Consider the following 72089-nt stretch of genomic DNA (forward strand, 5'->3'; position numbering starts at 1 on the left):
CTAAATTATGGGCACCCCTTCTGACAAACGTCCTAAATAGCAGCAACAAAATAGGGTTTCTTCGTACATGGCAAGAGGCTATTCTGGTCCCAATTTTTAAGAAAGGTGACCAAAATGATCCAAAGTGCTATAGGCCAATTTCGTTATTGGACTCCATGATGAAAGTGGCAGGAAGAGTCATATTAAACAGATTGCAGACGTGGGCAGAAGACACAGGTGCTCTTTCAAAGTTTCAGTACGGTTTTAAAGCAGGACTAGGCACTGTGGAAGAAGGGTTAAACCTGGCAATAATAATAGGTAAACATATGGTAGCAAAAAAGGGCAACTTATTTTTAACATTTGTCGACCTAAGTTCGGCATTTGATTGCTTGAGCCATGAAATCTTATGGGATACCCTGTCACGATTAGGCATTGAACCAATTATGCTGAATTTGATTAAAGAACTATATCGGGGGCGGTGCAAAAGTACGATTTGGAAGTAAGGGTGAATGTACAGCTAATTTCCAGGGCTGCATACTTGCGCCTTTTTTATTTAATCTTTATATAAATAGCGTGGCTATCCATCTCACGCGAGACAAACAGAGCTTCCCCCAAATCAGAGGATGCCCAGCCCCCATTTTACTTTACGCAGATGACGCGGTAATCATGGCCAGGACCCAAGTGGGCCTTCAGAGAACGCTTACCACCTTCTCAGACTATATGGGTGCCAGAGGCTTAAAAATGAATATTGGCAAAACCTTTAGTATGCGTTGCATAACAAAGAGAAATGTCCAGTGCAACATTTTTTTAGCAAAGTCAAAGATAGAACTAACCAATACATTTTCTTATCTAGGGATACATTTTAACAATAAGGGGACATGGTCGTCAGCTGCCAACATGAGGAAACTAGCTTTTTTCTGTGCAATTGGAGCGGTACGACATTTTGCAATAAATTGGGGGGGCCGACCAGTACACATTCTGGTGGATATTTATAAATCGATATATGTGTCCACTGTAATATATGGAGCTGGAATATGGGGAATTGCAGATACCCGTGATATCCAATTGTGTGAAAATGCTTTCCTCCGGTATTTATTAGCCGTTCCTAAGTCAACCTCTACATATGCATGCCACAAGGAACTAGGCCTGGATTATGTCTCGGATCTTATTAAAGTGAGACCTGTTTTGCTGTGGCACAAGGTATGGACCTCTGATGAAACTGAGCTTAATAGGGAAATAATCCGGGATTGTTTAAAGCTCCAGGGGGCCCTTAAAATTGATTGGTTTATATACGTTAAGGACTTCCTAAAAGAGATTGGAAATCCTGAATATTTTGACTCCCCTACTTCTCTAGCAACAATCTCAAGGAAAAAGCTGAAAGAAGTTTGCCTTCTCATGCTAGAGAATAATCGTTGGCAGCTAGAGGGTAAAAAGGTCTCTGTTTTGGAGAATCAACTCATTTTGCAGGGACAGGGTATTCAACAATATCGAATCCTCATCCAGAGTAGTTATACCCGGATGTTACTAACACGCTTTAGGGGGGAATTTTTTTCAGATTAATTACATTCCCCGAAGCCAATACCTGGTCTAAAAACCTGACTTTGTGCCCCTGCGATGACATATCACAACAGTCAACGATACATTGTATTTTGTTTTGTAAATTTTACTCGCTCCCCAGGAAAAAATATTAAATTTTTTTATTGAAGAAATGGGGCCTGGGACAATGTAGACCTGCCCTATTGAAACTCCAAATGTTAGAAGACGAGATGTCAATGTATTTAGTATCAATGTTTTTAAAAAGCGCGATTAGATGCAGATTAACAATGAACTGAATCTTTAATAGAACTGCATCCTGGTACTGCTTTGTTTTAAATAAACTTTTAAATTCTTACCGATGATTAACTTCTACTGTATTTTATTATGCATTTACTTGTGCTTTTTTGATTTTTTAAACTGAAATCGAATAAAACTATCTTTGATTTGATTTGATTTGATATCAATTGCTTTCCACTTAAGAATCAACTAGTGCACAGGAGCTGAGTTCATCTCAGGAAAGAAAAGACCAGTGGCCCCTGTACATTGTTGATACTCTCTGGACTGAGGATTTGCATGTGATGGATTCTAACCTACTGTGTCTCAGATCTTGGAGATTCTAGCTAAATTGCAATAGGAGGCCTTTTAGTAAAATCAGAGAATAAGGTGCTACATTAAGATCTGAACTCAATAAAATAAGAAATGAGTAGTATGTTAAAGTAAGAGGAGAAATATGAGAGTTAAGTACCTTTGTATAACCAGCACCAGAGACTGTGTGGTGGATTCAATCGCTAGATGCCTGTCGGCAATATGGTATATTAGGTCAAGCGCTCTCAAAAACTAGCACTTTCATGTATTTCTTTTTAGCTAGGTGTGGACTTGCCTTGTTGATAAATAATATTTACTTTTGGGGTGTTTTAACTGAATCACTTTTCTCCTTTTATAATCTTAGGAATCTTAAAAAGGAAACAAACAAAAAACTAAAATTCATGATGAGCATTGTATTTCTGGACCGAAATTCTCGTCACAACTAAGCTTATCTCGAAATCGTGTTGCACAATTAAATTGTACATTTTACTATACTGTTTTTTAATTTGTTAATATTGTACCTTTCATAGTTTATCTAACCGAAATAAAGGATTGCGTTACATTGCATTGCCTTTGTTCACCTATTACAAGAACTCTTAGTCATGGGCATCAGGACACCCCTCGAGATTACATCAAGATTTCCTGTACATTCCTGTTCTGAGGAGTTCTAATTATACCTTTAGCAACTCTAAAAATGGTTCCTGGAGACCAAAGGAAATACGAATTCTATCTCAACCAGGGTTAGCTCCATTGTTGTGCACACCTATGACATTCCCTGATGATCAAACTCCAGTAGCTTTTTTTCATATTTAAATGGGAATGCGACCAGCTGGAGTGTCCCATTAATGGATATAAACGATCCTCTGCTTTATGATTTTTCTGCGTTCTGTGATAAAATATGAAGATTTTTTTACAGGAAATTACGCTCTCTTGTACACAATATCGAAATTAATCACCTAGTAGTGGACACTGTTTAGTCAGAGGGGCACCAATATATCAAGAGCTGCGGAATAACTTGAAATATGTTTTGGAGCAGGTGGTTAATCCTCCTACTAAGTGTGAAGGGTTCATAGCATTCGTGGTGCACTTATATCATCATTTTATCTGAATGTGGTGAAAAAAAGACCAGAACAAAGACCAGAACATCAGGAGTCCGTCCTAAGGAATCAGAGCGAAGCAATATTGAATATTCTGAACTCGTTCAGTATGAGAGGGCCATATCTGCAGAAGGGAGAAAAGGTCGACATGTAAATGAGTTAATCCTGGAATGTGGAAGGTCACATAAATGTGTAATAGACTGTTAAAGTTACAACCATTAAATGTGGAGCATCTGTGACATTGCCCATATAAAGGTCACAGCCAGCAGCAAACTAGACTCTTGAGAATGAAAGGAGCTGCATTGTCAAATGAAGAAATACATTCAGCTCCCATATGGGCAGTGAATATACTCTGAAGTCAGGTGTGGCTCATATAATACTTCCAATGGAGATGATTTTGTCAGGGGTCAGGCTAAAGTGACATTACAGCCTTTAGCTTCTGAAGTCTGCAGAAACATTAGGGCTATTTAGCTTGCCTAATCACTACAGATTTCAGTACTCAAGAACAATATTTCTTAGTAGGTTAAGGCAGTTTATGGTGATAATGTATACTCCGGTCCAATTAATTTTCATATGCAATTAATGTTTTCCTTTACTTTAGAAAGCATCATGAAAAGATGAATTTTGCTCCTCAGTTCAAAGTAATGTTGAGAATTATCAGGTTAACTTCACATAATACCCGTATTGACTGGACTGCAAATACTGTTCAAATGAATTAAAATTATTGTCTGACTAATTTTATGATTTTATGTTACTACAGAGTGAGTCGTCCTTCGTCCTTTCCTGCATGAATGGGTATTTTGTCAGCTTTTGCTTGTGCTATCTCTTTAGTGTCCTGGTAGTAGGATTTTAGTGATATGTTCTATATAAATAAGGCAAATATGTTACGTCCACATAGACGTTATGACGCTATTTCAGTTTCAGCCTACTACTCACATTCTGACTAGGTCAGGAAATTTGTCACTAGAGGCGAGTGTTCCTTTAAGGGGTGTCATGCTTCATCATCGGGCAGCTACTTGTTGGGCTGGCACTGCAATGCACAATGGGCCCCTCCGAAGGGCTCTTTACCGGAGATTTTTTCTTTTCTACCAATGTGAGGTGCATGAGTGAATGGCAAAGGATGTCAGTAAAATGGGTAAGAGTAAGGTATATTAAAATGAGTAAGGAGATCCGAAGCAAGAGCTGAGGTTTTAACAATATGATCCCTTTGGCAAGGATAAAAATGTGATTTGAGCATAGAATAGATATAATGATCTATTTTTAGTAAGGCCAAGTAAAGGTCAAAATGTTTCATGCCTGTAACAGTCCCTAGCGGATCTTGGCATTTCGTTAAGACCGAGAAGACCTAATTTTACTCCTCACAGCAATGGAGGTTAATAGAGAGTATATGTACCATGCCCTGTGTGTTTCTGGGAGAAGACCTGGAAGTTAGGAAAATGACTCTCCCAATTGGACCCTACGGGGTGCACGCTTAATAAGCGTGCCAACTATGCTTATTGGAGAGTGGAAACGCTGCTAACCTACCCGAGGCCCAACTAGTGCTCGAGTGGGATCCATAGTTGGTGGAAAAACAGATAAATCCCTCAACCTGAAACCTTCTGCTAGCGGCACACTGACTTTAGATGCTGGTTAATTTGAGGGATGTTTTGCAATTGTACAGATGTTCCCTCATCCTTTGCCATCTCCAGTACAGACAACACAGGCTGATGGCTGTGGGTTAAATTACCCTTTTGTGTTGTCCGTTGACCAAAAGGGTCTGAGGGGACCCCTGATAAGGTCATCCTTTTTTGATGTCTCATAGCAGCCAAATCCTTCCGAGAATTTAATGAGCTTTAGCAGATATCAGAGAAAGTTAAATCTCATGTTTTGGATAGGAATGTACCGTGGTTTGCTGATTTCAGGAGTGCAGTTTCCATCAAGTTAAATATATATGAATGCAGAGAAGTAGGTCAGCTACATTAAGAAATTGGTACCAACATTTTTGAACTCACTGCCAGCTCACCAATAACATAGGTCTGTTCAGTGATTGCCCAACACAGTTCAAATTAGGTCTTAGGTCAAAATGTTTAGGATTCTTAGGCGAACAATTAAAATTTGATGGATGGTCCTCCGTTCTGGCAGACGGGCAGAGGCATGTCTGCCCTATTTTGAGATGCTCATCTGATTGGAGAAGGAACATTTTACTATAAAGGGAGACGCAGTGGCAGATTTTACAGCACTAACATTTTGCTGAGAAGGCACCATATTTAGCACACTCGCATGGCAAACTTAATTTGCAGACAAAACAAATGTTCCAATGCAGACTGAGTTTCCTCTTTGCACACTAGGGCCGCAGTGTATTTTTCCTGCCTGTGTCTGCCATGTTTCCCATGGTGGAACAGGGACGGAAAATGAATGACGGTCTCAGTAGAGGGGGCCTCAGCTCTTTGGTAGATGGGCCACCAGGTCAGAGCTCGACACCAGCAAAGTGTTCGCATATGTGAACCTGATGCTTTTCCCGGCTTTAAACACAGGAAGGAGCTATAAGTTTGGTGAGGTGGTAACACTACTGATTGAAGGCATTGAATGCTAAATAGGCCTTACTCCCTCACCTAGGGTCCTATTCACAGAACTAATCTGAGACAAAATCCTAAACTTACTACTTTTGGTATTCCAGAAGGCATTTAGTGGTAGTAAAGTTAGGATTTTATCTAAAATTAGGATTTTGTCTTAAATTAGGATTTTGTCTTAAAACCAAAACTTAAGACAAGCTTAAGTTTAACTTAAGTTTAACTTAAGACAAAATCCTAACTTAAGACAAAATCCTAACTTTACTTCTATTAAATGTCTTCTGTGAATACCAAAAGTAGTAAGTTTAGGATTTTGTCTCAGATTAGTTCTGTACATCGGCCACCTAGTTGGGATGTCATCACATTGAAGTCCTGCGTGTAAGCAAGCACAGCTCCATTGACTGTGTAGGTTTAGAGAGTGACCTGAGGAAGCTCAAAGGAGTTGTTATGACACAAGTATGAGAGCCTAGGATCCTCCTCCTCCTCCTTTATTTGCGATATGCCATTAATGAGCAGTCCAGGGAGCTTCTTTTTATGTATAGTTCTCTCCTCTGTGCTACGGTATGGTGTTCCCATATTTTATGAGGAAAATATTTTCCTCCAAATATACTGTTGTAAGTATTTATGGATTGGGATTTTGACCAAGATTTGTTCTTGAGTTTACTGACCTATTGTGTATGTCAGAGTTTTGACCACAGAACTTCGGTGAAGGACTTTTTATTTCTACTCTTTGCACTGAATTCCAGCACCCTAAAATTTCTATGCAATTTGAAATTATATGTATTTATTTATTTATGCATTTTGTAAAGCGCACAAATACCCGAAGGTGTCTCGGCGCTAAAAACTGAACAAGAGCAGAGGGGACAAGATGGGTCATTGATTAAAGAGCCAGGTCTTTATCAGTTTCCTGAAAGCGAACAGGGAAGGGCTGGTCTTGATGTTAAAGGGAAGCCTGTTCCAAAGTTTGGTTGTGGCACATAGGAACGATCTGTCACCCCAGGAGGCTTTTTTTTGTGCGAGGGACAATGAGAAGATTAGTGTTGGAGGAGCGGAGTTGTCTGGGGGGAATGTAGGGACAGAGAGACTGCTTGAGAAAATTGGGACCAGTAGTGTGCATGGCTTTGTAGGAGATGCAGACCGCCTTGAATTTGGCTCTGCTTCTGATAGGTAGCCAGTGAAGTTGGCGAACTACTTTGGAGATGGGTTTGAATTTGGGAGTCCCTGTCAGGAGTCTAGCTGCCCATTTTGAATTAACTGGAGTTTCTTGAGCGCTTTTTCTTGTGCATTGACAAATAATCCATTGCAGTAATCCACTTTGGTCATAACGAGTGTACTAATCAATGTTTTGGCAGCTGAGGCTGGGAGGTAGGGAAGAAGTTTCTTTATGATTTTGATGGTATGGAAAGCAGATGAGACTACCGAATTTGCATGGTAAATAAAGGAAAGTTTGGTGTCGAAGATGACTCCTAGGTTTCTAACTTTAGTAACTGGGGGAGGGGGAGTTCCCAGGTCCGCTGGCCACCAGGAAGTTGACCAGGCCGAGGTGAGGTTACCAAAGATCATGACTTCTGTCTTACTTACTTACAGCCTCAGGGAGTTGTCCGCCATCCAGGAACTTATGGCAAGCATTCGCTTCTGCAAGTTGGCTGCAACCCTAGCACCATTGCTTATATGTGTAGCTAACACAAGTTAGGTGTAGTCGGCGTAGGAGGCAGGCCCAGATTATAGGATTTGATGACCCTCACCAGGTCCGACACATAAATGTTAAATAGTGTCGGACTTAGCGAGGATCCTTGGGGCACCACGCATGGGAAGGAAAATGGGGGTGATGTGAAGGTGCCAAGCATGACGAATTGTGAACGATTGGCTAGGAATGATGATACAAGGGCTCTGGCCTTGTGACTGATACCTAAGGCAGTGACACAGTCGATCAGAGTAGCATGATCGCCGTGTCAAATGCTGCTGAGAGGTCGGGCAAGACGAGGACCGCTGCTATTCCAGTATCCATTATTTTTCTGATCTCATCCGAAGCTTTGATGAGGGCGGTTTCTGTGCTGTGTCCCTTTTTTGAAACCGAATTGGGTGTCATAGAGTAAGTGATGTTGCTCGATGAACTGAGCCAGTTGGATGTTCATCACTTTCTCAGCAATTTTTGCTGGTAGGGGCAGAGATGAGATGGGTCTATAGCTAGCTGTGTCAGCTGGGTCTAAATTGGCTTTTTTGATGAGGGGCCTGATGACTGTCTTTTTCCAGATAGCAGGATAAATTCCAGTTTTAAACATTGAGTTGATTATGGTAGCCATATTGGAACCAATGATGTCAGGGTTAAGTTTCAGGGTAGCGGGGGACAAGGATCCTCGGGGGATCCTGATTTTGAGGATGAGATGAGATGTGAGATGATGTTGGGGGAGATTGACATGAATTTGTCAAAGGTCTGGGTTTGGGGGGCATATGGGGTGGTATAATTTTGTTGAGCAGGGGGTGTGGTAGAGGAATTGGTAGGTGCAAAGTTATTGTAGATGGTGCAGACTTTCTCTTGGAAATGTGTTGCTAAAGTGTTACAGAGTTTCTGAATGGCGGTGATAGGGGGTGTTTATCCCTGCCCCACAAGTTTAGATACCACTTGGTGTAATTGTTTTGAGGAATTTTTTGCAGAGTTGAATTGGTTACAGTAGAAGTTACTTTCAGCTGTAATCAAGAGGCGTTTGTAGATAACAAGGGATTGTTTGTCGATTACTTTTTTGGAAGGATCATAGTGTAAGCGCCAACTATGTTCTAGGTGTCGACACTTTTGCTTTTCGCATCTAAGGGACTCACTGAACCATGGTGCAGAGGGCGTGCTTATGTTATTGGATCTGCGTTTGATGGGTACCGCCTTGTTGACCGCATCATTGATCCAGCTGGTGTATAAAGTAGCTGCTAAGTCAGGATCATTCGGGGGAAGGTCAGGTTGATTTGTGTGTAGCGAGGTGTGGATTTCAAGGGGATCAATGTTACTCCATGCTGTGAACTGTCTGGGTAGTGAAGTGATAGGACGGGGAGCAGGATTATTTTTGTGATGGATGTCAAAACATACTGCATGATCGTCAGTACACGGTAAAGGTGTAATGTTTCTTAAGTCGAGACTTTGGTTGTTGGAAAAGTTTCCATCAAGAATATGCCCAGCGGAATGGGTGGGGGCGGTGACAATTTGTGTAAGGCCTAGCGCTGCTAGTTCGGCCAGCAATGCTATATTATCTTGATCGCCTTGTGTCTCCAGGTGGAAGTTAAAGTCACCTAAAAAGGAGAATTTATTTTCACCTGCAACTGACTCTAATAGGTTGCTTAAGGAGGACAGGAATTATGGGTGGGATCCTGGGGGACGATATAGGAGAATACCTTTAAAAGGAGGGAATTGTGCAATTGAGATGGAGAAGCAACAGGCTTCACAGGTGTTAGAGGGGACCAGTTCTCATTTGAGAAAATAGCTTTCCCGGTATATGATGGCAAGGCCTCCACCTTTATTATTTGGTCTGTCATAACTGCAAACTGAGTATCCATCTGGGGTAGCTGTATGAAAATCGGGACCAGCAGTCACATCGCCCCAGGTTTCGGTTATCATAAGGATATCCAATTTATGGCTCTCGATAAAATCCTGAATGTCATATTTATGTTTTAGGAGGGAGCGGGCATTTATCAAAGCCGCGTGTATGTTGGTGAGTGAGGGACGGGATGATTTATGATTAACTGTGAGGAAACGGCAGAAGGGACAGCAGAGCGTGGAAGGATAATAACATTTTCTAGGATCTAAAATGGGGTAGTTGAAAGGAAGGTTACAGTAGGATCGAATGTTTTTAAGTTGTTCGGACGTATACGTAAGTAGCTTGTCGCCGCCTGCTCGGCTGGGGGGACCGGGGGTGAGGCCCTAGGCCCGGTCCAGGAGCGGACGGGTGCAGACGGGCTTGCCTTTGGCGGGCCTGCTGCCCGCGTCCGCTGCACGATCCGAAAGACATCCTTTTTTTATAATTAGGTCAGGGCAGAGCAACTAGCCTGCAATGAGGAGGAAGTAGTAGTCACTTCCGGGGCGTGAATCAGGTCTGTCTTCCCTCCACAACAATCTAACAGAGTCAGCGGTGGACCGGGGAAAGTGAGGTAAGAGCAGCGTGCAATTTAAAACAGATTTAAAAACACAGTAAACAGTGCTCGCAGTTACCAATGTTCTAATGAGGTCTAATGGAGCCCTTCGCCAGGCGCTCCAGCGTTCAGCACTCTATCAACGTCTACCTTGCTTTCGTGAGTCCAGCTGTACGGTCTCATTATTACCCTATATAATGTAGGAAATGCTATAAACTCCCAAGGCATGAGGAAAAGCTCCAAGCATTGTTAGAATTACAATAAATTTACTTGAAGTTAATTGGAATTCTGTGTCGCTCCATTTTGAAGATATATGATGTTGACTTTCTTGGCTTGGGAAAAAAACTTAAGATACCAAAATCTCTACTCAATGCATTGGCAGCAGTCATGGGCACCTTCAATATCCCCAGAAGGCCAGGACGCCGGCCAGGAGTACCGACGGTTAGAGCGGTGCTTCATTCTTCCCCTGAGCCTCTGCCAGGTGGGGTGAGGCCAGCTAACCTTACAGATTGAGTGATTTGCACAGACTGTAAGGACACCCGGAGCATACAGGTGACCGTGTGCACTTGTTTATGTTTCTTTGGTGTAACTTTTTTCTTGTGATTTTCACCTGGTGTAGTAGCATTTATTTTAATTCTGGTCCTGAAGAAAGCAATGACAAAATTAGTCCTTTAATTGCTGAAACTAGTCGACCATATTGACCTGAGGCTGTCTACATAAACAGATAGTCAGCGGGTGCACTGTTTTTAACATTGGTATGTTAAGCACAACTGGAATAAATCTTTGTCTGGTGCTTTTCCTAAACCAATTTTAAACTCACTTTTCTTGGTTTCTTCCTTTCACACCTTCTTTTGCACTGCACACCCCAGTCCCACTTTTTCTGCCACTCACCAACATCGAGTGGTATACCACACCGTCGTCTCTTATACTCAGTGAGGATACCCCCTACCACCGGGTTGACCTCCTAGGAGAGTACCAATAATCTCTGACGGGTGGTACGGACAAAATCTCAAATGATGAAGGGCGGATCCGAATGGTGACTGATGGGTATTTTTCCTCATCCATGGAGAGCTCTCTGTGACATAACCTGGGGGCAAGGGTGAGTTCTTGGTTGGTTTTCTTTGTTTATGGGCACATTAATCTGAGACCCTCTGGTACCTTTGTTGTTTATTGGTTCTGCTGGGGATAGTATCCAGAGCCCGGTCTTTAAACTTCCCCTAGGTCCTCCTCCACCGTATTGTTTTTGCACCTTCAATATGCACCTTTTTTCCCTAGATGGAAGAAAGTCATACAAACCATTATCAACATTTGAGTTTTAGCAGTGGCCCAGGCATAATTGAGAAGGTGTACAGACATAGGTTAATCATTATGACACATGCATTGCTAATCGCTTTGCAGGTTTCCGTTCATAAGGTATATCGAAGGACATGATGGGAAATCCTGATCTAGGCCAACTTAATGTGAAGAGAACTCTTCCCCTTTACAATTTTGAAAGAGTGAAGAATGGTGAGTTGAGTGAATATATCAAAGATTTTCCAGTGAGAAAGGGTTGCGTCAGTGATGCATTTTAATTCTGCCTTTGTTCACTTATTTTATACAAGGGGTGGCATAGAGGATAATTTCCTCCGACTGAAATGCTTTTAGATTGTGTGGGAAGGGTATTAAAATTATCCTTTTTGCAGATAGTGTGACACTTAATTTTTGGACACCATCAGGGCTGCAAATACTGTTGAATGAGTTTTGAAATGTTCGTAGTTCTAGTGGAATACATTAAAGACTATTGTGGAGATAAGGTGGATATTCTAAAGAACATCCCCAAAAGGAAAAAATACTTTAATGACTTCAGGGGTAAGAAAAGGAGAAAAACCCTACTAAAGATGTCAAGACAAAAATGGGTCCCTTGTTAGCAAATACCTATTGTATTTTCATAGGCAATGGACCACCACATGTCAGTAATTGATCTTTAAAGCCAAGACCCACCATGATGTGGCATGCTTCATAATGGGCTCGCTTCTCAGAAATATTGGTGGGCTGTTACATGTGTAGGCTCATTCCTTATTAGCGATTAGCTATTACCGAATCGCTAATAAGGAATCTGTAGGAATCGCTAATAACATTGCGATTCCTAAAATTCGCTATTAAGGACTCGCAAAACATAACTTTGATGCATCTGCCAGATAATCTTTTACACAAATGCAATCATTAATAATAATCATAGGTAAATACACTTACAACTGTTAAATAAACATATACACTGCGATCAATATTCATTGTCAACACTTTCTCAATAAAGCATCTAAGATTAACAAAACAAGTGTTTGTGTATTTTTTTATAAACTTTCCAGCCATAAAAATTGAGCAATGCAGGCAGCCTTTAGAGAGCATCACATTTCGATTATATTTCATGCATCCATAGACTTAGCCCCGAAAGAAAACTTCATTACACATACCTTTTTTTAACATCTTGAAGCCACATTAATTGCAGCCATAACATCAGCCCCTAAATAGTGAAGCACTCCCAGCTGTAGAACGAGAGCTTTTGCCTTAGCAATGTTTAAAAGCATTAGAAAATCCTTGAGGGAGCTGGATTTCTGATCCACACAGACATAGGGTCAGTCGTTATTAAAAGAAAAACTCTAAAGGGAGGAGCTTCTGTGCTCCTGCAGCACCTCCACACTTCCTTTCGGGTGTTGGTGGCACCCCTGCCATCCTGGGGTCACCACGAGGAGGGAAATACATATATTTTGAAATGCCCTGCAGGGCATTATGGGGCGATTCTCCGGTAGCAATGAATGTAGAATGAGCAGCTCTCCCGCTGTGCCAGGGAACGACACTGTTGTGTTTTTGCCAGTGCTGCTTCATGCTGTGCTCCTCCTCCTCTTGGTTGTTGCTTATTTTTTGCCTTTTTTGTTGGGAGAAGTCCAGGTAGTCCTTCCCTTGCTGGCATGGCTGGCTCCCCATGCAGTCATCGATCCTCTGTGCTACAGCGGGAGCAAGCAATTCTATGTCTGTTCCTGCGGGCAGAAGCTCCTTCCTGTGGTGGCCACCCACTCCCCTTGGACACAGGCATGAGGAGCGAAACACACCACCACTAGGGATGCAACAGTGTCCCCTGTTGTTGGCTACTCGGGGTCAGGGATGGGGTTCCAGCCCCTTCTTAACAAAATTAACCTTGGTAATGGGGTTCCAGGGTCATGTGAGAGTCTGTTGAAGGGGGCCCATCTTTCGAAAGATTTTAAGCGTTGGCCCGTGAGGAGATGGGGGCCCCCAGGGGGAAAAAAAGCCTGGGGAGTGAGCCTCATATGTGACCCCTCCATGGGTGTACAGACCCTGGCCTAGTCCGTGGGGACATTGGTTAAAATTGTTGTTGTGGTGCCCCACACTCAGCAGTATACAGGGGCCAAAGGTCGCCAATCTTTAAAATGCCATAAGTAGTGCCCCGTACTGCCGATTTTGATGTTTCTGGGCTCATTTTATGCCTCCAGCCACCAGGAGCAGTTGCAGCTGACATCCTCACTGCCAAATTGGTGCAGTTCTCAGGGAGCTGGTTCTCTGGTTTCCAGTGACAGCCTTCCTCCTGGGTTTAGTTTCTGGGCACAGAAGTCCAGATCTTTCCCTTACTGGCCCTCATTTGGTATAAGGGGGATAGCCTTACTGGTCTTTGGGGAGGCCCACTAGTCCAGCGATCAACTAAGTAGAGTTCTTAGTCCTTTGTGGACATCAGGGGTCTCTACCTTCCAGTTTTCCATGGCTGCCCAGGGCCCAACAGCGAACTGCAGAGATATCACCAGGCAAGAGAGAGCTTCTTCCATGTGCAAGAGTTTTTAAAGTGGAAAGGAAGGGTCCAGATGTCAGGCGTCCCTTGCCAAACCAAGGGTGCCATGTTACCTGTCTACCCCTGTCCCACCTCTACTGCACAGCATGCTGGGACAGTTCAAACCCACCTCTACTGCACAGCAGGTTGGGACAGTTCAACATGTTTTATCCAGGAGTCACTAGACACATCTCTTTCCCACACAATTTTCGAAGAAGATTCCCCTCTTGTGTTGGCTCCAGAGGTCTCAGCTCTCTCCTTTGTTCAGTAGGCTTGGGCAGGTCCACCCCTAGTACAGTGGGACAACTGATTGATTGATGCAGAGACTTCAGCCCCACCCCTTTTTCTCCTCAGGAGCTTAGTGAAGCACTGTTAATTGCTCCCTCAGTGTGTGGAAGTCTTTGTTCTTGGTGCTGGAGAGAAAAATATTTCACCTGGCACAACAGATTGACAAGAGGTCTTGGCTCTGATCCTGAGCTGAGGCAGAGAATATGACAACTCTGGATGACCCATAAATTGTACAGATATAGTTATGGAATTTGCAGAATTGATGTTCCCTTACATCTTACACCCCAATTCGATACATCACTGATCTCTGTGGTAATCAAAACTGCACTAAAAGGCAATTTTCACCCTATGTGTATAATAAAGTGTCACTACAGGCAAAACAGTGAATTTCATTCCAGGAACGGAGGCTCACATTATGCATAAAGAAGGAAGGGGTGTAAAAAAAAAAACTTGTAAAATATCATTCAAAGGAACGATATAATGTAAGGAATGAATAGTACTTATCTGCTCAAAGCCGCATTTAAAAGAGGCAGACTCTTGTCGGTTCATGCCATTTATTTATTCTGAATGTTCTTTTATGGAACCTTTTGACTATGATGTATGCTGCTGCTTAGAGACTGCATTAAAAGTTTATGCATAATGCGAGCCTCCGTGTCTTTAATGAAATCTAGATTCTCTAGTCATGGTAATAGGAGAATCGCAATTACAATTACTCTCCTTATTAGTGTACACTAACATTATAAGGCCTATCCAAGGTGAAAACCTAAACTTGCAGAGTTCCCTCTACACCAGGCTACCTGTGTGCACTTACCGGGCTGTGCACTACAGTAGTTTTGAACGTGCAGCATTCACATGTGTGCAAATGTGTGCACATGTGGGACCAGCCAAGTGCCCCCTACCCTTACTGTACATCAGAGACCATCAAATTGTTTTTTGTAATTTTCTCCCTGAGTGTACTGGGGTAGCCCAGACGTGGGTCCCAGAGCCTCCACACCACTGGAGTCAAGCTAGCCGGGCTGATGAGAGGTGTTACCTCGAAACCGGTCCGGTCCTCGGATGCTTGATTCCGGTCTGGGAAAGATATGGCTCTGTAGTTCGGACTGGACTGTTCCGATGGGGCACAGGGTCAGAGCTGATTTGCATAAAGCCATTATCTAACCCAGGGTGGTGTGGAGAGCAAAAAACGATGGATTTAGGCCCAGATCCTTGTACTGGGGTGAATGTAAGACATTGATCTACATTCTGTCCATCAAATTGTTTTTTGTAATTTTCTCCCTGAGTGTACTGGGGTAGCCCAGACGTGGGTCCCAGAGCCTCCACACCACTGGAGTCAAGCTAGCCGGGCTGATGAGAGGTGTTACCTCGAAACCGGTCCGGTCCTCGGATGCTTGATTCCGGTCTGGGAAAGATATGGCTGTGTAGTTCGGACTGGACTGTTCCCATGGGGCACAGGGTCAGAGCTGATTTGCATAAAGCCATTATCTAACCCAGGGTGGTGTGGAGAGCAAAAAACGATGGATTTAGGCCCAGATCCTTGTACTGGGGTGAATGTAAGACATTGATCTACATTCTGTCCATCAAATTGTTTTTTGTAATTTTCTTACACAGACAGGCACTTAACCTAAAAAGTAAGCAGCTCAGTGTCTCCTAAATAGGAGTGATAGGAAACTTAAAAGCCATCCTAGGTCTAAAAAAAAGTTAAAGTAGTCAGTGAGAAGGGAGTTTCAGGAAGTTGTCAGTTGGCACTACTCCAGGAGAGATCCACATTTTGAATATGTGGTTATCTGCCTGCAAATATAATGTTTTTACCTCCTCGTGTAATATTGTGATGTGAGAGGTAGACATCTTATAGTTTAAGAAATCCTGAAGGATGATAAGTTATCAGTGTCAGTATCATGTCTCTGAGGTGATGGTGCTAGAGCAGAGATCATGCTCCACACATCAAATCAGGTATGAGCATTATAGATTAGAGGTGTTTCAATCTCCTAAAATGGGGGTCATTCCTACGTGTTATACTCAACATCCTTGGTGTGGTATTATCTCAAACATTTTGCCTTCACGCACTGATTTTTTCTGGAATCACTTCTGTTGCCATGATAACTCCGGGCAGTTTAACCTTTCTAATCAGTGCTAAAGTGCATGGGCTCTTTCCCCCAAACGCGGTAAAATTGGATTACACCTAATTGGCACATTAATTTATTTATACCTCCCTGGTGAATGGAACTCTTTGTAACCAGGGCCTGTTAATTAAAAGCCACTAGTGGGGAGCTGCACTCATTATCTCGCTGATTAAAGTAACATTAAAAAAAATTCTCAGGCCTGCCACTGCAGTTCTAAACTGCAATTTCAACCTGGTAAATTCAACTTTTGTCCAGGCCTAAACCTTCCTTTTTAATATTTATAAGTCAATACTAACTAACCTGTAAAGGCTACTTGGGCAGGGTGTATGATATTTAAAAAATAGGACATGTGTTTCAGATGCACATGTCCTGACAGTGAAAAACTCTTAAAGTCATTATTCCACTGCTGCAAAGGCTATCTATTCCACAGGCTAACACTGGGTTACCATATTTCAATAAAACGTGTGAAATTCGGAATGGAGCACATGGAGAAATGCTTTTTATGCTCAAGTGAATTGTAATTTAAAATCCTCTTTAATTGCAAGGTCATCTTTTAGATTACATTTTTGAAAATGGCACTTATAGAAAGTTGTGTAAATATGAGCCCAAGGAAAACCTAGGACTGCTAGAGGCACAGCTGTTGGGCCAAAGGCCTTTAAAGATTCAAAGCATATAATAAAGTCTCTGGTTCTACTCCATTAACATATCACATTTATTTTCAATGGTTTGCATTATCATCAAAAACATGTAACATAAAGGTACATTATGTAGCATATATATTTTACGCATACACAGATAGTTGAAAATATTCACTTGTCATATTCCCAAATCACATGCTGTTTGCACTAATTAGAAATGAATCTCGTAAGTATGAATAAACAAAATTAATGTCCAGAATCCCAATGCATTTCGGGTTTCAAGAAGAACCCTTAATAATGTATTGATGAAGGTACAAAATTCTTGCAAATGTTGACGTCCTGTAGTGCAGATTCTACGGGATCTATAAGACAGCAACAAAGAGAAACTGTTTCCAATTCTCATATTGGTGATACACTGTTCAATGAAAAGGAACTGGGGAGTGCCACTGAGAAAGAGTCCTTTAAATCAAGAAACCTGCCGCTAGTCGTGAAAGGTGATACCTCCAGGTGAGGGAGAATGTGAGGTACACTATGAAAATAGAGAAAGACCAGGTTAGGTTGGGTGGGTATCATGCAAATTTAAAAGTGTCCCAAAGAAAGAGGAACGTGTAATGTGGGTAAAGACCAAGTCAAAAAGCCAAAATTAAAATATGATAGAAAAGTTACATGCTGAATAAAACGTACTCGTACTTGCACTCAAATACGCCCAAGTCGTATTTCCCGAAATAGCTAGTTGCAGTAATGCTCGTATCAATCCGGTAACCTAAAGCAAAACGAGCAAAAGTCAATTGCCCGGAAGTGTGGGATTTAAAGGAACCACCGTGAACAGAGATGTCAAGAACGCTTACCGCCTGTGTAGCCAAACAGTCCGGCTGTTACGAACAGCTGAAAGGTGAACAATCTGAAACGATACGTGCGCCGTGGGTATGTTAAAATAAACGCCAAGGGATACAAACATCTCCAAATGGGTTGTATACGTCGGACTACAGTCCGTTCACCGACCTGTATCCGCCGAAACCGGCACTCTGATTCCAACATGAGACGCAAGTCCGCCCACCTGGTCACGTGGTGCGGGACTCCCCGGTTTGTAAATGGAAAGCCAGAAAACAGGACTCTTTCTCAGTGGCACTCCCCAGTTCCTTTTCATTGAACAGTGTATCACCAATGTGAGAATTGGATACAGTTTCTCTTTGTTGATGTCTTATAGATCCCGTAGAATCTGCACTACAGGACGTCAACATTTGCAAGAATTTTGTACCTTCATCAATACATTATTAATCCCCTGACGAAGGGTTCTTCTTGAAACCCGAAATGCATTGGGATTCTGGACATTAATTTTGTTTATTCATACTTACGAGATTCATTTCTAATTAGGGCAAACAGCATGTGATTTGGGAATATGACAAGTGAATATTTTCAACTATCTGTGTATGCGTAAAATATATATGCTACATAATGTACCTTTATGTTACATGTTTTTGATGATAATGCAAACCATTGAAAATAAATGTGATATGTTAATGGAGTAGAACCAGAGACTTAAATATAAGCTTTGAATCTTTAAAGGCCTTTGGCCCAACAGCTGTGCCTCTAGCAGTCCTAGGTTTTCCTTGGGCCCATATTTACACATCTGTTACCACGTAGGGAGCTGGGCACACACCCCACACACTAGAGCACACGCTAAAACTATCGAAGGAGTTACAGAGAAAATCTATTTGATCGAATACAGGTGTGCAGATCCACCCCCTCCAAGAATACTTATAGAAAGTTGGCATTTTCCTCTCCCAAATTCATGAGGCCATTCTAAGAGTTTCCATCTGCCTGGGTCTGCTTATGGATCAACCAACAAGGATGTGTGGGGGCGTGGTCTCACCAAGTAACAAGATGGCCGCTCGTTGGGAAGGCTCTGCCAGCCGAGTTCAAATCCGACATTAATCCTGAACACAGAAGAGCAAGGTGAAGCTAAAATACAAGGCAGAATGAAAAAAAACTACTTCTGAACCAGATGAGCTGACTCACAAATCTAGGGAACGTGGTGATCTGACTACAGAACACCGGACGTGCTGGGCCTAGGTGTAGGCCCTGCGCAGATGCTGCAGGGTGCAGGTACTGCGGAACATGTGCAATCGGTTCTCGGTATGGAGGGCGCAGGTCCCATCAGCGGCTGGAGCAGACAGGAGGACAACAGTTGGGAAGGCCACAATAGACATTTCGATTAATCAAAGCTGTGAGTCGGCATACGTGGTAACCCCCCTCTAGGCTTTACTAATACCTGCTGCATGTTTCGGACTGCCCCCACCGCTGTTTGGGATGTGCCCACTGTGGATCTTGACCAGGCTGGGACAGTGAGTGCTGCAGCCCAGTTGATCCCCCTTGACGCCTAGGGAGGGTGATCCTGCCTTGTCTCTACTCCTGCTGGCTGGTGCTGCTCTGTGGCCTGAGTGAGGGCTGCCGTCGGTCCTGCTGGATGCGGTCTGGGCCTAGTGCGGCAGTCGGAGACTCCTGTGCCGCTGGTAGGGACGTCGGAGACCAACGCACTGGAGGCACATCGGCGAGAGGTGAGCTCTGTCCCCCGGGCACTCGGGCATATGCACCTGTTGCACTGGCCTGACACACCGCTGGGTCTCCTGAGCTTGGATGCCTTCCCCGGCGGCCGGGTGCTGGTCCCATGTTCATCTGGGGACGTGCTGGCTGTGGTAGGCCACGTACTTTCGGCGGTTCTCCTTCCCCCTAAAAAATTTGGCGGCAGATCAGAGGGGGACAGTGTGAACTGCACGTGCTATATAGCGGCTTAGCCGGTTCGGGCGGCCTGCAGGAAGTCCTCCCTCTATCAAGAGTGCTAAAGCCATATAGCACATTTGATATAATGAGAGAAGGCAGCCAGAATAAAAGAACAACAACTGAGAACCGGCAATAGACTATGCATTTCAATATTGCTTATTCACTTCGGACCCCTCATATTTTGAATCTTTGTAAGGTGAGCTGACCCGTTTGGCCAAGCTACGACTTTGAAACATGGGAGAACATGGGGAAACATGACACTAAACAAACCAAGTTGCCCACCAAAAACAAAGAGCTCACACGACAAGTGGACAATGAGGCTGAAACAGATGCTGAACATGGCCAAGAGAAGAGATGGACGGACAAAATGAATATCTATGCACTCTCCTTTTGGAAATTAAATGTAGCCGCCTTGAAACAATAGAAAACAAACTGGACATACCCACCTCTCAGCTAGACAAGTCAAAAAACAAGTCGACAGCCACGAAACCTGTTTAGACCAGTTAGAAAACTGCACCTCTGACGCCCTGTGGGTGCTGCACCCAGACCGATCTTGGCCCATCTGCTAAACTGCTAAGATCACAATACAATGTTGCGCTCAGCCAGGCGCTAGAACATAAAGGCAACAATATCCCATTTCATCCAGAACTTATTCCAACGTTGCAGGTGGCTTGGCGTGAATTCACGCCTGTCAAGCGAATCCTGCAGCAGACCAAAGTCCCATATGGCCTTCTGTACCTGGCCAAGCTGAAAGTGACATATGGCGGGTCCCTTTCCTACCCTGTATTGCTGCGATTAGTCTGATTCACCTGGTCCACTTACCCAATCCAGTCCGAGGGTACAGCAATGCTGCCTCTGCTCTAACGCTACTGCCGCAAACCACCTAGTGAAGACGTGGGCACTGGGGACTACAACTTCCTGTTGCGGAGCACACCACTGTCATCACAGAGAAGCGCCAGGAGGTGCTTTAAAGCCGTTTGAGGGCTCCCGCAGCGCCGGTCCATTTCCTAGCCTGTATTGCTGCTGTTGGTTTGATTCACCTGGTCCACCTACCCAATCAAGTCAGAGGGGACTGCAACGCTGCCACTGCTCCAACGCCTTCACCGCAAACCACCTAGGGGAGATGCTGGCAATGGGGACTACAACTCCCAGCGCCCCCCCCCCTGCGGCGCACACCACTGTCGTCACAGAGAAGCACCAGGAGGCGCTTTTAAGCCGCTTGAGGGCTCCTGCAGTGCGGGACGCTTGCGGGCATGCCCTGGCTCTGCCCAGGCAAAGCCCGGGTCAAGGGCAGGCCGTCTGCGCACGTCCGCGACAGGAAGAGGCAGGGCTGGGCCATCCCCCTGAGCTGGTGCACTGTTATCAACCTTGCCACCTACTGCTGAGCAACCAGTACTGGATTTTTGTCAGGGGCTGAAAAGGAGATTTACGCTTGCCACCATGAGGTGTGGAAAAGGGGACTCGGTGCCCGCTTCCGGCTTGTACGGGACTGGTAGGGTTGGGCTGAGACACTCTTGATCTCTTGTTTATTGCTATCTTGTTGGTGTTTGGGAACCGTATTTATTCACTGTCTTGGGGTAATGTCTTCGGTGGGGGAGGGGCCCTCCTCTAAGGGCAAATATGGGGCAGGAGGGGGGGTCGTGGGCACAATTGATGCCTTCCTGTCTAGGGCAGAATCAGTTTTGAGGCATGAGATTCAGATAACTGAGCATAGGCTCTCCTTAGAATCCATACCTCAAATTCCACATTCGAGGGTAAGCTCCCAGGTAGTGGCAACATGCTCAGGCCCCGCACTTTTACCTCCCCCTACTGCCCTAAGCCACCTAAGTAGTGTTTCTGAGATATTAGTAGAATCCCCATCTCCTCCAGCTAGCAACCCAAGCCCAGCAATGGTTACCACACAAGGCAAAAAAGCTCTGCTGGCTGGATATGGAGAACCCCTTTGAAAAAAAGAAAAGGTCGGACCCACCTAAGGCTATTCCACAGTCTACAGCAGGATTGAAACGGAAAGCAGTCCAGAGGGAGCAGGAGGGTTACATTCCTTTTAATGAACCCGATCAATCTGGCACAGTAGCTTGTAGTCCCTTAAACATGCTCAAGGAGACTCTTTATAAACAATTGAAGCAGGGCATGGTCGATCTCCTCGCACCCTTGACACTCAAATTAAGCCAGATTGAAGAAAACTGGGCAAATTGGAAAAGGTTTCCTTTCTACCTTCCCTCACCCAAGCCACAGTACAGCTAACAGGTGGGTGCGGACTTTGGATAAGAGAGGTGGTGATCAGCCAGTAAGAGGGGATGTCCCAGACGAATGTAAATGTAAATGTAAATGTGTTTCGATTTATATAGCGCAACACTTTAACCCAGGGGTCTCATGGTGCTTGCTTAGGGAACCCGTCCTGGTATTCCCCTGTGAGATACCCCGGCCGGGTATCCACAAGGGGCCGTAGTGGAGATTAAGCAAGCTATTGCCCAGAGTCGCAGAGTGTGACCCCGTGAGTCGAGTAGGCACCGGAGCGAGAATTGTCGACTCCGTGGAATTTTGAGCCCAAGACCCGCCGAGGCGGGGAATCGAACCCTGGTCCACAGCCGATCTCAGCTTCCGGGTCTGCCGCCTCTAACCACTGAGCCACGCTTCAATGAACTACTTCTGCTCAAGTTTCGGATCCTAGTCATCTAGTCCCAGTTTTACATGGGAGGGTTCTCTCTAATGGGGCCGCAATCCACCTCATTGGTTCCACTATCACTTCCTCCCATTCCATTGGGTCCCCTCGATGCACCTAAAGAGCCCTCCTTCCTACACCTCCCTCCGGAAGCCACCCCTTATACCTTAGTCCTGGGCAATGTCCCTAAGTTGGCGCCATTGGTAACTGAAGATTAGCTGGCTCTAAGAAATAAGGCCTTACAACTATTGAGTTCAAGGACGGGGCTTACCAACCAATTGTTTAAAGAATTTCAAATGGTCCGTCGAGTCCCCTGAGTTGGGAAGGCGCACCAGAGGCTTCGGGGTGACTGTGTGGTTTTAAGCTTTGGATCCCCTAGTCTGGTCCAGCAAATTTTGGAGAGGGCAGGGGCTGCTTCTGCGTGTGAAGGTATTTCTGTACTTCCCCTGGGGTATTTTTACTGTCCTTCTCTCGTTCCTAGTTATGATGGTAGGCGAATGCCCTTGCAGCTGTTTGGTCAAAGCCATCACCCCCTCCCCCTTTACAATTGAATTAACACACTTGCCTCTCTTGAAGACATTGACTGACTGTCGAGCTCGGATACCAATGCCCCCAAAGGGCTTTGTCCTCTTGGGGTTACGAAGGGCCCGGGATTTAACCTCTCCACTTGTAATACACCAGATCTCCCTATTAGATCCAGAGATATCTCTCTAGTGATGGAAGAAGGTAGAGACTGTTCTCTTCTTGATAAACATTGTAGGGAAGTGCGGGTAAAACTGGTCAGTCAGTATCCCCTGGGCCATACACTTATTCAGCCCGCTTTGGGTTGTGATCATCCCCTACATTGGAATATTGCAGGTTTACAAACTAAAATTGTATTGGAGGAATGGGCTGGGTTTGTTGAACAATTTGACCTTCTGGCATTCCAGGAGACCTGGTCTGTGGACCAGGTCCACCATCCCGGGTTCTTAAATTGCTCGAAGCCAGCGATAGTGGGGCGGAGAGGTAGACCTTCTGGTGGACTTATATGTTGGGTGAGACAGCAAAGGGGGTTAACAGTAGAGGAGGTCACCACTGACAGCCATGACATCATGGCCCTACGGCTTCGGGTAAATCATGCCCCTGCAATCCTGGTTCTTAATGTGTAGCTAGAGGTCTTCCGGGAGGGAAGGAATCTGAGACTTGTGCTCTCCTGGATAGCCTCATAGAGCACCAGAGGGAAGGGTGCAATTTGATAATTATGGGTGACTTTAATTGCACCTTCGAACCGTTGGATTCAGAGGATTGTAACCTTTGTGTAGATGAGGATAAGCAGTGGGGAATTCTGTGTTTAGATCTGTGCCCAGTTAGAAAATGGACAGTAGCTACCCTTCAACTTAAAGGGCTGTACCTGGAAACAGGTGAGCGTGCCGTTAATGGGAGGACTGATTCGGACAGGTTGGGTGCTCCTACTTATAACTATGGTGGCAGGAGAAGTCGCATAGTCTATATTTTCTTAAATGTTGAATGCTGGAACTCCTTAATCGATATGAGGGTTCAGGCACGGACAGAAACTGACCATGACCCACTGATCCTCCTAATTAAGGCTTTGACACCTTATAACTAATGCATAGAGCAGGTTGGTGAGCCCTTGCGAGAAGTCTCCTTATCTAATGATTTGAGGAGAGTTAGATGGCAAAGGCTTGCTGACAATGAAGGAGGTCTTGCTGTAATGAAGGACCTGGTTGCAAAATCTATCACTCTTTTTCAAAGCTGCCCCACACAGACGGACATTGATCTAATTTCTCCGCAGGTTCACTGTGACCTGTTTTCTAATTTAAAAAACTTCTTTGTTAAAAGTTGTAAAAAAAAGGTTGAGGCTAGGACCGTAAAGGCCACTTGTTATAATAAATACTGCTGAGAGGCTTACCGTAATCTGTCCAGGGCCATCAGATACAAAGATATGTATCTTGTACTTGTGAGGTGAAGGCCGCAAGGGTCAACTACAAGGCAACCCAGTTTAAGGCCAAAAAAGAATGGGATGAGGACCATTGGAACGATCTTCTCCTAGCGCGCAAAGAGAAGAACTTGACCTACTTCTGGCAGCTGGTGAAACGGGGGAGTGACGGGACGCCCTTTAAATCAACCAAACTTGTCCCGCCAGATCAGTGGGCGGAGTATTTTGTGCCCATTTTTCCATCACTAACAGTAACTTAGATGGATTTAAAATAAACAGCCCAATTCCAGCTCTGGTATTCACAATTCTTTCTCTTGTTCCTAGAGGCAGGGCCCCGGGACCGGACTATGTGCCTGCTGATTTATTTATTCACAATAAGGACAACTGGGTGCTCTTTATTACTTTCTTGGCTAACTCTATAGCTAGTGGTGCGTGTATTCCCGCCACTTGGTCGGGAGCAGTAATAATTACGGCATATAAAAAGGGGGACCGAGCACAGCCAGGTAAATACTGGCCCATTAGCTTTTTAGACTGTATACAAAAAATTGTTGCCAGATTAGTCCTACGCCAGATTCAATCGTGGGTAGAAGATGCTAAGATTATATCACCCAAGCAGGCAGGGTTTCAGCCCTGTGCTTGCACAATCGACCAGGTCCTGAGGTTTGTGATGATATATTGGAGGGTTGTCCTCGTAGGCTTTACGCGGCATTTATTGATTTAAAATCAGCTTTTGACCATGTCCCACGTAGCAAAATGTGGAGAGCCTTCCTAGAAGTGGGAATGCCCCTGGAGCTCTTATCGATGTTAGTTGAGCTCCATGATTCCACCAATGCCCAGGTTAGATGGGGCTCACACGGAGAGGTCACTGATAAATTTCCAGTGGAAAAGGGCGTGCGCCAAGGATGCGTCCTTGCGCCTACCTTGTTTTCCCTATTTATTGACAGGGTAGTTCAATATTATTCTACATGCCCCACAGATGCTCCTATGCTTGGGGGAATGAAATTCCCCCTTCTCATGTTCGTGGACGACATTCTAATATTATCCAAAACCCAATCTGGGTTACAGGTGGCCTTGTCACGTTTTGAGGAGTTTTGCCGAGTTTGTGAGCTGGAGATTAACGTGGACAAGAAGAAATTTATGGTTCTCCATAAATCAAAAGCTGTCAGGGGAAAGGTCCACATGAATGACGTTGCCCTAGATCAGACAGATGTGTTCACTTATTTGGGTATAACTCTAAATAGAAAATTGCACTGGAAACCGCAAATCGAAGTGCTTGCTCTGAAGCACGCTCAGCTTGCTGGGGCCCTACTCAAAAAACACAGGCTGTCATATACTAAACCCATTGCCCCTGCACGTACAATATATAACACCAAGGTGGTTAGCGCCATTTTATACAGCGCAGAAATATGGGGACATGAGGATTTAACCTGTCTGACTACAGCCCAAAACAAATTTATGAGGGCTTTAACAGGTTTGCCGCAATCTTCCCCTCTGGTCCCCCTATTTCTGGATTTGGGCTGTCACCATATTGAGGACCTAGCTAGACTCAGGCCTTTACCCCTCTGGAGAAGGCTGTGGGCCACCCCGAACTTGATCTTTATGCTAGAGCCCTCTTGGATTTTAGGGGGTTGGGATTATATCGAAGATCAAATGGCTTCAGTATATCAGAGACACCCTCACTGCTATGGGGCTGGGTACCTTTTGGGATTATCCTGACTCGACTCCTTTTCCCTCTAAAAAGGAGTTTAAGGCCGCTTACATGGGTTTTGTGATGGGGAAACGCTTTTCCAGTACAGCAGGTCCTTCCCGGACTAGAGACTTCCTATCCGTCAAGTGTTTGACCCCCTACTGGGATCTTATTTTAAAACCGCTGGACAGGAAGCTCTATCATCAGTTTAGGGTTGGTTCCTTGCCCACAAGAGCCTTCACAAGCAGATGGCTTAGGCCCACAACGGATTTATGCCCGTTGTGCCAGGCCTACCCTGAAACTACTTCCCATATGCTATTTGCTTGTTCGGCATACAGTGTCCCGAGTAGGAAACGGCTTAAACCTATATGTCTTGTCCTCAGCACAAGGGTTGCCAGTGATGCCCTGAGGATTCTAAAGACAAGCCCCCAGGTTGCCATTGTTATCGCCACCGCTAAATTTCTTGGGTGGGCATGGAGGCTTCAGGCCACTGAACGTAGGGCCTAAAGATATGTCTTTCTATACTGAATTCAGACGTGGGGTAGTGTGAATTGCTTTTTACCCTTTTTCAAATGTATAAAGTCATAGATGCTGAGTGTTGTAACCTTATCTATCTTTTGTGTACTAATCATGGTTTTAAATAGGGAGTCTTAGCTTGTGGTTTAATTTTTGTTTTAGGGCACCTTGTGCATGTTTTCACTATTTATTCTAATGTGTTTTAATGGATTCATTTTATTGTTGGATTGTCTTTTATGATTCTATAATCGAAATAAAGATTATGTATTGAAAAAATGTACATATGATGGCTCTCCACATTACTCCACTGATGCCAAATCATCCTTAAAGTTTGCCAAACATATCAGATGTCAGAAGCGCTCTGCTAAGTCTGCTGGGCGCGGGTCCACTGACGCTGGCTTAAGCCACAATTAATAAATGCTCCAGAAGGTGCACTGCTAGGTGTCAGATGTCAGCTGATAAACATAAAAAAATGACCGTTCAAGGTACCCAAGGTGCAGCCACAGCTAAAGGCATAAATACAGCTATAAGGTGATGCCTGTAATAGTGACCAGCGGAAAATGCTTGATCATCACTATCTGACTCTTCTCTTATTACTTTGCCACCCTGCCATATGGCAGGGCAGTACACCAGTGATTTCATGCCCCAGGGAGAGCTCCCTTATTCAGTTCATATTCCTGTTTCTGGAGTATAAATATGTTTATGTTTGGGGGGGTGGGGTTTTGTACACATCCTAAATGGGGGTTGGCGTGGGGGGGTCAGGGAAGTCAAAGCAGTTGTTCAAGGTAGAGCGATATCAAAGCAGCAATCACAAACACCTAACAGGACACACAGTTACCATGGGATGGCCCAGCTCATGGTCCTACATTTATACAAAAGACTAGTGCATAACAGAGCGAACAAGGGCCTATGGACAACGGCTAAGACTGGACATAACTTAGGGCACATCATTTCACATCCCAAACATATATGATGACGTACAACTACCTCACTTGGTATATCTGAGGGCTAAATGACTATAGGAAAACCCAAGTCATCAGTCCTACTTGATCAGACACAAATATATCAATTTCCTTGAGGAGATGCATCAGAATCGTACATCTTCTACCACATTACCCCACAAACGATGGGGGAATATTTACTCATCTATGTACCCAAACTATGCAAGAGGGGTGGCTATAATGGTGCACGGGGGAGTGGAGTACAACAGATTCACGGCTCGACTCAGAGGGTAGATATGTAATCCAGGGAGGCACACTAGGGAATATAAAGATTACCATGGCTGCAATCTATGGTCTCTGACAGGTTGCAACACTATTATTTCGGGAGGGGACTTCAAGGCCAGCAGTACTTAATTTGTGCCTGTGCTTTCTAGTGCTTAGCACCAGCACTTATTTCTCAGGGCCAGATCTTCACTCCATATTGACTCACTTAAGTTCACCCGGGTCTTCCCAGTGAACGCTGTAAAATACTTCAAATTGGATGACACACGCCTTATTATGAGGCATATTCCGCCTCTCTGTGGAGGGACTGCCAGAGCACACAGCAGAACAGTGCCTGCCCATGCTCCTGCCTAAGGCTGATGATGGAACATTGTTCTCCCCGCTGAAAGCACATCCCTCCTTCATGAAAAGCTGTGCAGCCCCCAAGGCAGACTCAGCCTTCTCCAACAGGCCCCTCCCCTCCCCCCACTCTCTAGCTTCCACCCACCTCTCCGCTTCCTGCCCCTGCAATGGTCCTGATGTCACTCTAATATCAGCAAAAGGCTGGGATTTGCATTCTAGAGAAAGCAGCATCTCCTGTAAGAACATTTGAAAATAAGTAATACAGTGGCTCCTGGCCTGCTCTTCCTGAACCCTCTCTGCCACTTTCAATTGAATCCCAGACACACTATTGGGCTCAGAAACCGTGGTTTAGTCTGAGACTTTCAGTGCTCTCAGTTTTACAGCGCTAGCCTCGTTTCTCTTTGGCTCCAGGGGTCTGTCTTTGAGAGTGCTCAGGTTACCTGCCTGCGGGTAATTACCTTGTTTAAGTTTGTTTCCCTCCCCTCGCCAGTTTCAGCCTCAGCCCTGGAGGCGGTCTCGGGAGACTCCCAGCTGTAATCTGTGCAGTTAACAATGGTGAGACGCTGGGGCCGGGTAAGGGTGATTTTCGATGTTGAGGGTAAATTAAATAAATAATAAATGTTACCTCAGCATTATCCCCCGGCTCACCTCCCAACCGATATTACCTGCAGGGATCATGGTTGGAGACACGTGCAGGTAAGGAGACTGAGCTTCGTGGTTTCTTTCATTTTCAACAGAACGCACCTCGTTATGAAATTAAATGAAATAGTGTATTTGATAGAGCGCACAGCTACCCAAGCTAGAGGGTCCTGGTGCGTGAACAGTGGGAGGAGGATGAGTGGAAAAGACCCAATTCATAATTAAAAACCCAGGTGTTAGGTTCTTCCTGAAAGAAAGTAGGTCTGTGTTTAGTCTCAAGGACTCCGGAAGGCTATTCCACAGTTTAGCGCCTAGAAAGCTGAAGGCGTATCTTGGGCACATTGGCCAGGTTGGCATTGGAAGATTGTAGGGTTCTAGAGGTACTGTAGTGATTGACTTGTTTGTTTAGGTAGCCGGCTCCTACACCGTAGAACGCTTTAAAGAAGATGGTCATAGCTTTGAAGTCTATCTGTTCCTATATGTGGAGCCAATGTATAGATTTTAGAACAGGGGTCATATAAGATCAAGGTTTAGGTCTCAGGATGGCTTTGGCTGCCGCGTTTTGAACCACTTGTAAGCGCTGGATCAGGGATTTGGGAAGACCGAGGTATATGCAATTGATGTAGTCAAGCTTTGATGTCACCAGAGCCTGCACTGGGATCTTTATGCTCTCCAGTGGTAGTAGTGGCAGGAATTATTTTAACATGCGGAGCAGGCCGAAGCAAGCGCCAGTGAGATTTTGGATCTGAGATTGCATGGAGATGATTTTGTCTATGACAATTCCTAAGTTTTTTGCTTACTCCTTTTCTGCTGGTGGGGTCGGCGGATCCCTAGGCCACCAGGTGCCCAAGTCAGGCGTTTCTGGTTTTCCTAAGAAAACAACTTCAGTTTCGTTCGGATTACACTTTAGCTGATTGATCTTAAGCCAATTGAAAACCTTTGCGAGGCAAGACCTAATCATGGCCCCATCAAAGTCGGAGCCTTTTTTGCAAGTAAAGATCAGCTGAGTTTCATCAGCATAGGAAACAATTTTGGCGCCCTCTTCCTCTACCATAGATGCAGGGGGAGATAGATCAATATTAAAGAGGGTAGGGCTGAGAATGGAGCCCTGAAGGACACCTTCATTAATGGCCAGAACCGGGGATGAAGAAGGTGGGAACCAGAGATTTGTTACCCAAAAAGGAGGACATCCATGTTAAGGCAGTCCCACCCAGGCCGCGTTTGCAAGTCCTCTGACAAATCAAAAAGTATCAGGACGGCCTTGCCTCCCTGGTCCAGCTTGCCTTTAATAAACTCTGTCACTTCCAACAGAGCGGACGCCACACTGAAGTTAGCCCTAAAACCGGATCGAGATTCATGAAGAAGCTTCCCATCTTCAATGTGTTTTTGCAGGGCCTTATTAACATGCTTCTCTAGTACTTTAGAGAGGGCCAGAAGTAGAGAAATAGTCCTATAGTTGTCAGGGTCAATCAAATTGGCGCTATTGTGGGGGACATGAGTTGTATTTGTGATGGGTTGTGTAAAACCCAGGCTAACTTGCAGAATGTGATTAAGGGGCCCTGAAATTCCCAAATCAGTGGCATAGCTTCCATTGGTGCAGCGGGCCCAGAGGCGCAAGAGGCCACTGCACTTTAATTATATATTTTAAAATTCGAAGAGCAGCCAGGGGCCTGTTTCTTTCTATGTCCTAGGGCCCATGACACACTGGATACGCTACTCGCCAGTATATCACAAATATTCATTGGTCTTCTGTTTCATGGGAGGCCCGTGTAGAGTTGCCATATCTCCCCCCTCCACTCCATGCAGGCTGAATTTGGGATGGAACGGGATGTTTTTCATTAGATTAATAAAATGTAATGCTGCCATACTAGGCGGGTGTTGTTTAGGGTGGTTTCACATCGTCATCATGTTTCTTTACCATTCTATTCTGCCCTGCAATAACTGTGGGAGGTATATGCTTTTGTTACCAGAGTAAACCTAGTTTACTGTTGAGCTGTATTAGGAATGGAGCTGCGCCAGGCTGCCAGGTTTTTCTGCTGGACACGATTGAGGTGCATTGTGCTCACTTCTTATCTTCTAAAATATTAATCGCAGGGCCTCGTGGATTTCTGGGGCCTGTTGGCGCAGCCCAATGGCAAGGTTGTTTAATTTCCCTCATTCCTTTTTCTGCACTTCACTCCATTTCTCTTCATATTTCTCACTCTCGCAGGTACTCTATTCTTCGTCGTCTTTTTCCAATAATTCCTCCCTATTCTGACTCTCTATTTGCTATTTCTGAGGCAAGTGCTGCCCCTTACTCAGTGAAATAAATATTCCTTTACTTGATCTTAAGTTGTAATTCTGGAAGGTTCAATACGAACTTGTTTACAGTCCTCTGTATCACCTTTTTAACAAGTCTGTTCTGTCTTTATTTGCCTTACTAATCATTTATGGATAGATGAGACAGGTCTAAAACAGATTTGAATTGTATCATTCCTGTACATATATATTTTTTTTCAAATTGTATATTTAAAAAAGGGAAAACACCGGTTTTGGCTCATTTCCTCAGTTGCTTTTTTCTTTCTCTCTCTTTTGTTTAGGTTTCATTTACCTTAATATTAAAATCCCAACCATGCGTGTAAAATATTGCCCACAAGAGCACAACTGTCTTTAATAAGTCAAAATGCATTCAAACAGTCTGAATTGTATCACTTTTAGGAGTGAGATGGTATGTAGCTGTGTTGGTACTGTCATTGGCAGCTCTGGTGGGGCAATGGGTGGTGCAGGCTGGCATGATCCTCCGAAAAAAGCCCTGGCACTTATTTTTTGACAAATTAAGCACTGGGGTGGAGCAACTAGAGTAAGTGGGTGGAGTCACTGATGTGAGTTGTTGGAGCCGAAGGCAGTGGGTGTGGCCTCTTTAAAATATTTGAGCACCTGCACTTCATATTTTACAAATGAAGCACTGGATGACGCCCTGGATAGAATGGGACTTTCTCATAGACTCCACCCCAAGTCGAGCGCAACATTGAATACTAGCTGGGTGGTAGGCTGGTGGACATATGAGGCAGTGGGATGGCAGAAGGCACATGTATCACAACATAACACAATGCTTTGTCTAGACTTGACTATTGGCTAGTCTCCAGAGATATAGTGACATGGACAATAGACATCAAACATTTGCCTTAGATGTTGTGTGATCCTGCCCCCTGCATTCTACAACTGACAATTCCATCGAAACCACAACGGGCATTTAGATGTTGACTTCCGCCACAAGCCTTGTTAGACACAGCTTATCGAGAAGAAATTTGGGGAGACATAATGGAATATTTCACATTAGATGAAGGATCAGTTTCCTCTCAAGCCTCACTTTGGGAAACCTTCAAGACTGCAATACCTGGGAACTACATGACCAGACAAGCTGAGGTGTAAAACTGCCATTAGGCAATCCCTAAAAAAGTCTGGAAGCCAGCCTTTGGGATCTTGAACTGCAATACTTTAGCACTAAAGACCCAAGTCACCTGGCATCACTAAGGAAGCTAGCCACTGAATTTGAGGCACATAGGGAGGTAAAATTCCTGGTTAAATACACATTAGCTAGAAGGTATGGGAGGGGGATTAGCCAGGAAGAGCCCTTGCTACCATTCTCAGGACACTGCACAATGCATCATACATTACAGAACTACTAGACGAGAACCATGAGCCAGTTAGAGGTGCATAGGAGATACTAGACTGCCTAGCACAGTTTTACTCTATGCTATAGTCTTCTGCTTCGCCTAACATATCTGGGGACCTCCAGACATATTTAGACTCTTTTGAATTACTATGGCTTGGCAGGGCACACAGAGCATATCTAGAGGAGCCTTTTTACCACAGATGACATTCTACAGGTCATAAATAGCTTACCGAATGACAAGGCCCAGGGCTCGTTGCACCTCACTGTATAAATGCTATGCATCATTACTAGCACCCCCCTTCCTGGCGGTATACCAGGAGGCACAAACGACAGGAGCCTTCATCCCCACCATCCGTGGGGCAGTTATGGTAACATTGCTGAAACCCAGGAAAGCCCAGAAACATTGGGATTCTTACAGCTTCCTATCACTGATAAACATCAACACCAAAATATATGCTAAACTAATTGCAAAGAGATTACAGGTGCTACTCCCCTCATTGCTAAACCTGACCAATCAGGATTTATGCCCGGGTGATCAATGGCCCATTATCTTCACACCTTTTTTGCAGTACTACATTATCTGGCTCCCCAAACATCAGCATTGGCAGCAATCCTTGATGCCAATAAGGCCTTCAATTCTTTAGAACGGCCACAACTCTTCACGATTTTGGTGAGATTGGGAACCAGCTTGTCATTCCTAAAACAAATTCAGTTGCTATATTCTCAACCCATAGCCCGACTAAACATGAATGGCTTGATTTCGAACACCTTCCCTATTACCCTTGGTGTGAGACAGGGATGTCCCATATCCCCTCTTTTGTTCGCCATTGCGATGGAGCCACTGGTGGCTTATCTCAGACAACACCGTGTGTCCAGGAGGTTGCAATACAGAACCAGGGGATTAGTCATCTCGCTATATGCAGATGACATCACATTGTATATAAATAACCTGGAGGAAAACATACACCCGTCCTTCGAGAAAGTACTATCCATATTAATTGGGCCAAATCAATACTATTCACCATAACTGATAGAACCAAATCCTTCGAGCTGGACTACCCCTTCAAATGGGTGGAGGGACAGGTCAAGTACCTAAGGATATGGCTGCGCCGTGATATGCAAGAACTCTGGAGCATGAAATATGGGCGGGCTTTCACCTGCTGGAAGGGAAGGGGACCGCCTGGTCTAAATTGCTGTTGTCACTAGCTGGTGGAATAGCAGTTGCCTAAATGGTTGTTCTTCCCAAATTGCTATACATTTTTATAAATCCCCCTCTCCCACTAGCTCAAACCTTTTTCAAGACACTGTGATCCCTGCTGCTTTCCCTGGTCTGGGCGGACGAACAGGTTTGTGGCTCTTGGAGTTACTCACGCTCCCACTGGCTCAGGGAAGGCTCGATGCATCTGACATTCCTTTATATGACTAATGCGCACACGCTCAATTCATTCACTACTGGTTGTATCTGACCCTGTTCTAACTTCATGTAGGGGTAGAAACAGACAGAGCGTCCCCCGTCCCCCTGCACAGAGCATTATATCAGACATACCAGCGACCTAGAAATTAAATTAACATGATTAAAACACTGCACTGGGCATGGCATTGTCTGCAGATCAGGACTCAGATTGAGATACTTTATGCACTGTCTATCTCATTGACCCACAATCCACAAATACCTCCACAAGCAGACAAAGGGAGTGTGAAAAAGGCAAGACAACTTGGCATTAACACATTTTCAGACCTATACCCCAAAGACACTTTGATCACCCCACCAACACCACACATGGAGACCTCACCCAGTTTCTCTGACCTGTTATTATATTACCGCATCCGTGCGATAAGCCATCAATTACATTAAACTTTTCCAAGCCCCTGTCTAATCTATAGGCCCTAGAACATATGTTAACTGACCCATCACCACAAAGACTTATTACACAGTTATATAACATCATGCAGCTCATTTTCCTCCCAGTAACCAATTCGAAAGCACTCTCTGGATGGAATGCCGAAGTTCACTCACCTATAACTGATGAGCAGTGGTGGTTTTGCTGTGGCCAATTAGAATTATTGTCCCCTGATTACAAACCATGACTCATACACTTTAAGTTCCTCCACGGCTTTTATAGGACACCCACTCAACTCCACTGATAGGTATTTGGCCGGATACTAGCTGCTGGAGATGCCATGTCACACAAGCATCCTTTCTACACCCGGCCTGGAGTTGACCCTCTATCACAGGATATTGGGCAGACATCTTCGGTAAGATCTGTGAAATATTGAAGAGATAAGCAGAACTCACACCCTTACAGGGGTTGTTGGATATGTGAGACACCTCAGTGGAAGTCCATAGACTGATCTGATAGTTTGTGCCATTGTGAAAGCGGTTCGCGGCCACTGACGCCGGTTGTAAGGCATCGCCCTTCTACGATGCCCGCCTCATTGGATCATCGATCCCGCGGCTGCAATACATTGAAAAAAAAACCCCGATCAAGACACCATCGTCGGGAGGCTCTCTCGGAGCCTAGGTATTGATTTTGCCCTGCAGATCGCATACATTTGACACTCTCCTCTGCTGCTAAGGCAGTTATAAATATTCTGGTATGTGATTAAAACAGTCCTGATGAGGATCCCATTACAAATTCATAGGGATCGAAATGCAGTTGACCACTCGTATAGTTTGACACAGTCTACCATTGTGTTTTATCAGTGTGTTAACTATCTTGGATAGCTTGTTTATGTATTATCATTGACCAGAAGCTTCCTCTTTCTTGTTGCCTGAAAAACCTTTTGTTTATTTGATTGTTTGTCACGTTCTCATGTACCAGATGCAGGATTGTATCCCACTGTATTGTTTGTTACTTTTGAATACTCGAAAAAACAAATAATATATCCTGAGCTAAAAATTCATCAATATCAGAGTCCAAATATTAAATCCAAAGAATCAGAGTATCTTCATTTTATCTTCATTTATTTTCATTCTTAATTGAATCCAATCTTCACCGAGAGAGCATACAATAGCCGTTGCCAACACGTGTTTCGTCTTGGTCTGGTGACCAAATGACTTCGTCAGGGCATATGACAAAAAACGTATGTAATGGAATTTTAAGAGGTGTGCCTTAAAAGTATTCTCCAAGTAGTCACTAATTAACGTAATCCATTAGCCCAGTCCTTGGGGTTAGGAAAGTTCACTCGTGTCCTCCGAGTACAGAGTGATATCAGATCATTCTTGGTAAATATATGACTTTTGTCTGACCTTAGGAACCACCCAAATCTTGTTCCTAGCATCATAATAGAACTTATTCTTGGTGTTTATCTGACTGTTGTCTTCTCTTAGGAACCACCAAAGTGACGTACATACCACGCTACAATGCTTATGTCATTCTCAGCATTACTAATTTACTAGGCAGACATTATGGTCTTTTATTAAGTCACCACACTATGGTGCCCTTCCAAAGTCAACTGATTTTGTCTCCTTCACTAAATAGGGTCTCCACGATTAGATAGGTGTATTTATTCTCTCAGTGTTTTGCCACAATTTTGACCATACAATATTCCCTAGATTATGTTGCTTGTTTTCATGTCTTATATTTTTTTACACATTTTTTATTTTAATTTGTTACATGTCTCTTATGTTTTCCCACCTTATGTCCTTCCCAGCCCTGAAGAGTCACAACCTTCACACGGTGTGATGAAACATGTGTCGGCTGGTTGTATCTTTGTTTGTTCTGATCAAGATTGCACGATAAAATAACGATTCAAACTACTTTGGACTTTGACCATATTCATTTGAGCCCTTTGCCTAACTCGTTTGGTTCTTACATAAGAACTCAAGCTTACGATACGTGTGAACAGGACTTGTACTCAGATACACACCTGACTTGGGAGTGCCAAGCAGATTAGACTGGGCACGAGCGGCGACAGGGGAATAGCCCTATATGACTGAGGGCCCGTACAAAGCCACTGAAAGGTTAGGTGATTGCGGCAAGATAGACTGACCAAGAGCATGCAGAGCTGACTGACTGAAATATTTATAAAGCGCTCGAATGCCGTGGCGTCTTGGCGCTCTGGTGACAGAAAGAGCGGTGAGAGCAGATCTTAAAACAGAGAGAAAAGCCAAGTTTTTAATGCCTTTCTAAAGCACATTTTAGAATTTTGTGAGCGCAGTGCAGGGGGCAGAGAATTCCATAGTCTGGAAGCTTGGTATGAAAAGGATTTACCGCCCCATCGCGCTCTTCTTATTCTTGGCTGACATATTAAATCTTGGATGGCTGACCTCAAGGTACGCGATGGCACATATTGGGAAAGGAGTTTGGTAAAATCGTCTGGTCCCTTACCATACAGGGACTTGTGGACCAGACAAAGGGCCTTAAACTGTGTTCTGCACCTAATTGGGAGCCAATGAAGTTCCCAGATAACTTTGGAAGTTGGGTGACGATATGGTAGATTCAGCAGAACCCTGGCTGCGACATTTTGGATTGCCTGCAGTTTGTTCAGCTGTTTTTCTCCTGTGCCCAAGAAGAGTGAGTTGCAATAATCCACTCAGGACATGACCAGGGCACCCATCACAGGTTTTTTTTAACATTGGCGGGATATATGGTAGACCTTTTCTAAGAACCTTGATGGTATAGAAGCAGGCAGAAGTTACCTGGTTAATTTGCCCCTTGCAGGAGAGATCTTTATCCACCAGGAAGCCAAGATTTCTAACCTTGTCTGCAGGACTAGGGCAGGAGCCCGCCTCAGGAGGCCACCAGAGGTGGCTCCAGACGGACGGTTTCTGGCCGAACTCAATTATCTCGGTCTTATCGGTGTTTAGCTTTAAATAATTACAGCTCATCCAATTTTTACACCGAGAAGGCATTTCTTAAAACGATCTGCTGTGGCTTCAATAGACTGGGATACTGATACTACAATTTGAGTGTTGTCGCCGTGAGATTGAATTAGGGCAGCTAAAGGAGTGACTTGTAAGTTAAACAAAGTGGGCGATAGCGCCGAGCCCTCAGGAACCCCTCCAGGGAGGGAGAATTCTTCGGATTGAAAACCTTCCCAGTGCACTTGTTGAATCCGGGAGTCCAGAAAAGATGTTAAAAGGGTTAGAGCGGTACCGGCAAAGCCTAGAGTTCTTAATCTGTTTAACAAGACTGAATGGTTCACGGTGTCGAACGCCGCTGTAAGATCTAATAAAATCAATGCCGTTCTACCACCTTCGTCCATTGTCCTTCGTATATTTTCAGTTGCCATTTGGTCCAGTTATCAGATTCACACTGAGTCTATCCAATCTGTGGTATGCAAGAGTTCTGTGTTTTCTGATGGGACGCCCTCACCAGGCAATGTGGATATCTATATCACAGGTAGTATGTTGCCCCGAGTTTGATCTTGTCCTGCGATTAGTTCTTCCCCTTCCCGGATTCATGCATCACGAGCGTAGAGACTATAGGCTGGCACCAGAGAGAGGTTAACAAGTACACACCTACTCTCCTTTCCGATGTGATTAACTAAGAAGCTAGCCTAAGGTCACATCCTTTCCACAGTATAAAAACGAAAGAAGAGAACCAATAGAGAAAAGACTATAATCAAGCAAGGATAACATTATAGTAGGAGGACTGATTGATAAGGTTAATTGGGAACCCCATAAGAACATCCCCTCCACTTCTATGTAGAAGGGAACAAATACAAGAACTTTGGTAGCACTATCATTTTCATCAACGCTATTCTATCCGCAAGGGACAGTGGTAGTTTAATTTATCTTGTCAAGTGTTCTTGCCACCGCGATATCGCCCTACCATTATGAGTTTGTATGACTACCTGCGCGTCTCTGTGGATCCATATCCCTAGGTACTTTACTGACTCTGTGCATCATTCCAGTGGGTATCCTAAGTCAACGGGCCCAGTACCTGTAGTCAGGGGAAGAATAATAGACTTGGACCAATTGATACCCAATCCTGAGTACCACTCAAATCTTACATATTCTCGAATCAGCTTCTCCAAGTGTATCTCCCTCTCATGCACATACAGAACTATGGGCCAGATGTAGGTAAATGAGATTTACCGATTTTTAATTACCGAATTTTACCGATTCGGTAATTAAAAATCGGTAAATCTGAGGGGTGGATATGTAGGAACATTCAGATGCTCCTTTTACCGAATCGGTAAAAATCGGTATTTACCGATTCGGTAAATACCGACCGGTAATGCCCCATTCATTCCTATGGGCTTTGAAGCCCTTAGGAATGAAGTGGGCATTACCGGTCGGTATTTACCGAATCGGTAAATACCGATTCTGACAAGGGTGCAGGGGGTGTCCCTTTGACACCCTCTAGCACCCCCAAAAAAGGTTCGGGGGCCATGTGGCAGGCATACCTGCCCTAAGGGCAGGTCTGCCTGTCATATGGCACAGGTGTGCATGCACACATGTGCATGCACACCAGAATCGTTATTTTACCATCAAATAGTATTTGATGGTAAAATACCGATTCTTTAATGCTTGTGGGACTCAGAAGAGTCCCACCTACATATCAATTTTACCGAATCGGAAAAAATACTGATTCGGTATTTTACAGAATCGGTAAATTTACCGATCGGTAAATTTACCGATTCTGTAAAATACAGGGCCCTACATCTCAAATTGCATTTACCGGTCGGTAACGGCCGAATTCGGCCGTTACCGACCGGTAAATGCCTACCTACATCTGGCCCTATGTCATCAGCGTACATGGATACTGCAAGCGGCTTCTGGTGAAAGCGCAGTAATGCTGCTGCACGCCTCTGTCATAATATGCATGTGAGCAGCTCGAGGACCACCACGAATAACAGTGGCAACAGTAGGCACCCTTGCCTTGTACAGCGATGTGTCTCAAATGTTCCTGACGTATGCCTATTAACCCGCACATGTGCCAAAGGGTCTGAGTACAGAAGCTTGATCCAGTTAGGGTAAGCTTCTGGCACTCCCATGCAATGCAATACTGCTAACATATACTTCAATGACATTTAATCAAATGCCTTTGTGGCGTCCAATAATACCGCCACAGCAGGCAACCCTAACTCTAAAATATGCAACACAGCAAACAGTGTGCGTAAATTATGCTAGGTAGACTGAGCCAGCGCAAATCCTGACTGGTCCAGCAGTACCATTGTTGGCAATAGGAAATGGAGTTGAGTGGCGATGACCTAAGCCAATATCTTTGCATCAGTGTTTATAAGAGATAGCGGCCTGTACGAGTCACAACTACTGGGTGGCTTACCGCTCTTCAACAATGTAATTATCAGCGCTTCCCGGAGAATTGCAGGCAGACACTTTTTTTATATGCTGCCATATACATAGCATAGAGTTGGGGAGCCAATAGATCAATGTAATCTTTATAGAATTTCCCAGGCAGACCATCTAACCCTGTAGCTTTCCCGTTGGGCAATGCAGCAATAGCCTATTTTATTTCCTCTAACATTATGTGTTGCTCTAGAAAATATTGCTGTCCTCGTGTGAGTCACACCAGCGCTATATCCTCCAAATATTATGCAATATCTGGTTTCTGTGCTGATTAATGAGCACCGTACATGCTTTTATAGTACTGAACAAATGTGGTAAGTATACCCTGTGTGTCGTATTGAACAATATTCTCACTAGAGATCACTTCCACTATGTGTGTTCTTGCCCATGGTTCTGCAATTCTACTGGCTAGCGCCTTCCCGGGTCTGCCACCCTCCCAATAATTTCTTGCTTTCCATCTCTGTGACATCTGTTGCACCGCTTGTTCCACTATTTCATTATATTCTGTAATGTTCTCCCTAATTTATGCTAGAGTATCCTCTACTTTCGTTATATCATACATCCTTTCCAGGTTCCTCAGGTCTACTTCAAGCTGTCACAGCCGCCCATGTATGAATCTAAGAACCCCAGCTTGGAGACTAATACATGTACCACGAAGTGTTACTTTGAATGCCTCCCAAACTATTTCCATACTCTGTACTCAGTGTACATGATGTTCAAAGGACTCTGCAATTGCCACCCTCACTCCTTCTCGGAATACCTGATCGAGCACTGAGGACAGCTGCAGTCGCCATTGAAACTGTGGGGGCATGTGTGTGGGAACAGACTTAGCCATCAAAACGGGAGCATGATCTGATAATGTCTTTGGTAAATGTTTGACCCTTAATCCACGTAATTACATCTTTGGTGATTAGCCAATAATCTAGCCGCAACTATGATTTATGTATGTAGGAGTGATATGTGCCTTCTTTAATTCTCGGGGGTGCCTCATCGCCAAATATCAGTGAGACCCAAATCCTTCATGCCCCCCAAAATTACTTCTGCCGCCCATTTAGTACAGCTGATCTTCCCCTTGCACCAATGATACATTAAAATCCCCAATTCTGATAATTGCAGAGGGAGGTAATTTTTGTAGCTTAACCCATATCATTGCAAAGAAGGCCGGGTCGTCTGTGTTCAGCCCATATACATTGACAATAGTTAGGACTTGTGCCATGCAATTTTCCTGGCACTATTATATGTCATCCCTGTTCATCCATTTCTGAATGTGTGAGTACAAAGGGCACATTCCTTTTAGTGAGTATCATCGTGACCCACGCATAGAAGGAATAGGAGGATGTCAGCTTCACCCCAGCACATCTTTCTACTATTTTCTGTTCTGTTCAGTTAGTAAGGTGCGTTTCCTGTAGGAGTGCTACCTGAAAACCTTGCTGATCCAAATAGGCCAGTACCTGACGTGTTTTCTTTCGGTTGGTGAGGCCTGAACATTCCATGTCACCCAAGAGATTACATTCTTAGTGTTCACCCCTGTGTCACCCATTTCTTCTTAGCTATGAATGTGTGTTCTTTATCTGTCTATACAAACACCTCAACTTCTTAAATATGCACAGCGTGCGTTTTCTCAAATATAGATCCCCAATTACCCCCTCCCACCTTAGCATCCCAATCATGCCATGAGATCCCATGTATAACAGGACATAACAATGAAACATCAATCGAACTATATTGTCGCCAGTATTGCGGTGTAAACACTATTTTTAATCAGTTGGGGGTTCCCCTCTAAGGGGTCGCCAGTAGCCTGCTTACCCCCTTGCTGGGAGCGGGGTCAGGGCTGTTCCTGAAACACAGCATCTTCATCTATCTTAGTCCACCCTATATGGTGCACGTTTTTAGTCTCTGGTCATGTCCATTAATATTGATGCCATCCAAAGCCGCTATCAGGCGGTAATCTATGGTCTGTTCTTAGCAGCCTACATAGTATTATACATTGTCTACATTTGACCTTTCAATATCGCTGTGGATTCGTACAAACCATATGCTTCACTACAACTTCTACATCAACACCTGCCTCCTTACCCTCATTTATTACCAGTCTAAACAGTTTAATCTTCATTGTCTACATCGTTGCCTGTGTGGCTCATTGCTTCTCGTCATTCCACTTGCTTGACAAATGCCATTGCTTCCTTGGGTGACAGAAATATCTTGGTTTTGCCCTTATGTTGGATCCTGACTTAACTTAATCCTCTATTGACAGCATTTCACTAACTTCCACAGGACATACCATGTCTACACAGTCCTGCGGTTTCCTAGATGCAGGCAGCGTGCTTTGTCTCATCTCTGCCACACCGTCTATGCACTTCTCCTCATGGCTACCCTCGATCTGTCTGCTTTAGCCGCGTCGCACTGTTGACACACAGTGCAAAAACTTTGCCAACACAGCTGTCGTCTCCACTGGCCTCCGAGACTTGCAGATAATGGTTACCAGCCCACGAGGTCCTCACTGCTCCTGCAGCTGCACCAGCGATATGCCCACCCGGCCCCACGCACCACAGCAGTCCGGTGCAGGTCAGTGCCGTTACTTCACGCTGACCTCGGGCAGTAGGGGCTCCATGGGCACTCTGCTCACTGTTGAATTGCTCCGGTCCTCCACGGCATCAGTCGGCAGCCTCCACAATCATATACCTGCACAGTAGGTGATAGCCAACCTGTTGCTTCAATCTCAGCATTAGAGAGCCGCCATTTTCCTCAGACCTCGCCTTTGTCTCCATTTATGAGCATCTCATTGAAAATTCATCTCGCTGCCCATCAACTTGCTCTCTGGGGCATCCTTCCTCTGTTCCCTTCTGTTTTTGCCCTTGACAGCAGCGCTATTTTAGGATTTATGAATGGATTGAGGCCCGACCAGACGAGCAGTAGTAATGTGCAGCCATTTTGCTTTGGGCTTTCTAGCGCCCTCCAGTCAATGTATGTAACCATGAACCAATGATTATTGCCTTGCTCTTGACTCTGTAAAGTGCTCTGATACCTGTGGGTCTAGCTAGCGCTATATAAAACCTTTAAATAAATAAACAAACCCTGGTTTGCCCGCAAAATATTGTACTCTGAAAGACTGCACGGCTGCACACTTGGACCAACAGCCCTGAGGACTTTGCCTCACTTCAAAAAGGATTAAGGAGTGGACTCACTAAAAGCAACCGGCAAACAGAGATCCCCAGCTCCATTTCTCCAGCCTTGAGTGCATCCATTGACCTTTTAAAGATTTGGCTAGGTGCATTGTGGAAATTTTAGTCTAAAATTTCGAAGGATCCTCTCAGAGCTTCCAGTCGTTTGGGTATGTGTTTTGGACACTTTTAACCATCAAATAGAACTTCAGGAAGAAGTTCCAGAAGCAGTTGGAGACGTTTGTTGCAACATTTGGAAATAGCTACATAAAGTGACCAACACAACGTGGAGAGTCAAGCTGACTACGTTGAACCACAACCCCGCCTGTATTTCAGGATCATCCTGCTGAAATCACCAGAGCTTGTGACTTCCGGGGGTTGACCTGGGCTCCAACTGAACCAACCCAATGAAGCCCCTGTGAATCCAGCCCCCTAGAGAGGCAAGCTTGATGTCAAAACAAAATCCTCCAGAAAATGTTCTAATTGTGAACGTAAAATTCAGTGGAGACGTTCACTGAGAGCAAGGAGAGCGTCACTGGCGATGGTTGGCATGGCACGAAGAGCAGACTAGGCATCATGGAGAGGCAGGCTGGAGCCCGTGATGATGATCCATGCTGGCAGACGATCCTCAGTAGCTGTGGAGAGCCTGTTATGTCCCTGAGGCTCAGATTAGGAGGCCAGCAGACTAACCCTTTGGGTCCCTCTGGGGTCCTGGATTTAAGATGAGTGCTCCAGATCCAATTCTTCCAGTCCAGGCAAGAGGGCAGCAGACCAGCACAGCAAGTCAGCAGTTCCCTCAGAGTGGCACTCAAGCAGAATGGCAGTTCGTACAGCAGCACAGCAGTCCTTCTTCCTGGAAGAATATCCACAGGACCAGAAGTGCACTGAAGTGGTGGTGTCCAAGGTTAAGTAATTATACCCAGTTGTGTTTTTGAAGTGGGAAAAACTTCAAAGTCATGCCTTTGAAGTGCAGAGAGGTCCTCCCTTCCTTTCCTGGCTCCAGATTCTCAACAGGGGGGTATGCAGCCCTTTGAGTGGGGACAGGATACAGTCTATTCAGAAATAAGTGAGTCTGGGTCCTGCTCCCCCTTCACAACCTGCCAGGATGGCCCATCAAGTTACACCTAGGCTTCCACTGTGTGTGGATGTCTAGGAGGAATAACCATAGCCCAACTGTCACCCACCACAGACATGTGATCAGAGACAATTGGGGAAGAACCAATGTTACCATATTTAGGGGAGAGAGGACAAGCACTTAAGCACTCATTAGCAGTGGCAGAAACAAGGTCAGAAAAGTGGAGGAGCAGGCAAAACGTTGGTGGGAAGACAACTCTAAGGCTGTCAAGTCTAACACCAATGAAATGGTATCAATTGTTATTTGTGTATGGGTAAGATGTAAGAACATGAATAAAAGTTAAAGCATGGGACGGCGGCCAAAGTTCTATATAGGTATGAGGTGCTTATTAATATATCCTGTTTAATCAGAGCTTGTTCTCGGGGGGACAATCCACTGACAAAAAGTGGCCACGTTTGTAAACAAGAACAACTTTCCTTTAATCAGGAAAGAAGGTTTAGAATGAAAGCATAGCATGTGTTACCTTCAAAGCATGCATGTCAATTAACTTTGCATTGCATGGCAGAGGAAGTTCTAGCCGCTCAAAGACTTTAGGTGTGGAGCAACGTGGAGTAATGAAGGAGAAGCGTCCATAGCTATATTATGTAATTAGGGAACATTCTTTTACTTACAAAACTTCAACTCCACAAACATTTGATGGCTCTTCAGTGGGTTGATCCAGCTGTGAACAACCGCCCAATGGCTGAAGAGGGTTGACTAAACAACCTCTGTATTTGTATGCATTATTTTTAGGACCTTATAGAGCACAATAACTTGGCTTACAGCTAAAGATGTCATGCAGACCTAAATATGATGAGCTTTTCCATAAAATAACATTTTTTAACTTATATATTTGAAAATGTTGGTGCCTATTTAATTTGGAGTAACATTTTGGAAACTTATTAAAATAGAAAATGGGAGATTATTGGATATTATTATTATTATTATTATTTTTATTTTATTTTTTAAGTGGCCATGTATGGATTGTCACTGAGAGACCTGCATAACATGGCACGTATTTTGTTTCATTTAAATCTTCATATTTTGGACAGAACATTTGTCCTGGTTATATGCAGTAGTTTGTGGAACCTTTAAGATCTTGATCTTTTTAAAATGAATTCCGGCACTCACCTTCCATTGTGTCCCTTGGACACAATACTACAAAGGTTCATTCAGCAGGGGAAATTCACTTTTGCTTCAATTGATTCCAATGGATTATTTTACCGGAGAAACTAGTCTGAACAGATGGAATGATTCATAAGCATTTGTATTGTTTAGTACTATAGTCAGAATGCACAAGCATTCTATTGTTATTCGTTCATGTCACGCATCAGGACTATGGTCACATGCCTGTGAATGTGCTTTCAGAGACCTTTGACTCATTTCTTTCTGTTTTTCGCTCTTTCTGTTCCCTCTGAAGACCTCTGATGACCTTGATTCAAGTGGTCTCTTAATGCCCATGTGGCTGGAAAGAAAAGTTACAGAACTATGAAAGCGGCTGGAGAACTTCGGGTATATTTACTTTCACAGAGCAAATAGCTGCTGCAAGCAGCTGAAATATCCTTGTGAAAGTCTGGAGAAAATGAGGATTTACAGGAGGAACCAAACACAGAATAACCAATTCCACTGTAATTCTTCATTTCTTTGTGGAACCTCAGATTGCAACTCACAAAGGGCCTGATTTTCTCCACTCATGTGTGGAATCACTAGCTCTAGGAGGGAATGGAGTAGAAATATGGGCCAATTTTCCTGGCCAGTTCTAATGAGGGCCTTACAGGTACATGCATCAATATTGCTTTTTGCGATTCCTTAATTGCGAAAAATAAGGAATCGCAATTAAGGAATTGCAAAATGCAATGCATCAAGAAATCGCTAAATAAATTGCCTAGAGGCCCTTAGGAATGAATGGTAGGACATTCTCAATTTGCGATTAGCAATTAGCGAATCGCAAATTGAGAATGCGATTTCAAGGGTACAGGGGTGTCCAAAGGACACCCTGTTGCACCCCTGAAATCAATCTGTGCACATATTTTGTGCACACACATGCCCTAAGGGCATGTGTGTGCACAACATGAAACTTTGAAAAATGCATAAAAGTGCATTTTAGTTTTCGCAAATTACCATAAGGTTCAACCTCATGGTAATTTGCTCCCCTTAATTGCGAAATCACAATTTTTTAAAGTTTCATGCATTGCATTTAAGGAATTGCAAAATGCGATTCCTTAAATGCAATCGCAATTTGAGAATTCGCAAATATTTGCGAATTTTCAAATTGCGAGGGCCTTCACCCATCATGCATTCCAAAAGCAGATTTTGCGATCGCAAACGGCCGATTTTTGCGATTCTCACCGTTTTGCGATCGCAAAATCCTTTGATGCATGTGCCTGTTTGTGGTATTGCAACCTCCACCTGCTCTTTTTCTCAGTCTTTTTCCAAGGATTTTTCCAAATCACTGACACATCACACATGCTTATTTGCAACTTTTATTTTTCTTAACAGTGTTCTGAAGTGAACGAAGCCACAAAACCATTGAATTTGGTTCTAGTATCAGTCATTTTTCCCTTGCCTGTGGTGACAACGTAAAAGTATTAGAAACTTTTTTCCTCTAAGGAAAAGTAGGCCTTACTTTGATGAAAATTTTACTATTTTCTTCTGTTTAACGAAATACCGAAAGGAAGAAAGAAGACGAATATAAGGTTTTGGACAGGGCTAACAACTTAGGAAAAGTTCCAGGCCTTTTCATTAAACTCGATATTCAATTGTGTGTCGAGTCAGAAAGAATGAACTGGAATATTTTTGTACTAATAAAAGTACTTGATTTAACTGCAGCTCTTTAACTTGGGCTAGTGGCACTTTAGTGAGCAAAGTCAAACTTTGTACTACGAGAACAGTCCATTAGAAAGTGAGCTACGTCATACTGTTTATCTTTACCCTCTTAGAGTGAAACATGCTTCAACGAGAGCTTGGTATGCTAATACATTTTTATGGGTATCATTGCTGGCTCTCAGCAATTTGCTGCTTCAGTGCTGTAAATTAAGGGGCATAGTTACAGGGGAATTGTGCCACAGGAAAGTCACTTTTACCCAGCAGCAGCCTTTGCAGATAAGAGCAGTGGGGTCGGGTGTTTTTTTTTTTTTACAGTAGACGAGGAAGGAAAAATAATTATTTAGTTAATTTTCCCTCATGGTCATCTGTCGGATCTCCTCACCCCAACCCAACTACCCCAACGCTCTTACCTGCACGGGTTGCTGCTGCTTTTACCAACTCTCCTGTTTAACAATACCCTGCTTCATAGTTACAAAGTGGCGTTAAGCATTTTTGTGTCCTAATGCTGCATTGTGAATGGGGGTCATAGACCACTTACTCGGTACCAAAGATAGTGATGCTACCAGATTAGCTTCGGGGAGGGTGCCTGCATTGATGTTTGCGGACGACACTCTGTTGCTGTCCAAAACATCAACGGGCATCCAGCGTACTTTGGATGGCTTTGGTGGCTTCTGTATCTCGAGAGGTCTGGAGGTCAATGTATCTAAGACCAAATATATGATCTTCAATCTTCCCAGGACTACTCATCCGAACCCAGCACTAAATGGTACTCCCCTGGAGAGAGTGAAGACGTTTGAGTATTTGGGCATCACTCTATCAGAACAGTTTGAGTGGGATAGCTAGGGCATCCTTAAAGCTAACCCAAGTAGCGGGGGGATAACGAAAATGTATAGATTGTCCAAACACAAACCAGTTGCTCCTAGTATTGAAATATATAAAGTACAGGCCAGGGCAGCCTCTTTATATGGGGCTGAACTGTGGGGGCACCTTAGCCCAGCCAACCTCATGAAGGTAGAGCATGCATTCATGAGGAATTTGGTTGGACTTCTGGGGAGCACGCCTCTTGTACCCCTCTGTATGGACCTGGAGCTCTTACCCATTGAAGAGGAAGCTGCGCTGAGGCCATTGATGTATTGGAGAAGACTCTAGGTAGTTCCAGAGTTATCTACTTACAGAGAGGAATTTAGTGAGATATTGCCAACTCTGAGCAGCAGGAAAATCCCATGACCCACCCACATAAGATCTCTTTGTAATCGATTAGGAAGGTCTGAGCTCTGGGAAGCTCCTGATACAGCGTGCCCATTAATAACTAGGGCAGATCTGGTGCAGCACTATAGGCACCATAATCTGCTAACTTTACAAGCTAGTTCCACTGTTGGACGCTTGACAACAGAGTTTTTCCAAGTGAAAGCGGAATATGAAAAAGAAGAGTTTCTAGACTTGATTTACCCGCTAAGGGAATTATATATGCAATTTAGATTAGGGACCCTCCCTCTCAAGCCGTTTACTAGCAAATGGGACAGTGAAAAGAATACTGAATGTCTGACGTGTAAATATAAGCTAGAGTCAGAAATCCATGTATTTTTCATTTGCCCTGCATATCTGGAATCCTGTAAAAGAAGGATAATTCCAATCTGCAGAAACCTTTGTTTTCGACACTGTTTGCAAGCTTTTAGGGTTTTGAGGTATGATACACATCCCCCTATTGTTTTTGCCGTCTCACGTTTTCTTAACGGGATGTGGCACAAGCGTAAGAGTATTTTAAATACCTAACTATGGATCTGTATACTTGTTCTCTTATGAAAGTGATGAGTACGAAGGCATTGATGCACTTAGATATTTGGAATTCGTTTTTAATCTTAATTAGTTTTCTCGATAACTTTTATTGAATTTATTTTAGTTATAACTGGAATGGTGGAAGCGTTATTTTAATGTGGTAAATGTTTGTAAATATGATTGTCTTATATTGTCTAATCCTAAATGTATTTATTAATATGAAAGGGTAATTGTGCCGTCAAGGGTTTTTGTTAAACTGTTGAATATTCAGAATTATATATTATTTTGTGGTCCTAAACATTTGACACCACTGATGCACAATTTGTGTCAGACAAAGTTTTTAGACAAATAGAGCTAATACCAGACGGTAATAAAAAGAGAGAGCAATAGCAGGGTGTATGGAAAAGTTCTGTTTGTTTTAATTATTCACAAAACAAGAATAAAATATACATGGGTATACCATTTGTTGCAAAAGCTACAATAGGAAAAATATCAATAAAACAGCCTATTTGCAGCAATTGTTGTAGCTTATCCACCTATTTACAGATTCTATCATTACAAGCGGTGGAACAAGCGCAGTCGACGTTTCGGTCTCTAGACTTGCGTTATGGAGACCATCCTCAGGACAAACAAATCAAATCATGAATACCCTAAAAAACAGTAAAAACGATAATTAAAAAACTGTTTTATTCCCATTCAAGGGATTTACATATATTATCCAAATAAAACCCTAAGCTCTCAACATGATTTTAATAACAAACTATATAACTTTTTGATTCTTTATCATTCATGATATTTCATTCAAATGACACCTTGACAATCAAAAGAGATTGTCAACATAATGTAAGGCATATTGGTATACCCATGTATATTTTATTCTTGTTTTGTGAATAATTAAAACAAACAGAACTTTTCCATACACCCTGCTATTGCTCTCTCTTTTTATTACCGTCTGGTATTAGCTCTATTTGTATAAAAACTTTGTCTGACACAAATTGTGCATCAGTGGTGTCAAATGTTTAGGACCACAAAATAATATATAATTCTGAATATTCAACAGTTTAACAAAAACCCTCGACGGCACAATTACCCTTTCATACCTATCGCCCAAGCCCTCAAGGGTATATTGGGTTGCTCATTCTTAGTTGACATTTATTTATCTGGGCGTTGTTTGTATGTATGTTATAAACGTGCTTTTACGGTCTGATGTGACCAAAATAAAGTTATCCATTGATTGATTGAATATGGTACCCTTTCATGCAGTTGTCTGCATAAATGGGGAGTGCAATGGGTGTTGCTGTGGGCTTTCCACCACAACACCCAGATTTACAAGGATCTGTAAATCTGTGGCAGCGCAAAAAACTAACGCCATGCAATAGCAGGTGTTAGAATGGCACAAGCAGGGGAAATATTTCTATTTCTCCTTGTTTTTGCTTTACCACCACCACCATCAATACCACCACCTCCACAAATACCACCACCACCAATACCACCACCACCAATACAACCACCACCAATACCACCAATACCACCACCAACACCACCACCATCAACACCACCAATACCACCAACACCACCAACACCACCAACGCCACCAATACCACCACCACCAATACCACCACACCACCACTATCAATATCAACACCTCAACCACAACCAATACCACCACCACCAATACCACCACTAAAACTACCACCACCAATACCAGCACCAATACCACCACCACCATCAACACCACCAATACCACCAACAATACCACTACCATCACTACCACCAATACCACCACAAATATCACCACCACCAATACCACCACCACCACAAATACCACCATCACCACCACAAATACCAACACCATCCCCATCATCAATACCACCACCACCACCAATACCACCACCACCAATACCAATACCACCAGCACCACCATTACCAACAATCCCACCACCAATGCCAACGCCAGCAATACTACCACCTATATGACCACCACCAATACTACCACCAATACCAATACCGCCGCCAATGTCAATACCACCACCAATAACACCTAAACTACTACAATCAGCACCACAATCAATACCAATACCATCACCACCGATACAACCAATACCACCACACATACCATGACTACCACCTCTAAAATCACCACCACCACCAATACCACCCCCACCAATACCACCACCAGTAAAACCACCAACACTAAAATCACCACCACCATAAATTCCACCTCCACCAATACCACCCCCTCCACAAATCCTACCTCCAACAATACCACCACTACCACCAATACCAACACCAGAAATACCACCACCAACACCACCACCAGTAACACCACCAATACCATCAACACCACCAGTACCACCACCACCAATACCACCACCACCAATACCACCACAAATACAACAAACACCACCAATACCACCATCACCACCACCACCATTAATATCAATACCTCCACCACCACCAATACCACTACCAACACCACCACCAATACCACCACCAGTACCATCACCAATAACACCACCACCACCAATACCACCAACACCATTACCACCAACAATACCACCACCACCATCAATACCACCACCTCCACTACCACCAATACCACCACCACTACCAATGCCACCAATACCAATAGCACCAGCACCACCACTACCAACAATCCCACCACCAACACCAATACCACCACCACCATTACCAGCATCACCAATACTACCACCTATCTGTCCACCACCAATACCACCACCGTCAATTCCACCACCACCAATACCAACACCACCACCAATACTACTACCATCAATACCACCACCATCAATACGAATATCACCACCACCACTGATATAACCAATACCACCACCAATACCACCACCATCACTAATACCACCACCACCAATACCATCCCAACCAATACCAACATTACAAATACCACCAATACCACCACCACCAATGCCACACCACCATTACCACCACCGATACTACCACCAGCAGCACCAATATCACCCCCACCAATACTACCAATACCACCAATACTACCTCCACAAATACCACCACCGCCACCACCAATACTACCAGCAGCACAGGCAATATCACCAACACCAATACTACCAATACCACCAATGCTACCTCCACCAATACCACCACCAGCAACACTACCAGCAGCACAGCAATATCACCACCACCAATACCACCATCACCAATGCCACCAACACTAAAATCACCAGCACCAATATCACCACCACCAATACCACCATTACCAATACCACCACTAATACTACCACCAGCATCACCACCAATACCACCATTAATACTACCACCAGCACCACCAATATCACCACCACCAATACTACCAATACCAGTACCACCACCACCAATACCACCAACAATACCACCACCACCACCAATACCTCCACCACTACCACTAATACAACCACCACCAATACCACCACCACCATTCCCACCACCACCGATACCACAACCAATACTACCACCACCACTACCATCACCAATACCACCACCACCATCAATACTACAACCTCCACCGAAGCCCCCACAAATTCCACCACCACCACCAATACTAACACCAATACTACACCACAAATACCACCACTAATATCAACATCACCACCAATGCCACCACCAATTCCACTACCAAGACCACCACCACCAATACCACCACTGCCACCAACACCACCAATACCACCATTAATACCACCATCAATACCACCACTAATACCACTACCACCACCACCACCACTAATACCACCACCAGTACCACCACCACTACCACTACTAATACCACCACCACCAATACCACCATCAGCAATATCACCACCACCAATACCACCACTACCACCACCACTCATACCACCACCACCAACAATACCACTACCACCACCAATAGCACTAACACTACAATGCCACCACCAATACCACCACCAGCAATACTACCACCTCCAATACCACCACCACCACTACCAATACCACCGCCAATACCACCAACACCATTACCACCACCAATAATACCACCACTATCAATACCACCACCTCCACCACCACCAATACCACCACCATCAATATCAATACCACTGCCAATGTCAACACCACCATCAATACCACCAATACGACTACCATCAATACCACCACCATCAATACAAATACCACTACCACCAATAGAACCAATACACATCACCAATACCACCAGGACCACCACTTATACAACCCCCACCAATACCACCACCACCACCAATACCACCAACACTAAAACCCCCAGCACCAATATCACCTCCACCACCACCACCACCAATACCACCATTACCAGTACCACCACCAATACCACCACCACCACCACCGATACCACCACCAATACGACCACCAGCATCATCAATACCACCACCACCAATACCACCACCAATACTACCAATATCAATACAACCACCAGCAATACCACCACCACCAATACCACCATCAATACCACTACCGCTACCACCAATACAACCAGCACCAATATCACCACCACCATGCCCACCACCACCGATAGCCCCACCCATTCTACCACCACTAATACCCACACCAATAACACCCCCACCACTACCATCAATACCACCTCCACCACCACCAATACTACCACCAGCACCACCAATATCACCACCACCACAAACAATGCCACCAACACTAAAACCACCAGCACCAATCTCACCACCACCAATACCAACATTACCAATACCACCAATACCACCACCAGCACAAACACAAATATCACCATCAATACTACCACCAGCACCCCCAATATGACCACCACAAATACCACCACCACCACCAATACTACCAATACCAGTACCACCACCAAAACCACCTCCACCAACACCACCACCACCACCAATACCACCACCATTACAAAAAATACAACCACCACCAATACCACCATAACCATTCCCACCACCACGGATACTCCACCAATGCTAATACCACCAATACCATCACCACTACCGATACCCCCTCCAATACTACCACCACCAAAGCCATCACCACCATCAATAACATCACCTCCACTACCATCTATACCACCACCTCCACTACCACCAATACTACCACCAGCACCACCAATATCCCCACCACCAATACCACCATTACCAATACCACCAATACCACCACCAATACCACCACCAATACTACCATCAGCACCACCACAAATACTACCATCAAGACTACCACCAGCACCACCAATATCACCACCAGCAATACCACCACCACCAGCAATACTACCAATACCAGTACCACCACCACCACCACCAATACCACCACCGCCAAAACCACCACCACCAATACCACCACCGCCACCAATACCACCACCACTACCACCAATACAACCACACCATTCCCACCACCACAAAAACCACCACCAATACTACCACCACCATTACCACCACTAATACCACCACCACCATTAATACCACCACCTCCACCAATACCACCAAAAATTCCACCACCGCCAATACCACCAATACCACCACACCACCAATACCACCACTAATACCAATACCACCACCAATGCCACCACCCAGACACCAACACCAATACCACCACCACCAATACCACCATCACCACCAATACCACTTCCACCAATACCCCCAACAGCAATGACACCACCAACACCACCAGCAATACCATTATTAATACCACCACTAATACCACTACCACCACCAATAACAATACCACCACCACCAATACCACCACCACAATTAAAACCACCACCACTAACACCAATACCACCACAAATATCACCACCACAAATACCACCACCACCACTTATACCATCACCAGTACCACCACCACTACCACTACTAATATCACCACCAATACCACCAGCACCCCCAATAACATCATCCGCAATATCACCACCACCAATACCACCACTACCACCACCACCCATACCACCACCACCAATACCACTACCACCACCATTAGCACTAACACCACCAATACCACCACCAGCAATACCACCAGCAGCAATACCACCACTGCCAATACCACCACCAATACCACCACCATCAATACCACCACCACTACCAATAACATCACCAATACCACCAACGCCATTACCACCACCAAAACCACCACCACCATCAATACCACCACCTGCACCACCACCAATACCACCACCAATGTCAACACCACCACCAATACTACTACCATCAATACCACCACCATCAATACAAATAAAACCAACAAAAATATAAACAATACCGACACCAATACCACCACAACCAGAAACTAATGCCACCCCCTCCAATACCACCCCCCCAATACCACCAACACTAAACCCACCAGCACCAATATCACCACCACCATCACCACCAATACCACCATTACCAATACCACCAATACCATCACCAATACCACCACCACGGATACCACCACCACCAATACCACCACCAACAATTCCACCACTGCTACCACCAATACAACCACCAGCAATACCACCACCACTATTCCCACCTCCACTGATACCATCACCAATACTACCACCACCAATACCACCACCACCACCACCACCAATAACACCACCACCATCAATACCACCACTTCCACCAATACCACTACCAATACCACCACCACCACCACCAATACCAACACCACCGATACCACCACTAATACCAATGCCACCCCCAAGACCGCCACTGCCAATATCATCTCCACCACCAAACCACCACCACCAATACCACCACCACCACCAATCCCACTTCCACCAATATCACACCCACCAATAACACCACCACACCACCATCAATACCACCACTAATACCACTACCACCACCAATACCACCACCACAATACCACCAATGCCATCACCACCAATAGCACCATCACCAATACCACCATTATACCAATACCACCACCACAAATACCACCAAAACGAGCAAAACCACCATCACTAATATCAATACCACCAAAATCACCATCACCAATACCACCACGAATACCACCACCACCACTAATACCACCACCATTACCACCACCACCACAACCAGTACCACCAACAATACCACTAATAATACCACCACCACCAATACCACCACCTCCACCGAAATCACCACCAATACCACAATCAGCAACATCACCACCACCAATACCACCACTACCACCACCACCCATACTGAGGTTCCGTGAATCCTGAACCTGTTCAATAAAGGCCGTCGTATCTAGACGATTTTGGTATCAGAGAACCGCAAATGACGAGTGCGGTATGCATGAGTGTTTTCATCATGTTACACCGAAGGATTCACTATGTATTTGGCGATCTTGTCTGAACCCTTGGGGTCCATTTTGTGTGCGGCAGCCATTTTGTGGATTTCCCTCACATAGGCTGATGACTACAGGATGACTGTGGCCAAACAAGTCTCTAGGGACACATACACCTTAGCTGACTTCTGTGTGACCTGGCCGAACTGACTCCCTTGCCCGAGGCTAAACTTGTTGAGCCAGTTCCTTGTTAGGCAGCTGGTCAGATAGAGATCAAAGAACAGGAGATTGTAAAGTTTGGTATGCACATACACACCCCTTATCCTACCTCTTATCTGTTTCTGTTCCTTTTTTATGACCTGTTTACGACCTGGGTTGGTCCAGATTGTGTGGGAAGAAATGTTGGGTTTTTTGCATGCTTGCATAAGCTAGGACTGCCCCTTACTTTTGTGCTGAGTCATGTAACTCTAAAACATATATAAGACCTCTGTTATTTGTATTCCTCAGACTGCCTCATTCAATTGCTAAGGCAGTTGGGGGACGTAGCCTCACTTAATTAAGTTTAATAAAGATGTCTTTTTCATATTTCAGCTTCTGTGCCAAGTTCTTTATTGATATTAGTAAGACCCCTGAGAATGAAGAATTTCCATTTTATCAATACCACCACAACCAATACCATCACCACCACCAATACCACTTCCACCAATCCCACCACCATCAATACCACTTCTACCACCAATAGCACTAACACCACCACCAATGCTAATACCATCACCAATACTACCACCATCAGTACCACCACCACCCATAGCACTAATACCACCACCAATACCACCAATACCACCACCAACACCATTACCACTACCAACAATAAAACCACCACCAATACCAATACCACCTCCACCAATACCACCAACACGATTACCACCACCACCAATACCAATACCACCACCAATACCACCAGTAAAACCACCACCACCAATAGCACCACAACCACCAATATCACCACCACCAATACCACCACCACCAATACCACCACCCCCAATTCCAATACCACCTCCACCACCAATACCACTACCACGCCATCAATATCCCCACCACCATACCATCCCCATCAATACAACCACCCCCAATACCACTACCATCAATCGCACCACCACCAATACCACCACAATACTACCACCACCAATAACAATACCACCACCACCATCAATACCCGCACCTCCACTACCACCAATACCACCACCACCAGCAATACCACTAACACCAGTACCACCACCTCCACCAATACCACCAATACTACCACCACCACCACCAATACCACTGCCACCACCAATACCACAACCAATACTACCAATACCAGCACCACCAATACATCTACTACTGATACCAGTACCTCCGCCACCAATTTGAATACCACCACCAAAACCAATACCACCACCACCAATACCAATACTGCCACCACCAATACCACCACCTTCACCAATACCACCACCAATACCACCAATACCACCACCACCATACCACCAAGACCACCACTGATTCCACCACCACCAATGACATCATGGAGAGGGTAGGAAATAGCCCCCCCAAATCCCACTCTTCCTCTTGAGCCGCAACAGTGTAATGACAGAGCAAAAGCGATGGGAGCGTTTGGCTAGTGTTTATAGCTCGGATCATATGTAACTCTCACTTCACACTTTGTGTCCATGTAATTTGCAATACTTACACATCTTCCTCACAACAAAGGTGCAGAAAGATGCAACAGGGCTGCAGAAAAAGGCAACAGAGGTACAGAAAGACGGGAAGAAGGGTGGAGAAGGCAGGATGGGGGTATTGAAAGAAACAAGAGACCTGTAGAAAGAAATAAAAGAAGTACAGAAAGAAGGAACAGAGGTGCAGAGAGAGGCAAGAAAGGTGCAGAAAGAGAAAATGGGTACAGAAAGAAGCATGAACCGTGCAGAAAGAAGCAAGAGAAGTTTAGTAGGAAGCAACAGTGGTGCAGAAAGAGGGAAGAGGGATGCCGAAAGGGGCAAGAGAAGTGCAGATAGTAGTAATAGGGATGCAGATAGAGGGAGGAAGGGCGGAAAAAGTGTCAAGAGGTGTGCAGAAAGAATCAAGAGAGATGCAGGAAGAAGCAAGAGAGTTGCAAAAAGAAACAAAAGAAGTGCAGAAAGAAGGAACAGATAAGCAGCAAGATGCAAGAGGAATGCAGAAAGAGAAAAGAGGGGTGCAGAAAGAGACTCAAAGGGTGCAGAAAGAGCAAAGAAGGGTTCAGAAAGATGCAAGAGGGGTGCAGAAAGAAACAAGAGAGGTGCAGAAAGAAGCAAGGGAGTTGCAGAAAGAAATAAAAGAGATGCAGAAATAAAGAACAGAAGTACAGCAAGATGCAAGAAGGATACATAAAGAGGGAAGAGGGGTGCAGAAGGAGGCACAATGGTTGAAAATAGAAGGGACAGAGGTGCAGAAAGAAGCAAGAGAAGTGCAGAAAGAAGCAACAGAGTTGCAGAAAGACAGACGAGGGATGGAGAAAAAGGCAAGAGGTGCAGAAAGAAGCAACAGAGATGCAAAAAGGGGGAACAGTGGTAGAGGAAGTGGTAAGAAGGAAACGGGGTGCTGAAAGAGGCACAAGGTGTGCAGAAAGAAGCAAGAGAGGTGCACAAAGAAGCCAAAGAAGTACAGAAAGAAGGAACAAAGGTGCAGAAAGAGGCAACAGGGCTCCCGAGAAAGGGAAGAGGGGTACAGAAAGAAACAAAAGAAGTACAGAAAGAAGCAACAGAGGTGCAGAAAAAGGAGAGAGGGTTGCAGAAAGAGGCAAGAGAAGTGCAGAAAGAAGGAACAAAGAAGCAGAAAGAGCAAAGAAGGGTGGAGAAAGAGGCAAGAGAGGTGCAGAAAATAGCAAGAGAGGTGCAGTAAAGAAGCAAGAAAGTTGCAGAAAGAAACAAAAGAAGTACAGACAGAAGGAACAGAGGTTCAGAAAAAGGCAAGAAGGGTACAATAACAGGGTAGAAGGGTGCATAAAGAAAAAAAAAGAATTGCAGAAAGAAGGGACAGAGGTGCAGAAAAAAGCAAAAGAATGCTGAAAGTAGCAACAGAGTTGCAGAAAGAGGGATGAGGGATAGAGAAAGAGGCAAGAGAAGGGCAAAAAGAAGCAACAGAGATGCAAAAAGGGGAAACCCTGGTGAAGGAAGTGGTAAGAGGGAAAGGGGGTACAGAAGGATGCACAAGGGGTGCAGAAAGAAGCATTTGAGGTACAGAAAGAAGCCAAAGAAGTACATAAAGTAGGAACAAAGGTACAGAAAGAGGCAACAGGGGTGCAGAAGGAGGAAAGAGGGGTGGGAAAGGAGGCATGGGGTATAGAAAGAAGCAAAATACCTGTAGAAAGAAACAAAAGTAGTACAGAAAGAAGGAACAGAGGTGCAGAGAGAGGCAAGAAAGGTGCAGAAAGAGAGAAAATGGGTACAGAAAGAAGCATGAAGGGTGCAAAAAGAAGTAACAGAGATGCAGAAAGAGGGAGGAAGGGTGGAAAAGCGACAAGAGGGGTACAGGAAGAAGCAAGAGAGGTGCAGGAAGAAGCAAGAGAGAAGCAAAGAGAAACAAAAGAAGTGCAGAAAGAAGGAACAGATGTGCAGCAAGAGGCAAGAGAAATGCAGAAAGAGAGCAGAGGGGTGCAGAAAGAGGATCAAGGGGTGCAGAAAGAGCTACGAATGGTGGAAAAAGAGGCAAGAGGGGCACAGAAAGAAACAAGAGAGGTGCAGAAAAAAGCAAGAGAGTAATAGAAAGAAACAAAAGAAATGCAGAAAGAAGGAACAGAGGTTTAGAAAGACGCAAGAAGAGTATAGAAAGAGGGAAAAGGGGTGCAGAATGAGGCACACAGGTTGCAGAAAGAAGGGACAGAGGTGCAGAAGGAAGCAAGAGAAGTGCAGAAAAAAGCAACAGAGTTGCAGAAAGATGGACGAGGGATGGAGAAAAAAGCAAGAGAAGTGCAGAAAGAAGCAACAGAGTTGCAACAAGTGGGAACGCTGGTGCAGGAAGTGGTAAGAGGGAAAAGGGGTGCAGAAAGAGGCATGAGGTATGCAGAAAGAAGCCAGAGAGGTACCGAAAGAAGTCAAAGAAGTACAGAGAGAAGGAACAAAGATGGAGAAAGAGGCAGCAGGGCTCCAGAGAAAGGGAAGAGGGGTACAGAAAGAAATAATAGAAGTATAGAAAGAAGCAACGGGTGCAGAAAAAGGGAAGAGGGGTGCAGAAAGGGGCAAGAGAAGTGCAGAAAGAAGTTACAGAGATGCCGAAATAGCAAAGAAGGGTGAAGAAAGAGGCAAGAGGGGTGCAGAAAAAAGCAAGAGAGGTGCAGCAAGAAGCAAGAGAGTTGCAGAACAAAACAAAAGAAGAGCAGAAAGAAGGAACAGAGGTTCAGAAAGAGGCAAGAAGGATATGTGTTAGAAATGGGATCCCTGGCTGGCCAGGGCTTGAGGTTCCGTGACGATTTGAACCCGTGTTTTCAACATTGTCATAAATACATAATTTTGGTATCAGTGAACCGCAAATGATCCATTTAGCATATCCTGGTGTTTTCGCCATGCTACGAGCAAGAGCACTCCTGTTACGAACACATTTCTGATCTACCCATGGCATCCATCTTAGATCACGGGAGCCATTTTGTGTTTCTTGCCCTCACATAGACAATGGACACTCAGTGACCTCTTTCACTTAAGGACACGTAAGCTTTAGCTGGAGATTCACCTTGCTAGTGACACGTGCACCTTAGAACAGAACACGCCATGGCTGCATGACTCGACAGAAACTGCCTCCTCTGCCTGAGGCCAGTCCTGCTATACTGGTTCTCGTGTTCGTTGGCCTGATCATGATTAGGCGGCCGAAGCTGGTAGCCTTGCCCATTTACGACCCGCAAACATCTCTTATCCTGCTTTTCTATCTTCTGCACCTGGCTCTGCTCCTTTCCTTCTGGGCCTTTATTAGGGGGAGGTAACGAAATTTACGATGAGGCGGTCCAGGTCTTGAATGAAAAGTTGACATGGGATTATGATGGAACAGTGGGAACCCCTCGTTCGTAATGTTTTGACATCAGGTAATATTGACGATTCCTGTGCAACGCCAAATATTTATTGTTTAGGACACAAAGGTTTTGGAATGTACTAACATGTAAAGAATTTGCCCGAAGCCCAATATTCAGTATATAAGGAGCAACCCTTTTTGTACAAATCGAACAGGCTCCTAGAATCTGCCCGTGTGTAGTTTCTGTGACTTCTGTGTCCCTGCAGTAATAAACCTTTGGTCTTTGACGCCACCATCGAGAAGCCCGTGTTTCTGTTTATTTGTGCACCGAGACAGGTAGAACTTCGGGGTCTTCGGGTGTTATCCCTGACACCTCTGGACGGAACCAAAAAGTCCAGAACTCCAGGCTTGCCCCAAAGTCAGTCAGAGACCACCATTCCTGAGTCAGGGCAAGGGAGTTACACGCCAATATAACCCCTGCTCACCCTCTAGGTAACGTGACGCGAGCAGCAAGGCTAATCTTGGAGGCTATGTAGGTTAAGTGTTTGTGCGCGCACCCAGCAACAACACCCAAGGCCAAGCACAAAGGAAACTCCACACAAGGTTATATATAAAAATAGCCTTTGTATTATACCAAAACACATTAGATGAAAACACACACTTTACAATGTGCCAACAGGCACGGGCAGAATTTACAGGGGATATGTACAAGACAGGGCCACATGGACCACTGTCAAGAATAGGCACTTTTAGTACTTAGCACTTAGAACATAGAATATAAAATCACTGTAGCACAATTAAAAAATGTAGCACACAACCAGTAATCACTGGAAACAGGTAAGTACCACCTACGCAACCCTAACCACCTTAGGAAAAGGTCACGCAAGGAACCAGGACCTCACTAGCAACACCTGTACTAGGAGAAAAATAACCACCTCAGTATCACCATACATTTAGGGGTATAGGCACATTACACATGATGCATCACAACACATTCATAGGTGTAGGGAAGAATAACACAATTGCACAAAACTCACATAAGTCACTACCTGTGACTGTATCCAGGCCAACTGGCCTTGTTGGGGCTATGACGTCCTGTGTCCCAAACTCAGGGTCCTAAACAGAGCAGCTGCCCACTAAGTGCAGGGCAGCTGTGTAGATAAAGAGGGCCAACGTTGGAGTCTCGTGGGCTCAAGAACATCCCTGGGGCCAAAGCACTTGTGACCCCAAGAGCCTCGCTGGGCTCTAAACAAACAGAATGGCAATCAAAAACAACAAGGAGGGCCAACCCAAACGTGGAAGCCTCGCAGGCTCTGGACAAACAGAATGGCCCTTACAAGCCTATTCCAGGGCTCTAGAACAACAATGGGGCCCTGGAGCCTCGGGGCTCCTAATTACAAATGCCCCCTGGGAGCCTTCGCAGCTTTAACACAATTTGCGGGCGTAGACCCTCGTGGGCTCGAAAACAACGGTGGCGCTTTGAGCTTCTCGGGGCTCTAGGAACAAATAGCGCTGAAAGCTGCAGTCCCCCTCTGGGGTCTCCCAAGGACAATGGTGCGCTTCTGAGTCTTTTGGGGCTCCTAACTCAAGTAATGCGGGCGTTGTTGGAGTCCCTCCTTGGGGGACTCGAGAACGGAAATGCCCCTGGGGCCCTCTCAGGGCTCTACACACCACATGGCCTCTCTCAGGCCAGGCACGCACACTGGAGGGGAGGGGCGGGCACCGGCAATATGCCCCGATGCCCCCTCCCCTGCAAGTCACTCACTGGCTGTCTCGCGCTGGCTGCTCTGGTTCTCCTCTGGCGGCGTCAGGCGGGACTGGGCAGTAGGCGGGGCTCTACCGGGCACGGGAGCCCCGCGGACCTCACCTGCTCAGTCCTGGAGATCTCCCTTCGATCCACAATTCTCCCTGCCACCTCGGAGCGCGGGGTGGGCTCCCGTCCGCTTCCGGTTGTCCGCCTGTCCATCCCCCGGCCTGCCTGACTTCCTGGTCACGGGCCGGGCGGCGACTTTCGGCTGTCCCGAGCTGCAGCGGTGATGTGGGGAGAACACACGAGGGGTAGGCTCCCTCTGAATTAATACATAAAGCGAGGTGGGTACTCGCTGGGGGCCAAAATAACGCCACCAGGTCCCTGGCGGGGTGGGCACCTGCCAGGGGTGCAAAATCGGCATATAACCGGGACAATCGCCGGGTGGGCACCGGCTGAGCCAGTAAAGCGCTCCCCAGCGCTAGCAAGACAAATAAAGTGCTCCCAGGCGCTTAGGGGAGAAATAAAGCACTACCAAATGCTTAGGGATTTAGGAGCAAGGGCAAAGCGCTCCCCAGTGCCAGGGGAATGTTCAGGCCCCCAAAGTCAGCATCCAAGTCCTTCAGGAAGGTGGGGGGGCAATGCTGGGCCCAGAGCCAGCTCACTGGGCCCTCCAGGCAGGAAGGCAATCCCTAGTGGCGGTCCACCTGGCGCCCAGCCACAGCAGCAGCCCCCCCTCTAGATAGGATCAAGAAGAGAACAAATTGTAAGGGGACACAGCCCCTTTTTATACAGTGAAACCCTTTGTCTTTGTGCAGGGAAGAACCAGTCGCAACTGGTCTGGGAGCATCCTTGATGTGCTCAGCCCCTCACACCATTCACTTGTAGGGCTAGGGTCATCAGTCGCACCAAAGGGGGCGGAGCCAGCATTGTGTGGGGAAAGCCCAGCCCTATTCAGGACCCAGGTGCACTCCTCCACAGCCGTCAGCATGCTAATCTCCACACTCACCAACGGGCAGACCCATCCAGACTCCTGGAGCCAGGCTCACCAGTCAGCTCCAGCCAATCATGTGCCAGCACACTCACTGCACACGCACACCCATGTCTAGAAGCGGCACTTCCACACTAGACACATTCACGCCGCACATATCATTGCGCAGCATTTAATCTCACGAGTCCGCACATACTAACTCGAGCCTGCACACCTCACGCATCAGGAGCTACCAGGGACACAGATATTCCCCATGCATTCCTTATGGGAGGGCAGGCCAACCTTACTCCACGCACTCAGAGTACGCAGGCACTTTCCACTGGGACACATTGAAAGTGCGCAGAAACCAATAATCACTACCACCAATTCACATTCAAAAAGCAAAAAGTTTAGGGGTGAACCTGCCAGAAGGGACAAGTCCAACACAACCCCCTTCCAGCCAAAACACATAGGGAGACCAATCACCACAGTGATGGACTTCCCTGCTTGGGACGATAGAACGCGGACGCGGGCCTGCAACTGCAGGGACACTCTCCTGTTCTACGCAACAGTGAACCCATGGGGTTCCTTCTAACACCACTGTCTGGACCAAGTGGGCTACCCCACTGGTACTCCCCAGCTGTCCGCGGCCAGGACCAGGCCCTGGGCCACCCAGGTGCCACCGGTCCTTGCCTATTCGCAGAGTGAGGGGTAGGAACCCCTGGCACATAGTAGCCATTTTCCACTCTTCCTGTCTGCAGGACAGGACTAGACTGCCACTGGTTCTCCAGCCTAGGGTCTTCAACCTCAGGCAGACCAGGAGTCTCAGGAAAGGCTCTCCTCCCCTTACCTCTTCTCCTAGGGTTCCTCCTCCTCCGGCGAGGGGTAAACCTAGAACGCCATTCCAACCCAGGGTTTAACCCCTCAGGTTGCACCGGGATCAGAGGTGGGCTCTTCCACCCTCTGCACCCCCTTCCAGAGGTCTGCACCCTCCCAACTGGAGGGGTTCCCCTGGAAGGTGAACCGGTCAGGACGCTGCTTACAGACGTCCTACCCTCCAGGTCAGGCGGATCCTGAACCTGGCCTTCCAACCTCGGGTCTAGAACCTTTGGTGGAATAATTGCCTGGCACTCCAGGACTTCTGGGGACTTACACAGCTTCCCCCTGAGGCTAACAAATGACACATATGTTGTGTGACTGTCTGTCTGGCGCAGATCTCCCGTCCCCTGTCCACCTGACAGTGCGCGAAGATCCCCCAGAACAGAAGGGGTGTCACCATGGTCACTACACGGGATCCTAGCCCAACTGGGTAGTCCCTGACCCACTGGTTCTTCCACTGGGGAACTCATCCCCCAATCACTCCTCACACTGGACTCCTGTACCCTCCCTACCGGAGCGGTACTGCTAGACTCTAGAACCACAGGAGCTCTGCTTACAGACACTCCACGTCCTCTACTCACTAAGAGATCTTCCTCAAGTGGAGTAACAGGACAGCCTAGGTCCCCAACCTGATGTTCCCTACAGAAACCATCCAAGTCCTGAGGCAGGGCTTCGTGCGTCTGGGGACCCTCGGTCTCCCACTTTCTCCTGCTCCACTGAGCCAGGCAGTAAGCCCCTACACCCTCCTCGCGATCCTGGGACCTAGCTGGGCTACACTGAGCCTCCTCCACCACGCTGGCCTGGAGGATACCTGAACCACTACTTTTGGAATCACTCCCTAATGACTCTAGAGAACCTCTAGCTCTTTCTCAGCGCTCTGCTTCCTCAGCAAGCTACCAAGGGCAAAAGTATCCAAACTTCGACAGGTGCTGGCACAACTCTAGACAACAAATACTGAGCAACTGCTCTTTGAGAAGCATATTCACTACTCCGTCCCTCTCATCGTCCGTGTTAGCCGCCAGCCACTCCTCCATTGCATCAGAACAGTCATCCACAAAATACCCCCACCCCTGGTGAGGTGGTTTTGTAAGGTTCCTGAACTTCAACCTGTTCTCCTCCTCTTGGGAAACAGGTTCCATACTCAGGGAACTAGGAATGGGACTGCTCGCATGGGACTCTATATAGCTGCCACCACTGGACTCAACCCGCCCTGGGGAGTCCAGAAAATTAAAACTGCGCGCAGGGGATAGTCTACCCTCCAGAGGTAACATCTCTCTGGTGAAGGCCCTCTCAGCCTCCTCTATCCTCTCCTGTGCTAAGACCCTCTCAGTCTCTAACTGTTGCTTTCTAATGCCCAGTTGTGCCATAGCCTGGGCATGCTCTAACCTGAGCTTTTCTAAAGCCAGCTGGTGCTCCCTTTCTTTCCTCCTATCTTCCCACTCCTCTGGGGACAGAAAAAGGGAGGAGGCGCTGCCTCCTACGCTGGACCCAGCAAGGGACTCCCTACCTATGGGGTCTTCACTCTCTACTGGCGTCCAGGTACTGTCATCTTCTTCCTCCTCTTCTGAATCTTCAGGGCTCCCCACAGGCCCACCACCCTCATGGTGTAAGGCCTAGGCCCTTTCCTCACTGCGCTCAAGATCCCTTTGATCCTTTTGCCATCTGACCAGGCGGTCCCTAAGTTTGTAAGGGTTTGACTCACTCCTCCCTATGTCTCTCTCGTCACAGAACCTTACCAGCTCCCCCGCACTGTAGGTATCTTGATCACTGAAATCAAAAGTAGACTTCATTTTGGCGGATGTTCTAGAGACAAGATTACACAGGGAACCTAGGGGCCTGAGCTTAAACAGGAGTACACAATTCACAAAGGATTCAGCAAGCACTCTATCCCAGAGAACTCACACTCGCTTGTCCAGTGCAACTAACCATTCATCCACACACAACCCCCCCCTCGGACTGGTAAGGCAGTTTCTACCACCCTTGATTCCTCAACCTGACCACATGTGACATAGGTACCAACTCTGGGCGTGGGGCGGGGAACAAATGTACTGGAGACAATTACACAATGATACCTTTAGGAGAAGAAATATGGAACTTCAGAAAAACAATAATCCCCAAAATGTGGTCATCTAAAAGGCAGAGTTTAGTAGTGCGGCCAGTTGCCACTGCGGTACAACGCAAACACAAATCCAGATCCTCACCGCCTGCCACCAATGTTAGAAATGGGATCCCTGGCTGGCCAGGGCTTGCGCCAAAGTCAGTCAGAGACCACCATTCCCAAGTCAGGGCAAGGGAGTTACACGCCAAGATAACCCCTGCTCACCCTCTAGGTAACGTGACGCGAGCAGCAAGGCCAATTTTGGAGGCTATGTAGGTTAAGTGTTTGGGCGCACCTTAGGAAAAGGTCACGCAGGGAACCAGGAAGTCACTAGCAACACCTGTACTAGGAGAAAAACAACCACCTCATTATCACCATACATTTAGGGGTATAGGCACAATACACATGATGCATCACAACACATTCAGAGGTGTAGGGAAGAAAAACATAATTGCGCAAAACTCACATAAGTCACCACCTGTGACTGTACCCAGGCCAACTGGCCTTTCTGGGGCTAGGACTCCTGTGTCCCAAAGTCAGGGTCCTAAACGGGGCAGCTGCCCACTAAGTGCTGGGCAGCTGTGTAGATAATGAGGGCCAACGTTGGAGCCTCGTGGGCTCCAGAACATCACTGGGGCCAAAGCACTTGTGACCCCAAGAGCCTCGCTGGGCTCTAAACAAGCAGAATGTCAATCAAAAACAACAAGGAGGGCTAACCCCAACGTGGGAGCCTCGCAGGCTCTGGACAAACAGAATGGCCCTCACGAGCCTCTTCCAGGGCTCTAGAACAACAATGGGGCCCTGGAGCCTCGGGCTCCTAATTACAAATGCCCCCGGGGAGCCTTCGTGGCTCTAACACAATTTGCGGGCGTAGAGCCTCGTGGGCTCGAAAACAACGGTGGCGCTTTGAGCCTCTCGGTGCTCTAAGAACAAATGGCGCCGAAAGCTGGAGTCCCCCTCCTGGGGTCTCCCAAGGACAATGGTGCGCTTCTGAGCCTCTCGGGGCTCTTAACTCAAGTAATGTGGGCGACGTTGGAGTCCCTCCTCGGGGGACTCAAGAACGGAAATGCCCCTGGAGCCCTCTCAGGGCTTTACACACCACTGGGCCTCTCTCAGGCCAGGCACGCACACTGGAGGGGAGGGGCGGGCACCGGCAATGTGCCCGGATGCCCCCCTCCCCTGCAAGTTACTCACCGGCTGTCTCGCGGTGGCTGCTCTGGTTCTCCTCTGGCGGTGTCAGGCCGGGCTAGGAAGTAGGCGGGGCTCTACCGGGTACGGGAGCCCCGCGGACCTCACATGCTCAGTCCCGGCCGTCTCCCTTCGATCCGCACTTTTCCCTGCCACCCCGGAGCACGGGGTGGGCTCCCGTCCGCTTCTGGTTGTCCGGTTGTCCCACCCCCGGCCTGCCTGACTTCCTGGTCGCGGGCCGGGCGGCAACTTTCGGCTGTCCCAAGCTGCGGGGGTGATGCGGGGAGGACACACAAGGGGTAGGCTCCCTCTAAATTAATACATAAAGCGAGGTGGGCATTCGCTGGGGGCAAAAACAACGGCACCAGGTCCCTGGCGGGGTGGGAACCTGCCAGGGGTGCAAAATCGGGGAATAACCGGGGAAATTGCCGGGTGGGCACCTGCTGAGTCAGTACAGCGCTCTCCAGCGCTAGCAAGACAAATAAAGCGTTCCCAGGCGCTTAGGGGAGAAATAAAGTGCTACCAAGCGCTTAGGGATTTAGGAGCAAGGGGAAAGCGCTCCCCAGCGCCAGGGGAAAGTTCAGGCCCCCAAAGTTAGCATCCAAGCCCTTAAGGAAGGTGGGGGGGCAAGGCTGGGCCCAGAGCCAGCTCACTGGGCCCTCAAGGCAGGAAGGCAATCCCTAGTGTCGGTCCTCCTGGCGCCCAGCCACAGCAGCAGCCCCCCTCTAGATAGGATCAAGAAGAGAACAAATTGGAAGGGGACACAGCCCCTTTTTATACAGTGAAACCCTTTGTCTTTGTGCAGGGTGGGGGAAGAACCAGTCGCAGCTGGTCTGGGAGTACCCTTGATGTGCTCAGCCCCTCACTCTATTCACTGGCAGGGCTAGGGTCATCTGTCGCACCACAGAGGGCAGAGCCAGCATTGTGTGGGGAAAACCCAGCCCTATTCAGGATTCAGGTGCACTCCTCCCCAGCCATCAGCATGCTAATCTCCACACTCACCACCGAGCAGACCCATCCAGACTCCTGGAGCCAGGCTCACCAGCCAGCTCCAGCCAATCACGTGCCAGCACACTCACTGCACACGCACACCCATGTCTAGAAGTGGCACTTCCAAACTAGAAGCAAAAAAAAAATGGTAAAAAAAAATGGTATGGGCAATGCACTGCGCGTTGAAAAGGATTCTTTTTGAATAGATATTTTTGAAAGATAGTTTCGTTAGAGGTGCTCCAACTGGTGGCGTAACCGTCCGTTTGCGCCAAAAATGTAACCCTTAGATATGTGTGTACACGGTCTGTGTGCACATCCCAGTGTTTGGGCACTGCCTCTGGTTCATCAAATGTGAATAGACTCCATTGATTTTTCAAAATTTCTTTAATTTGACTGTATTGTCGTTAGTCTTTCATAAGTGGATTAATTTCATCAACTTTGTATGACTTTACACAAAATCATCGTCGCTCCAATGCATTTCGGGCCGATTGCCCTTTCTCAAGGAGCTCTGAAAATAAGAACGATCTGCGTTTGCATCAAGTTGCATAGTATTGTGGTACTATAACAATGTTCAAAAACAACCATTTCCCAGTGATGATGGTAAAAACAAATGGAACATAGACGGTGCATGTGTGATGGGTGTGGTAAAAACCGGGGGTAGGTAAAGATGGTGTGAAATGCCAGGTCGGCTGATCGTGCTAGAGAATTAAGGGCGCACCCAGGGGAAGTGGAAGTGGGTCTATAAACAAGAAGCAGCACGAGGGGTGTGAAATAAAGTTAAACGCTCACGTATAAGTTCAGCTGTCATGAGGTGCTGAAACGAACAAAGTAAATGAAATTAGCGTTTTGTGGTAACAAAAACTAGGCGAGTGTTAACGTAGCAAGGGTCGGCTGGCAGGGACCAAATTGAGAGCTTACCGGAACGGGATTCAATGAAGGGACTGTCGAGGTCTCCGTGTCTGCTGGCCGCTAGGTAAAGGTAAATCTTGTAAACCATTTGGTCTTAATGACCGTATTGAACTAAGTTGCTTTTTATAAATACCCGGCGGGGTATTTAAGGACACATATCTCTTGTGCGCATTTATCGTAATGTCATGTACTTTCCATGTTTATTTTTCATTTTTCATGCTTACATTTATGTATTTTTCCATTATTTCAATGGTACTACCTTTTATGTTGACCCACTCACCATGGTTTTGTCACCACGTTTCCACATTTTACTTTTTGCATCTCTCCCGATTACACACATTCATTCCCTTACTCTTTCCCCACTTTGCCCTTTCCAAGATGGCCCCTCCGTTCGCTTCAGATTTGTCCTTCCTTGATCTTCACCACTACTCGTTGTCAACCTGAGTCCTTCGTTTATATTGAACCAGCTTCCCCCGTGAGTTACCCATACACCAACCCGGCAGCTTTACCTAGCGGCCAGCAGACACGGAGACCTCGACAGTCCCTTCATTGAATCCCGTTCCGGTAAGCTCTCAATTTGGTCCCTGCCAGCCGACCCTTGCTACGTTAATACTCGCCTAGTTTTTGTTACCACAAAACGCTAATTTCATTTACTTTGTTCGTTTCAGCACCTCATGACAGCTGAACTTATACGTGAGCGTTTAACTTTATTTCACACCCCTCGTGCTGCTTCTTGTTTATAGACCCACTTCCACTTCCCCTGGGTGCGCCCTTAATTCTCTAGCACGATCAGCCGACCTGGCATTTCACACCATCTTTACCTACCCCCGGTTTTTACCACACCCATCACACATGCACCGTCTATGTTCCATTTGTTTTTACCATCATCACTGGGAAATGGTTGTTTTTGAACATTGTTATAGTACCACAATACTATGCAACTTGATGCAAACGCAGATCGTTCTTTTTTTCAGAGCTCCTTGAGAAAGGGCAATCGGCCCGAAATGCATTGGAGCGACGATGATTTTGTGTAAAGTCATACAAAGTTGATGAAATTAATCCACTTATGAAAGACTAACGACAATACAGTCAAATTAAAGAAATTTTGAAAAATCAATGGAGTCTATTCACATTTGATGAACCAGAGGGAGTGCCCAAACACTGGGATGTGCACACAGACCGTCTACACACATATCTAAGACTTCCAAACTAGACACATTCACGTCGCACATATCATTGCGCAGCATTCAATCTCATGAGTCCGCACATACCAAACTCGAGCCTGCACACCTCATGCATCAGGAACTACCAGGGACACAGACATTCCCCATGCATTCCTAATGGGAGGGCAGGCCAACCTTACTCCACGCACTCAGAGTGCGCACGCACTTTCCACTGGGACACAGTGAAAGTGCGCAGAAACCAAAAATCACTACCACCAATTCACATTCAAAAAGCAAAAAGTTTAGGGGTGAACCTGCCAGAAGGGCCAAGTCCAACAATATGGTAAGAGGGAAAGGTGTACAGAAAGAAGCACGAGGGGTGCAGAAAGAAGCAAGAGAGGTACAGAAAGAAGCCAAAGAAGTACAGAAAGAAGGGACCAGAAAGAGGCAACAGCGCTGCGGATGAAGAAATAGAAACCTTCTAAGAGGTTCACTAATACACTTGGTCCTTAAACCAACAAAGAAGAGATTGGCACGGAAGCTGCAATATGAAAAACGTATGTATTAAGCTCACATGAGGGAGACTGCATCATACAGTACCCTCAGGCCACTTCAGGAGACAGTCTAAGGAGTATAGAGAACAGGGGCCTTATAAATGCATTTGTTATATAGTCAGCATAAAACCAAGGGAGGTCCTGGCACATACAAGCATACTTACTGACTAATATGGGTATACACAATGTGCTGGCTCAACAAAGTGTGAGGAGAGACATTTCTCCTTATATCAACAAGAATAGCCTAACAGTTATAACATAAGAGCGGATGCATTCTGGCAGCTAGACCTTTCTGAACATGTGCAAGGCTCTGGAAGAGGGAGAAAGCACATGATGAGCACATGGCTGACTAAAATGGTTGCCAAGAACAAAATGGCTTTCAGCTCATGCTAACAGCGATTCCTGCTATCTTTAACGCAGAAAGAGGCAACAGGTGTGCAGAAAGAGGGAAGGGGGTGGAGAAAGAGGCTTGGGGGTATAGAAAGAAGCAAGAAACATGTAGAAAGAAACAACATAATTACAGAAAGAAGGAACAGAGGTGCAGAGAGAGGCAAGAAAGGTGCTGAAAGAGAGAAAATTGGTACAGAAAGAGGCATGTGGGTTGCAGAAAGAAGCAAGAGAAGTTAATGTTAATGCAGCTTGTATAGCGCACAGCTGCCCCAGCAAAGGGGCGTCCCGGCACTTGCAGCTATGAGGTGTGATACTCATAGTGAACAGAAAAACCAAGTAACTGTCAGAAGTATCTTAAATTAGTCTAGAGGAAAGAGGAAAGTTTTAACAGCTTTCCTGAAAGCAAGTACACAGTCCATGCCATAGGTCTGTTCTGGCAAAGAATTCCATAGCCTAGCTGCCAGATAGCGAAAGGAACGTACTCCCACACGGCTGCGCTTAACCCACAGAAGAGCAACCAACTGCTGTCCTGCCGACCGCAGCCTGCGAGTGGGAACATACAGAATGAGCAAACAGACTGGGACTAGCAAATTTCACAATCTTGAACGAGAGGCACAGTGCCTTAAATTGAATCTGTTTCTCCATGGGAAGCCAATGTAG

Source organism: Lissotriton vulgaris, chromosome 3_1 (assembly GCF_964263255.1).
Source record: "Lissotriton vulgaris chromosome 3_1, aLisVul1.2, whole genome shotgun sequence".
NCBI lineage: Eukaryota > Metazoa > Chordata > Amphibia > Caudata > Salamandridae > Lissotriton > Lissotriton vulgaris.